At 32.8% G+C, this 72,089-nt stretch overlaps 2 protein-coding genes across 2 annotated transcripts; both read left to right on the top strand.

Moving 5' to 3' along the window:
* Positions 1-46,076: 46,076 nt before the first annotated feature.
* LOC139845484 (protein NOI4-like) lies at positions 46,077-47,096 on the top strand. Its single transcript, XM_071835731.1, has 3 exons — positions 46,077-46,217; positions 46,576-46,798; positions 46,968-47,096. Exons 1-2 carry the CDS (start codon positions 46,212-46,214, stop codon positions 46,795-46,797), a joined length of 228 nt encoding a protein of 75 aa, XP_071691832.1. The 5' UTR covers positions 46,077-46,211; the 3' UTR covers position 46,798; positions 46,968-47,096.
* Positions 47,097-48,055: 959 nt separating this feature from the next.
* LOC139845483 (probable carboxylesterase 12) lies at positions 48,056-49,433 on the top strand. Its single transcript, XM_071835730.1, has one exon. It carries the CDS (start codon positions 48,276-48,278, stop codon positions 49,269-49,271), a length of 996 nt encoding a protein of 331 aa, XP_071691831.1. The 5' UTR covers positions 48,056-48,275; the 3' UTR covers positions 49,272-49,433.
* The last annotated feature ends 22,656 nt before the right edge of the window (positions 49,434-72,089 follow it).

The following is a 72,089-nucleotide window of genomic DNA, read 5'->3' as shown; positions in this document are numbered from 1 at the left end:
GGATTGAGATGCAAATCCACTTTTGATTCTGTAAATCGTACGCATGGATTTATTAATTATAATTAATTAATATTTAATAATATTAATAATAGAATTCATAATAATAATATTATTATTATCAAACAATACTAAAAATGATTTTTAATAATATCATTAATGATAAATAATTTGTATTATTTTCTAATAACTATACTAATATTAATAATATTAATAATTCTTAATGATATTGGTAATAATATCTAATAATAATAACTATATTAATATTAATGATATTAATTAATAATAATAATAATAATAATAATAAAGTAATAATAATAATATTAGTATAGCAACTTATATTTTTATCTTGTAAACACATCTAATATATTAATATACAATTTATTAATTTATGTAATATTTAATAATAACATAATATATTATATGATAATATTCATTGAATATTTAATGCTTATACCTTTTATTTATTACAATATAATCTTAATTAGAAATAATATATAGATTATATATATATATATATATATATATATATATATATATATATATATATATATATATATATTCTACTATATATACTACTATATATATATATATATATATATATATATATATATATATATACTACTATATATATACTACTATATATATATATATATATATATATATATATATATATATATATATATATATATATATATATATACTACTATATATATACCATTATGTTTTAAATGTTAAGTAGATAATTAATTATATATATTAAACAATTAACCTCAAAGTATAACATTTTACTATTTTGATAACGTTGGCAATTTACCATTTATATACAATATACTATATATATTCAAAATAACAAACTTTAGTTATTTGAAGTTATCTTTCATAATAGCTAAATTACTTAATAGTTCATTAATATATTTAATATAATTATTTACATATATAATTATGTATATATACATTTCTGATTACAATTAAAGGTTCGTGAATCGTCGAAAGTAGTCAAAGGTCAAATGAATATATTAAACATAGTTCAAAGTTTTTTAAGATTTCAACATTACAGACTCTGCTTATCGTGTCGGAAATATATAAAGATTAAGTTTAAATTTGGTCGGAAATTTCCGGGTCGTCACAGTACCTACCCGTTAAAGAAATTTCGTCCCGAAATTTGAGTGAGGTCGTCATGACTAACAATAAAAATGTTTTCATGACGAATATGAGTCGATAAATAGAGTTTTATTACTATATAGTAATATGAATAAGACAATTCGATTATTCGAAGAGTACGAATGAAGCTATCACTAAATAGTGAAATGAGATAGACAAGTTTCATCATAACTTTTGACTAGTCATGGTTGAATTCTGGGATTCAAGGGATTTAAAGAAAATCTTCGAAATCTATAAGATTTGATTCTTCAGAATTTAAGGAAATTAGGATCTCTTTAATTAAATGCGATGATCTGTCCCGATTACTACGTCTGATATTTCCATTATAAATTTACCTTTTCCTTTTCATTAGTTTTCACCACTTCTATACTCAATTAACAAATTCAAAAGATTGTGAAAATGCTTAATCCAGTTCTGATTCTTGTTCTTATCCTTACTATTGCGACAATCATTCTCCTTTTCCAATTACTACCGGAGGAATCTGTTTTCTTCTACTTCGCCTTTGGGGTTATAATGTTTTTAATTCTCCCGTGTCTTTATGTCGCGATAAACATTGATATACACGGTTTATAATTTATGTGTTGTTATCGAGCTTTATATTCCCCCTTATATTTTTGGAGTTTCATACTTTTGTTTTCTCTTCCCGACTTTAAGTCAAGCGAATAATGGTCCAGTATTCGTAGATATGAAATTCAGAATGAACATAATTAATGTTCTAAGAAGGAAATGGTAATAGCACGATCTTGATTGGTTAGATTACCAAAATTCAAGAGAAAAGATAGGACTATCAAGAAAGTATGTTCTTGATATGTTTATAGATTAGATAGAATGTAAGAGTCGTGTAACATGGCACATGATGACGTTATAGTCTGTGAATCATCATGTTTCATTAGAAACTCAGCATGACTTACTGTAATATAATCACGTTGATCAAGTGTCATTATATTATACTAATTCATGCATCAATTTCTTTACATTTCTCCAGGATTCATTCATAAATTAAACTTAAATTTTACAGAAGTTTCCAATATAATGAAACACAGGAAGCATGAAGAGATATATAATTTCGGACGAGAATATTTATGAAAATATCCCCAGAAATATCAAAGATATTTATGATGATATTTTAGAATTTCTAAGTTCGAAGGTTGATGAAGAAAAATTTTCCGCAAGATTTTAACATGACTTCGGAGCAAGATATTCTCTAAAGATTTCAACGGATCCAGAATTACCTGGATTATTTGAATATAGGGTATGGTCCCTGTATTTATCCTTGGTCTCCTTCGTGGTTAGCTCAATCCGTTTTCCAGTTCCAACTTTTTCGAGCTTTACCAACATACTATTCTTTATCATCAAACTTCCGATGATTAAGGTCGTTTACGGTTGTCTACGGTTTCTGCTGCTTCATTCAGCTTTTTCAACATTCAGAGTATTGATTTGTAGACTGAGTGCTTTTCAGAATTTCAGAATTGAAGATCGTAATTTTAGGAGATAATTGTTATATGTATACATATAACTATTGATATAGAAATGCTACGAGATTCGAAATACTGATTGCTGATTCTCGGTAATTGGTATGGCAATTATTGTTACAGGGTATAGATGAATACACGATGGGGTTTCAATGAATATAATGATTTTTCGAAAAGTCCAAATTCATTGAAGTTGCTGGTAAGTTTACTGCTAATGTGGTGGAATATAAATGGTTCTCCGGTAACGATGATGAAGGGCGAACTTATATATCAAAGTTATAATAAAGTTTATTCGAATGAAAAGTCAGAATTGATTTGCTGGAGCTGTGACAAAATTGGCTAATTTGGAGAAGGATTGCAAAGTTATTTTCGGTAATAACAACGCCAAAGAAGCTGGCACAGATACGTGTTAAATGTTTACTCAAGTTTCGAGAGTTTTTCGGGTGCATAACTATATGCATGAGTTCTTTCTTTCGTAGATAACGTGTGGTTGGATCGTCCTCTCGATTAAGGTGTTTTCAAGAATCATGAAAGGTTTGAACGCAGATTATAATCATCAAGATACAATGAGGTTTAGGATGAAATCAAGTGGCAAACTTGAAAAAATGTTTAGCTTCATATGTTATAATCAATATTTTAATTCATTTTAATTGTCCAATGTTATTAGTCCACAGTCAATAGTCCACAGTTAACAGTCCGATAATTCATATATAGTTTAATATATATTATTCGAATTAATTAATATGTCTCGTGACCCGTGTACATGTCTCAGACTCGATCATAACTCAAAGTATATATATTATTGTAGAATCAACCTCAACCCTGTATAGAGAACTCGATCATTACTGCATATAGAGTGTCTATGGTTATTCCAAATAATATATATAGATGCGTCGATATGATATGTCAAAACTTTGTATACGTGTCCCGATATTTAAAGTGCATAAAATAACAGTAATTAAATGACGATAAATAAAGTGCGTAAAATAAATAACATAAATTAAATGACGATAAATAAAATTGCGAGAATTAAAATTGCGAAAAAAAATAAATTGCGATAATTAAATGTAATAAGGAATTAACAGTTAGCTAGGAACAGTTAGCTAGGATTTTGTTAGCGCGGATTCTTAACAAAATTTCTCATAGTTAATTTGTTTGTTTCTAACAAATTTTATTTTTGTCCAATATTTTCTTCATTATGCCACTTGTTGGATTCTGATAAATCAAAATCCAAATATGAAATTGGATGAAAATGGTTATTATGTGGTGAACGGATACGTATATCTGTGGATGTAAGTAGGATAGTAAATGAATGTTGAATCAGATTCGAAGAATATACAGTGTAACTTATTAATGTGAAATCTAAATATTTCTCGGGTATTACCTACCCGTTAAAATATTTTCACCATTAACAGTTTGTACGAAAGAATTTTTAATTACAATCTTTATGAAATATACTTACATATATATCTTCTTCAGATGTAATCATAGATTTAATGAGTTAATATAATATTAATCTCATTTGATTTACCGTTAGAACTAGAATACATAATCTCTAAAACATTAGAGATTACATAATCGCCATGAAGAACGAAGATAATTGATGTAGAACGATACGTAGAACGATGATTATACTCAAGGTACAGAACTAGATGTTGAGGCATGAATTGTTGATGGTACGGGTGCTGTTATTGATGGTACTATTGGTGCCGGTGATGTTGCCGAAGCTGGTATGTTTTGTACCATATTCTTCAAATTGATTACTCGAGCGTGAAGCTCGTTGACTTCTTTGGTTATTCCGGAATGATTGTCGGTCGGAACAAATGAACGAACGAATAAGGGTTAGAATTGTAGAAATTATATGATCGTTGTGAGATATTCTAGAAATGAGAGAAAAAATGGTGTTTCGAATTGGTTCGCCGGTGAATGCTTCAGGTTCTTCGCCCAGAGGACAATATGGTGGATGAAAGGGATCGTTTCTTCTTGTCTCCAATGATTAAGTAGACTACGAACCCATCAGATGAATTGGGGATGGCTGATTGGTTGATTCATTCTGGTGACGCTGCTTTCGAAGCTTAGGTGAATATCCATGTCGGAATATGAAACGACCAGACCCAATCCATAGGGACCAATACAATAACATATGATTACATCGCGAGGCATTTGACCTCTATATGATACGTTTTATAAACATTGCATTCTTTTGAAAAGATATACCATAAATGAATATTTAAAATTCAATGTTTTCGACATCTGATGATTTCTACATATAGACAATCATCGTAAATAACAGTTTACAAGAATACTTCCGTTGATAATGCAGTCAAAATAAATACACGGTGATGATTTTGTGAATGCAATGCTTCCTCGAATAAAACATGTATGACTCCATGCACATGGTTTCTCTAACATATATTCAAACAGCGGAAGACTTCTAGAAACCTGAGAATAAACATGCTTTAAACGTCAACATAAAGTTGGTGAGATATAGGTTTAATGCTAGCAGCGTTATAAATATAGACCACAAGATTTCATATACATAAACGTTTTAATAAAAATATTCTAAGTTGTTGAGCACTTGATAACCATACTTAACATTTAATCAACGTCGCATATTCCCTTTATTATGAAATCTTACTACAACGTACCAAGTGTAGTCACCGAAACGAAGTACTGTGCAACCGTTGATTACTGGTCGTCCAGTCCGGTTGGGGTTGTCAGGCCCGATAGATCTATCAACAGGATTCGCGTTTACAATACCTCATGTAAATAGTAGTTACCAAGTTACAGGAAAGTATGCCAGTGGTACAACTCAACATAGAATATATATTTTTAATCACTTGTGTCCATAACGTAAATCATAAAATGCATGTATTCTCATCCCGAAATATTTAGAGTTTAAAAGTGGGACTATATACTCACTTTTGCCTTGAAGGTATTTAACTCGACTTGGTCTCCGATAGATTTCACGAACCTAACCATATATATATAATATATCAACATATTTTCTTTTCAAGTAATCGTTACATATATATATATATATATATATATATATATATATATATATATATATATATATATATATATATATATATATATATATATATATACTTATAATACTTTTAATATTTTCTTAGTCCGTAGTTAGCAGTCCGATGTTAGTGGTCCACAATTAGTTGCTCAATAAAATAAATAAAGACCCCATCGTATTCGTATTGATCAGAATTAATCTCGACCCATGGTACCATGTTGTCAAATGACGTGTTGCATACATAAAGTACCGTGTTGTCAAATGACGTGTTGCGTACAATCATGAGGTCTTATGATTAATCTTCTCGTGTTGTTTACGGGTGGTCCTGAAATATATAAAATCAAATCATAAGTAATTATATATAAAATATCATATTAATTAGAAAAGATATGATTAATTTACTTTATCTCCAAATATTTTCGTAGCTAAACTAGCTTCGGATACCCAATCTTGTTTTAGTCGTAGTTTCTTCATTACAACTCCGTTTTTGTTGGTTCAACTTGCCACTTCCTTGGATCGAGTCAAATTTTAAGAATATGAACTAAAAATACCTTAGTTTGTATTCGAAATCACAGGTTATAGGTCAAAATTTGGTAAAACTTATAAAAGTGATCATTTTCCATCATAAAAACAACATTTAATGATCATTTTTCTAAAAATACTTACACTTTGAGTTAAACCATGAAATTTTTATGTGTTAACATATTCATAAGAAATATCATTTTTCCAGAACATGAACTTCCAATTCAAAGTTCAAGATGGTTTTTAATTATCCAACCCAAAACAGCTCCCGGTTGCACTCCGACGACGTAGATTCAGTTTTTAAGGTGTTCTTTGTAAAACCAAGTTATATCTTGTTAAGTTAACATATCATTATGATATATTACAGGTCTTGAAGTGTTTTAAAAGTTAAGTTAGAAGGATCTATTTAGTTTGCAAACAAGTTTGAAATCATTCAAACTATGTTCTTGTTGTTAAAATTTTACAACATAAAATAAGATAGCTATATAATTATGAATCGAACAAGATTATGAACAAGGTTACTACCTCAAGTTACTTGGACAAAGTTACTGTAAGAGATAATAAAAAATCTTGGAATCAAAGAGTGGTGGAGTTAGATCAAAAGGTTGGAAGTATACTTCTTCAAATGGGTGGTTATTTTGATATGTTCTTGAAAGAGTTTTCTTATGGTGTTTAAGGCTTGTAATTGAAGCTAAATGATGGGAAAAATGCTTGGAGATGATCAAGTATGAAGTTAGGAGTATTTTGAGAGAGAAATGAGGGTGTAGGTATGAGAAAATGGAGTGAAGAAATGGTGTTCATTCATAAAAACGTTTTTAGTTTATAAAGAAAGAAAAGGATTCCTAATTTTGTTTTCTTACTAATAATTCATGCTACTTGACAAATCCTAGTTACCTCATATCTAGGGCAGTAATAATGTTGATTAGGATGTTGATTTGATGTGTATATACCAATAGTAAATACATATAGAAGCTGGGTATGATACGGGTACATATACCCTAGATATACGTATAGAAATCTTGAGGAAACGGAATGAGAATTCAAATATAGCTATCTTTTGTGAATATACTTATATTGTTTTATGTATTTAAGTCCTTAAAAAGTGATTAAATACATTATATATACGATACATGTATAAGCATTATAGGTTATAAGTATATATATCAAAGAATGTTACGTATAGTTATCGTTTTGAAAACTTAAGTTAGTAGTTTCAAAATATACTTATAACTCATTGTCATTAGTACACAATGAGATGTTAAACCATTCTTAGATCATGTTAAATATATATAAATACATATATATACACAAACGTATAATTATCGTATGTTATATAGTTCGTGATATCATCGGTCAAATTGGACGGTCAAACGTTGTGTAAAACTCTTTTCAAAAACACAAGTCTCAACAATTTAGATTGCTTATCATGTTGGTAAGGTTTAATTTATGTAAATATTAATCTCATAAGTATAAAACGATTGGAAAAATCCGGGTCGTTACAGTACCTACCCGTTAAATAAATTTCGTCCCGAAATTTGAATGGGATGGTCATGGCTGACAATAAGTATGTTTTCATGATGTATACGAGTTGGAAATTAGAGTTTTATTATCATCAAGTAATATTGATAAATCAATTTGATTTTTGTGAAGAGTACGAGTGAGGCTATCACCAAAGGGTGAAATGAGTAGGTATAGATTCGTCATATCTTTTGACGTAGATAGGATTGATTTCCAAGTTTAAGAGATTTGGAGTAAAATCTTCATAATGAGATTTGATTCTTCGATAATCAAGGAAATTAGAATCCGCTTTAAATGCGATCATCTATTTTGATTGCTCTGTCGGATCTTTTACTATAAATCCACCTCCCTTCATTTCCTTACAACTCATACCTTCTATTCTTCCTCCCTCAATTCATACTTTAAAACATTTATCAGTATGCTTCATCCAGTACTGATCATGGATATACTCTTAACTTTCATCTCTGTCATTCTTCTTTTTCATCTACCTCCTGAGGATTTTATTTATTTCTACTATTACCTTGGGGTTATAGTATTGTTAATTCTCCTGTGCCTTTACGTTACAATACGTATTGATATACACGGTTTGTAATTTATTTGTTGTTGTCGAGCTTTATATTTTCTTTTATATTCAACAGTTCCATACTTATGTTTCCTCTTCCCGACTTCGAGTCAAGCGAATAATGGTCCGGAATTCGTAGGTATGGATTTTTAAATAAACATAGTTAATGTTCTAAGAAGGAAATAGTAATTGCACGATCTTGATTTGGTAAGTTACCAGAATGTCCGAAAAGATAGAATTATCAAGGAGATATGTTCTTAATATGTTTGGAGATTGGGTAGAATGTAAGAGTTGTGTAACATGGCACATGATGACGTTATGATCTGTGAATCATTATGTTCCATTTAGAAACTCAGCATGAATTACTGTAATATAATCACATTGATCAAGTGTCATTATATTATACTAATTCATGCTTCAGTTTCCAACACTACTTCAAAACATTCATATTTTAAACTTGAATTTTTCAGAATTTAGAAGCTAACACAGTTTCTTTTATGTTGTAACGCAAATATTGTGAAGAGATAAATGATTTTTGATGAGGATAGTTGGGAATATATCTTCAGGAATATCGGAGATATTTATAATGAAAAATGCGATGATATCTTAGAATATCTAAGATCAGGGAATGACGCAGAAAATCTGTCTGTGAAGGTTTAGAATAAGGAGTAAGGTTCTTACTAATGGTTTCAGCAGACACTGAATCATTTGAATCCTTTGAAGGTAGATTTCGTCATTATGATTTGTCCACGACCTCCTTTATACTTTGCTCAATCCGTTTTCCAGTACCAAATTTTTTGTTCGAACTTTTCCAATCTATTATTCTTTATTGTCAAACTTCTAACCGTAATTGTTGTCTACTGTCTTTACCACTTTATCAGTCTTTTCCAAAACTTCATAGCACTAATTCGTAGACTGAAGCATTTTTCAGAAACTTCACATTTGAAATATGTAATTCTTGGGGATAGACGTTGTATATATATATATATATATATATATATATATATATATATATATATATATATATATAACTGCTGAAATAGAAACGCTGCGAGATTTCAAAATACCCATTGTTGATTCAGCCAAAGGGGTAACGACTTGCTGGTACATCTGCTGATAATTTCGTGGAATATAAAAGGTTCCCTGGTAACAAAAGGGTAATCGTATGTATTACAGGTTATAATAAGGCTACTTCGAATGGAAAGTCGAGGTTGACTTGCTGAAACTGTGACAAAATTTGCTATTTTGAAAAGGAATCGCAAAGTTATTTTTGCTAATAAATGCTAAAAGATTTAACGCAGATACGTGTTAAATTATGTCCTTGGTTTCGAGAGCTTTTCAGGTGCAAGACTGCGGGTAATGTGTGGTTGGATCATCATCTCGATTGTCCATTATTTGAAGTGTCTTCAGGAATTTTGAAGGGTTTGATCATAGATTGTAATTGTTAATATACATATGATTTTTTAGGACTTTGAATGATACAAATACTTTTCTGTGTTCCAAGAATTGAATGATGTTCTAGCATAGTTTTGAAGTCAAAGTATAGTTTTGAAAGATGTAAGAGTCCTAAGAGTGATGTCTTCTATTAAGTCTTGACTTGGATTTCGTTTTGTCGTAATCAAATTTGGATGAAAATGGTTGTTTTGATTTCTATGAAAGAATGTATATTATTGTGAAGGTAGTGAGTATAGTTGATGATTGTTGAATCAGAGTCGAAGAATATAATCATATTAATCGTGAATTTATATATCTCTCGGGTATCACCTACCCGTTAAAAAAAATTTCCCAAGTAATGTTTTGTACCAGAGAATTTTATTACAATCTTTATGAAAATATATGTACATATATATCTTCTTCAGATATAATCATGAATTTAATAAGTCAACATAATATTAGACTCATTTGATTTTCAGTTTGAGCTAGAATAAGTAATCTCTAAAACGATTAGGAACCACATATTCTTCACAGAATATTAATGAAGTTATGGATCAATACTTCATTATTTATTCTTATATATATTTCCTTAGTGAATCATGCTGATACTCATTGAACTCTTGCTAACTTGGCAAGATATGAATGTTGTTTCCCAGTAAGCTTCGAGTACACTGAAGATGAAAGTGTAAAATCAAACATATTATTGAATAATACACTTGGTTTATTATAAAACGAAATTCATTGAATTGAAATAGGGATTGTAGTTAACGATGATTAAGTTGCTGACGAAGGACGTACATCATTGCATATTTGTAGTTTGAATTTAAACGAGTAGTATCTACCCTTTTTCAATTCATACTTAATAGCTTAGTACGAAAAGATTTATTTTGGTTTCCGAATTCATATATATAAAATATTTATATAAATTCTTCAGAAGAATGAGTTAATACTTCATAACTCGTTGATGCAATATACGCATTATTGATGATGTCCACGGTGATTCTTGAACTGGTGGAGCTTTGTTAAAGTTACTGACGATTCTAACGATGTTGACAGCACTGACTGTGTTGGTGAGGCTAAGGGTACTGCTGATGCTGTTGGTAAAACAAGTCTAGCTTGTACCTTACGCATCATTCTTGTCGGGGTTTCTACTCTTCCTTTTATCATTTCTGTCCACTCATCTGATTTATGGTTAAGGCAGAAATAGGTAATCTCTATGTCTTTAGAGATTACATAATTGATGTCATGCGAGGTGTATATAAAATAGTTATTAATTTTAGCAGGAAAAACTATTAAATACGATACAATTTTACACAAGATATTTATTTATTTATAGAATGGATATACTTAAACCTTGCTACAACACTTATAGGCAGTGTACCTAATCGTACAGTAGTGTAGTTTTTAGTAAGTCCGGTTCGTTCCACAGGGAAATCTTTAAACAAAGCTCAACGCTATATTAGTTTACTTTTATAAAAATACAAATATATATATAAGTAATATTATTGTTATAAAGGGGGGTTTTTACCGTTTAATGACTGGTTTGTCGATTTTAAGATTTTAGTCGCAGTTAAAACCTAATGTAAAATATAAAATAAATACAAGACTTAAATTAAAGCGTAAAGTAAATAACGATAATGAAATTGCGAATAATAAAAATGCGATAAAATAAAATTGCGATAATTAAAAAGTACGATAATTAAAAGTGCGATTAAATAACAATAAATAAAAGTGCGATAATTAGAAGTGCAATTAAATATAAAATAAAGGAAATTAAATATGAAATAAAAGAATTATGCTTATTTAAACTTCCGTAATCATGATGTTTGACGTGTTGATTTTAGTTTTATGCCCATGGGTTAATTGTCCTTTGTCCTGGATTATTTAATATGTCCGTCTGGTTTTTGTCCATAACAGTCCATCAGTCATAAATATAAAGTGCGAGTGTCCTCATCAAATTATTCTTATACCCGAAGTTAAATATTCCAACTAATTGGGGATTCGAATTGTAACAAGGTTTTAATACTTTGTTTAATGAATACACCAGGTTATCGACTGCGTGTAAACCAAGGTTTTACCACTTTGTTAACAATTACACCAATTACCCTTGAATGTAATTTCACCCCTGTTTTAATTATTCTAGTGGCTATTAATCCATTCCCGTGTCCGATTAAATGAACGATTATTCGTACATATAAATACCCCGCCCATCGTGTCCGATCGAGTGTATATGGTAATTTATAGGTACGCCCAATTGTAAATCTTTATATTAACATTAACAAACTTTCATTTAGTTAAACAAATATAAAGCCCATTAATAGCCCATAGTCTAATTTCCACAAGTGTCGTTCGTTTGTCCAAACCCCAATTATGGTACAAAGCCCAATTACCCAATTTTAGTAATTAGCCCAACATCATGATTACTTCGTTTTAAATAAGCATAATAATAACTTAGCTACGAGACATTAATATAAAAAGGTTGAACATAACGTACAATGATTAAAAATAGCGTAGCGTTACACGGACAGAATTTCGACTTACACCCTTACAACATTCGCTAACATACCCTTATTATTAGGATTTAAAATTAAAATTAAAATTAAAATATAAATTATATATATATATTACGTATATATTGAGAGAGAGATAGAATTAGAATATGAAATTTGATCAGAATTCGGTTGGCTTTATAGCCAGAGTTGATTTTTTTGGGGCTCCGCGACTCGCGGCAAAATCCCCTTCAAACTCCGCGAGTCGCGGAGATAGTATTTACAGCTCAGTCCTTGGAGTTTTCTCTGCCGACGGTTTTTTATATATAAATATAATATATATATAATTAATATAATTAATTATATATTATATTATATTTATATACATAGTTAACTTGTAATTTTTAGTCCGTTGCGTCGAGCGTTAAGAGTTGACTCTGGTCCCGGTTCCGGATTTTCGAACGTCTTTGCGTACAATTTTATATTTTGTACTTTGCGTTTTGAATCTTGTACTCTTGTAATTTCGAGACGTTTCTTATCAATAATTGGAACCTTTTTGATTGTCTTTTGTACTTTTGAGCTTTTTGGTCGTTTGCGTCTTCAATTCATCGAATCTGTCTTTTGTCTTCACCTTTTATTATTTAAACGAATATCACTTGTAAATAGAACAATTGCAACTAAAAGCTTGTCTTTCTTGAGGAATAATGCTATGAAATATATGTTCGTTTTTAGCATTATCAAATATTCCCACACTTGAGCGTTGCTTGTCCTCAAGCAATATTGTCTTGAAATACTAGAATCACTTCTTTATTCTTCACACTTTGTACATCAGTGATTTCTATACGGCGGTATAAACAATGGTGGTAACGATATGGTTTACAGTCCCACATGACTATAAAAATTTAGATCCATTAAGGAAATTGGATCTTTATGAAAACATTTGATCTTTTGAAAATTAAATCTAGTTTTTACCCTAGATAAGTTTTCCGGAATAACCCTTTACCGGTGTTTGCAAAATATTTTTGTGGGTTTGGTGGGTTTCAGATTTGAAAATTTTAGCTCAAACTTGCGGTTTTGTGTCACCCACTTGCTAACCTTGTATTTGGAAAGCAACACGTCCAGTTTACTTGTTCCGTATATTACCTTTCGGCAAACTACCGTCCGGTTGTAAAGGAAAGCGTTGAACAAGCAACTGTTAAGGCAATGTCCCGTGACATGCTTTTGATTATGGTCTATAACGTGTCGGACGCAATTACTATCCTTGGTAGGAGCAATAGTAAAGCTCACCCTTATAATTTGTCGGTTTGACACAAAGTCCTGTCTTTGACCATGTTATGCAACCACCGTTCTTACGGTTGACACCCGATTTAGTTCAGGTGACCTAATGAATTCCAGGTGAATTCCTAGGATTTTACGTTCAATGGTAATGAACGCATTGAAAATAGGGTTTTCAGAAAACAAATCGGTTTATAATTTTGATCAAAATATTTTCTCGTTCAAGCTCGAGTTTAGATATCATTGAATTCCATGAGTTTGTAATTCTCAATCTTTAAGGTCAATCTCTAGGATTGAGTAATATCAGTCTTAAAAGCTGATTTTTAATCTTTAAGGAGATTATCCTTTCTGGGGATCTGATTCATTAGTCTTATCCAGCTAATTTTCATGGTGCCCCCCCATTGTACGAGATAAATCCTTCTCATGGTTAGGATAAATCTGACCACTTGGCGACCCTGTTTAATGCTGAGGTCCGTGGATTTCCTGCTGATTTTAGTGATGACTTTTCTAGATTTTTCGTCAACCTACAGCTGGTCTGGACGACAACTTCATGACCTAAATCAAGAAGCGCGTTTCTTTTTCGGAAGACTTTACTTCCTTTTAATGATGGAATTGATTCATCGTGTAGATCCATCTTTTCTTTTCTTTCATCGGGTAAAACAGTTTAAGTTAGTCCAAAGCAAAAGTATTTTCAGTTATTTGTTACAGATATATGTGACATATGTTTAAAATAACTTGGTAAATTTTCCCACACTTGGCTTTTATTTTCCTTTTTATCGTCCTCTATTCCATTTTAAATGAATTTTAACATTTTAGTTTGTTTCTCAATTTATGTCCTTTCCGAGGTAACAATAATTTCGGTGTTAAAACCTAGTTTTATCGTTCATAAATATGTATAAACATGATTTGAATTCATTTAATTGAAAAATTTTACTAGAATTGGGTAGTCAGTATATAAGACTAGGGCTGTTCTTTTTTATCAGAGAGCACTAGATTCTAATACAACTACTGCTTTACTAGTATTTTTAATGGTAACCAAGTGTATAAAGTAAAAATTTTTAAAATCCGAAAGAATGTAACCCCTTCCCACACTTAAGATCTTGCAATGCCCTCATTTGCAAGAAATCAGTAACAATTTAAATTATTGAGGGTGATTAGTGTGAAAATGATTAAATTTTTACCAAAGTTTCCAAATATATTGGCGTTTGTTTGCTGAATGATAAATGGTGCACATCATTTGTTCATTCCGTCTTGTTGTTATTTCACATATATTTTGCATCTTGTCGTCAAAATTAGTTGCTTTTGCTGAACTTAATGCCAGTCTTTGAAAATGCGTTGTTTTACCCTGTTGTGTACATAAGATAAACTGCAAACATATATACATATTTTTGAAGTTTGGTATATTACCCCACATTCAAAAATTATTAAAGTCTAAGAATAAAAGTTAGATAATTATAAAAATGATTACAATATTTACAAAAATATTAAATGTATCAATAATTACAAATTACAAAATAATAAAAAAAAAATAATAAGTAAACTAAGGATGATATTGGTACCAATAGGGGTTCCAGGCATAACCATAAGTGCTATAGAATGCTTCGGCAGGGTCATACGTAGGATATGGTGGCTGCATCTCTATCGACCAAGGAGGGAAGACGGGTTTCAGTGTAGGAATATAGTTTCTACCTATGTGTTGGCAATGAGCTATGATCTGGTTCTGATGAACTTGCCAATCTTCAAATGCTCTCTGTCTAGCATTTTCGTATTCCTGAGAAGCTATAAACCTATGCATTTCTTGCATCTCATTCCCCCCTCCTACATTACCTTGCTGCTGGTTTCTCTCCACCTGTGGATGTCTACCATGGTATCGTACTGCGGCGTTATTTCGCCTCTTCAAAACTTTCGCACCATGGTATACATTTAAACCTATAGTGTCACGGGGTTCCCGCTCTTCTAGTAATAATCCCCCCCGACTTATATCCACACCGAGATATTCACCAATCAAAGTAATAAAAATACCACCTCCTATTATGCTATGTGGTCGCATCCCCCGAACCATAGCTGATAAATAATAACCCACACAGTATGATATACTTACAGCGCTTTGTGGGTCTCGAATACACATATGGTAAAACAAATCCTGTTCATTTACTTTTTCTTTGTTCTAACCCCTTTGTGTAATCGAATTAGCTAAAAACCTATGTATCACTCTTAATTCGGCTCTATCTATATCCAAATAAGAGTAGTTTCCCCCTTTGAAACGGTGATGGCTTGTCATTTGACTCCACACACCGTGTGTATTAAAATTCTCATCTATCTTTCTACCGTTTAGTATCAATCCTCTACAATCGGCAGACGCTAACTCCTCAGGCGTATATATACGTAAAGCCTGAGCCATGTCCAGTAAAGACATGTGGCGCATCGAACCGCCTAACAAAAATCTAATAATTAACGATCGGTTAAACTAGCTACCCGATCATTCAACTCTATACTACATAACAACTCTTCACACCATACTTTATATACAGGTCTGCGTATGGTGAATAAACATATCCAGTCATTAAAAGAAGAATTACCATACCTCTGTACAAGTAATTCCCTAATTGGCCCGGCCAATTCTACAGCTTCTAAGGGTCCCCATTCTATGACCCTCGGTACCTCAACAACCTTAGAATGAAGAGTATGCAAACCCCGTTGATATTTTGGATAATCTATCCAAAGTCTGTTAAATCTCAGGTTCGGGTGCAACTCTTCCAAATGCATATCTGAAAAGGTCATGACTGGATGAGGTACATCCTGCTTGTAGTAGTTATCTACCTCCTGTTGTTCCAAATTCTCAGAAGGAGCATTGCGGGCTTGGGATGAAGATTCACCCCTTTCATTCTGCAAAACACATCAAACACAAATTTTGTGCATCCAAATATGCATTAGTGTCAGCAAAATCATCAATCAAAATAATTACAATGACATTATCAATTTATATCAAACTTAAGCTCATTTTCATATTTTCATCAAATCTACACTTTTTCAAATAAGCATATACGAAAATGTTCGCCAAGTTCATAAGCATTCAACTCAAATAACATGTCAAAATAATCATTACTAACAATCAAACAAGTCTCAAATGGCATTATCTTTCAAAAATCAAGTTCATGAATTTTAGACTTGAAAAAGTCCACTTTAATTCTCAAAATCATGTTTAGGCTCAAAGTTTGGATCATTTAATTACCTAGACATGTTACACTACTCAATTTAGCAACAATTCATGACAAAAATCGGCCATAACCTGTTTATATCAAAAAGCCCCAAATTGCTCAAGAACACAAACCCTAGATTATTCAAAATTTGAAGTTTAAGGCTTCTAATCATGTTAAACAGCATCAATCTAGGTTATACAAGCATAATACATAAACAATTTAAGTCTAATTACACTAAAAAGCATCAAAATCAATTTGGGGAAAAAATAGCTCAAGAACACCAAAATTCGGATTAAATGGTGTTTAGGTGTAGAAATTTACCGTTTTTCTTGAGTAATTCTTAGATAGCATCCTTCTCAACATGATTTTAGCAAAAAATTTGGTGATTAACGGTTAAAAATTGGGTTTTTTGGGGGTGATTTTCGGGTTTTTTCGGGTGCAGTTTCGAGCTGTATTTGTGTGGGGGAGTTGGGACTGATCTGTTGTTCAGTTATATTTTTTTTTCGGTTTTTAGTCTCTCCGCGACTCGCGGAGGTTTTTCACTTCAAACTCCGGGAGTCGCGGAGTTTGCTCTTTTTTTTTTTTTTTTTTTATATAATCTTTAACTTATAAAACAATTAAGTAATTAATTTTAAAATTTTGTTTCCCTTGTTATTTAGGACGAGGTCGTTTCGGATTGATGTCCTAGTCCGTCCTTCGACAAAATTTTAAAATTTGTCTTTTTGTAGCGATTGTTTTAAAAGCTAAGATTTTTGGGTTTTTTAATGTTTTTGGCATACTTTAAATCAATAAGATTAAAAATAATGATAATAAAAGTTCTCGTCCCTTCCTCGGGTAAAGCAATTTCGGTTCAAAGACCTAGTCTTCAACTTACGACGAATTTTAAAAATCATATTCTTAACTTAATGAGATAAAGTAAATTTTTGTTTTTAAATTCACACAACTTAAATATAAAAATTTATATTTTAAAAATTAAAAATTCACACCAAACTTAATTTAAAAATTTATAAATTCATATCAAACTCATATTAATTTTTCAAATATTTACAATTTTAAATATATTGTTTTTACAAAGTTTACAATATTAATTTAAGATTTAAATATTAATTTTAAAAATATGGTAAAAATAAAATTAAAAATCTTTTTGTCTTTTTATCGCACTTTAATCAATCAAATATTATCAAAAATATGCGCCCCTCTTTTCGGTAAAGTAATTTCGGTTCCAAGACCTAATTTAACTCATGACGAATTTTTGAAATATTTTGGGTTGATTGATTAAAGATATTTATACCTTAAGAATAAACGTTAAATTTCGCAGTGATGTAATAAATTTTTGAATGATATCAATAATTTCGGTCGCCAAACCTAATTTTATTCGATACCAATTTAATACTTTTTAGCGAACAAATTAGCGTTTATTATCAAAAGGTTAAAAATAAAAATAAAAATAAAAACTGTACAGACATACCTGTGAAATAGATTTCTTAGTTATATGATCTATTCCATTCATAAGATAGTCGGTTTAATTGATTTTCCATGGCTACATAGGCGTAACCTCGAGCATTCAGTGTCTTTTCTTCTAAACATATGAACGGTCCGTCTCTGCATAAACCGACTAACAAAAGCGAATTTTAATAAAAGTAAACAAAAAATCTTTTTTTTTATATATTAGCGTTGCGCTTCCGGCTTTTAAGATGAAATCCCCGGCAGCGGCGCCAAAAATACTTGATGTCATGCGAGGTGTATATAAAATAGTTATTAATTTTAGCAGGAAAAACTATTAAATACGATACAATTTTACACAAGATATTTATTTATTTATAGAATGGATATACTTAAACCTTGCTACAACACTTATAGGCAGTGTACCTAATCGTACAGTAGTGTAGTTTTTAGTAAGTCCGGTTCGTTCCACAGGGAAATCTTTAAACAAAGCTCAACGCTATATTAGTTTACTTTTATAAAAATACAAATATATATATAAGTAATATTATTATTATAAAGGGGGGTTTTTACCGTTTAATGACCGGTTTGTCGATTTTAAGATTTTAGTCGCAGTTAAAACCTAATGTAAAATATAAAATAAATACAAGACTTAAATTAAAGCGTAAAGTAAATAACGATAATGAAATTGTGAATAATAAAAATGCGATAAAATAAAATTGCGATAATTAAAAAGTACGATAATTAAAAGTGCGATTAAATAACAATAAATAAAAGTGCGATAATTAGAAGTGCAATTAAATATAAAATAAAGGAAATTAAATATGAAATAAAAGAATTATGCTTATTTAAACTTCCGTAATCATGATGTTTGACGTGTTGATTTTAGTTTTATGCCCATGGGTTAATTGTCCTTTGTCCTGGATTATTTAATATGTCCGTCTAGTTTTTGTCCATAACAGTCCATCAGTCATAAATATAAAGTGCGAGTGTCCTCATCAAATTATTCTTATACCCGAAGTTAAATATTCCAACTAATTGGGGATTCGAATTGTAACAAGGTTTTAATACTTTGTTTAATGAATACACCAGGTTATCGACTGCGTGTAAACCAAGGTTTTACCACTTTGTTAACAATTACACCAATTACCCTTGAATGTAATTTCACCCCTGTTTTAATTATTCTAGTGGCTATTAATCCATTTCCGTATCCAGTTAAATGAACGATTATTCGTACATATAAATACCCCGCCCATCGTGTCCGATCGAGTGTATATGGTAATTTATAGGTACGCCCAATTGTAAATCTTTATATTAACATTAAAAAACTTTCATTTAGTTAAACAAATATAAAGCCCATTAATAGCACATAGTCTAATTTCCACAAGTGTCGTTCTTTTATCCAAACCCCAATTATGGTACAAAGCCCAATTACCCAATTTTAGTAATTAGCCCAACATCATGATTACTTCGTTTTAAATAAGCATAATAATAACTTAGCTACGAGACATTAATATAAAAAGGTTGAACATAACTTACAATGATTAAAAATAGCGTAGCGTTACACGGACAGAATTTCGACTTACACCCTTACAACATTCGCTAACATACCCTTATTATTAGGATTTAAAATTAAAATTAAAATTAAAATATAAATTATATATATATATATTACGTATATATTGAGAGAGAGATAGAATTAGAATATGAAATTTGATCAGAATTCGGTTGGCTTTATAGCCAGAGTTGATTTTTTTGGGGCTCCGCGACTCGCGGCAAAATCCCCTTCAAACTCCGCGAGTCGCGGAGATAGTATTTACAGCTCAGTCCTTGGAGTTTTCTCTGCCGACGGTTTTTTATATATAAATATAATATATATATAATTAATATAATTAATTATATATTATATTATATTTATATACATAGTTAACTTGTAATTTTTAGTCCGTTGCGTCGAGCGTTAAGAGTTGACTCTGGTCCCGGTTCCGGATTTTCGAACGTCTTTGCGTACAATTTTATATTTTGTACTTTGCGTTTTGAATCTTGTACTCTTGTAATTTCGAGACGTTTCTTATCAATAATTGGAACCTTTTTGATTGTCTTTTGTACTTTTGAGCTTTTTGGTCGTTTGCGTCTTCAATTCGTCGAATCTGTCTTTTGTCTTTACCTTTTATTATTTAAACGAATATCACTTGTAAATAGAACAATTGCAACTAAAAGCTTGTCTTTCTTGAGGAATAATGCTATGAAATATATGTTCGTTTTTAGCATTATCAATAATCACCATAGAATGTTTCTCCGATGAAGTTATGAATCAATACTTCATCGTTTGTTGTTGTTGGTACTTCTTGGTATCTATGGTGCGTGTGACATTGATATCCGAGGTACGGATGGTGATATTGATGCGTGTGATGCGGATGTGATTGTTGGTGGTGGTAATGATCCTGTTGATGATAACGTTGATGCTGGTGATGCTGCTGGTGCTTAGGGTATTGAGGCTTGCGATGTTGATGTTATTGACGGTACTGGTTATGCTGCTGATGCTGCTGATGGTGTTTGTAACCTTCGTACCGTATTCTCCAAAGCCACTACCCGAGTGCGAAGCTCGTTAACTTCTTCTATTACACCGGGGTGATTGTCGGTTCGGACGAGTGGATAAATACAATCTAGAATTTGATGTAGTATATAATCGTGACGAGATACTCTGGAAATGAGAGAGAAAATGGTTTCTCGAACAGGTTCGCCGGTAAGTGCTTCAGGTTCATCGTCAAGAGGGCAATTTTGTGGATGGAAGGGATCACCTTCTTCTTGTCTCTAATGATTGAGGAGGCTACGAACCCATCCCCAATCCATCCAAAATAGATGATGACTGATTGGTTGATCCATTCCGGTCACACTGCTTTCGGAGCTTGAGTGGTATTCCATATCGGAATCCGAGGGACTTCAACTAGTGACGAGTTCCATTTCGTATGATTGAATAAAGGATTTTTCGATATGAAATGATTTTCCAGCTATCGAGTGGTATTCTAATTATATAGAATATCCACATATATAAAACAAAAGATCTCGTAGATTACGGAGGGATTTACGGAATATGTCAGACAAAGTTTACTGTAACAGATATGCGTAGATATGAATTAGCAAATACGGTAAGATATGAATTTTGTCTATACACCATTCATGCAATGAATGCAGTAAGACGCATTTAGACTTAAGATGATAAGTAGGTAATTTCCTACGGATGATAAGTAGATGATTTTCGACACAAAATGATAAGCAAAATTTTGACATGCAGACACGGTCGAAGTCCAGACTCACTAATGCAACCTAATAACTTATCAGTTAGACACACTAATGCAGACCTGGTTCGCTAAGACCACCGCTCTGATACCACATGAAACGACCCGACCCAATCCATAGGGACGAATACAATAACATATGATTACATCGCGAGGCATTTGACCTCTATATGATACGTTTTATAAACATTGCATTCTTTTGAAAAGATATACCATAAATGAATATTTAAAATTCAATGTTTTCGACATCTGATGATTTCTACATATAGACAATCATCGTAAATAACAGTTTACAAGAATACTTCCGTTGACAATGCAGTCAAAATAAATACACGGTGATGATTTTGTGAATGCAATGCTTCCTCGAATAAAACATGTATGACTCCATGCACATGGTTTCTCTAACATATATTCAAACAGTGGAAGACTTCTAGAAACCTGAGAATAAACATGCTTTAAACGTCAACATAAAGTTGGTGAGATATAGGTTTAATGCTAGCAGCGTTATAAATATAGACCACAAGATTTCATATACATAAACGTTTTAATAAAAATATTCTAAGTTGTTGAGCACTTGATAACCATACTTAACATTTAATCAACGTCGCATATTCCCTTTATTATGAAATCTTACTACAACGTACCAAGTGTAGTCACCGAAACGAAGTACTGTGCAACCGTTGATTACTGGTCGTCCAGTCCGGTTGGGGTTGTCAGGCCCGATAGATCTATCAACAGGATTCGCGTTTACAATACCTCATGTAAATAGTAGTTACCAAGTTACAGGAAAGTATGCCAGTGGTACAACTCAACATAGAATATATATTTTTAATCACTTGTGTCCATAACGTAAATCATAAAATGCATGTATTCTCATCCCGAAATATTTAGAGTTTAAAAGTGGGACTATATACTCACTTTTGCCTTGAAGGTATTTAACTCGACTTGGTCTCCGATAGATTTCACGAACCTAACCATATATATATAATATATCAACATATTTTCTTTTCAAGTAATCGTTACATATATATATATATATATATATATATATATATATATATATATATATATATATATATATACTTATAATACTTTTAATATTTTCTTAGTCCGTAGTTAGCAGTCCGATGTTAGTGGTCCACAATTAGTTGCTCAATAAAATAAATAAAGACCCCATCGTATTCGTATTGATCAGAATTAATCTCGACCCATGGTACCATGTTGTCAAATGACGTGTTGCATACATAAAGTACCGTGTTGTCAAATGACGTGTTGCGTACAATCATGAGGTCTTATGATTAATCTTCTCGTGTTGTTTACGGGTGGTCCTGAAATATATAAAATCAAATCATAAGTAATTATATATAAAATATCATATTAATTAGAAAAGATATGATTAATTTACTTTATCTCCAAATATTTTCGTAGCTAAACTAGCTTCGGATACCCAATCTTGTTTTAGTCGTAGTTTCTTCATTACAACTCCGTTTTTGTTGGTTCAACTTGCCACTTCCTTGGATCGGGTCAAATTTTAAGAATATGAACTAAAAATACCTTAGTTTGTATTCGAAATCACAGGTTATAGGTCAAAATTTGGTAAAACTTATGAAAGTGATCATTTTCCATCATAAAAACAACATTTAATGATCATTTTTCTAAAAATACTTACACTTTGAGTTAAACCATGAAATTTTTATGTGTTAACATATTCATAAGAAATATCATTTTTCCAGAACATGAACTTTCAATTCAAAGTTCAAGATGGTTTTTAATTATCCAACCCAAAACAGCCCCCGGTTGCACTCCGACGACGTAGATTCAGTTTTTAAGGTGTTCTTTGTAAAACCAAGTTATATCTTGTTAAGTTAACATATCATTATGATATATTACAGGTCTTGAAGTGTTTTAAAAGTTAAGTTAGAAGGATCTATTTAGTTTGCAAACAAGTTTGAAATCATTCAAACTATGTTCTTGTTGTTAAAATTTTACAACATAAAATAAGATAGCTATATAATTATGAATCGAACAAGATTATGAACAAGGTTACTACCTCAAGTTACTTGAACAAAGTTACTGTAAGAGATAAGAAAAAATCTTGTAATCAAAGAGTGGTGGAGTTAGATCAAAAGGTTGGAAGTATACTTCTTCAAATGGGTGGTTATTTTGATATGTTCTTGAAAGAGTTTTCTTATGGTGTTTAAGGCTTGTAATTGAAGCTAAATGATGGGAAAAATGCTTGGAGATGATCAAGTATGAAGTTAGGAGTATTTTGAGAGAGAAATGAGGGTGTAGGTATGAGAAAATGGAGTGAAGAAATGGTGTTCATTCATAAAAACGTTTTTAGTTTATAAAGAAAGAAAGGGATTCCTAATTTTGTTTTCTTACTAATAATTCATGCTACTTGACAAATCCTAGTTACCTCATATCTAGGGCAGTAATAATGTTGATTAGGATGTTGATTTGATGTGTATATACTAATAGTAAATACATATAGAAGCTGGGTATGATACGGGTACATATACCCTAGATATACGTATAGAAATCTTGAGGAAACGGAATAAGAATTCAAATATAGCTATCTTTTGTGAATATACTTATATTTTTTATGTATTTAAGTCCTTAAAAAGTGATTAAATACATTATATATACGATACATGTATAAGCATTATAGGTTATAAGTATATATATCAAAGAATGTTACGTATAGTTATCGTTTTGAAAACTTAAGTTAGTAGTTTCAAAATATACTTATAACTCATTGTCATTAGTACACAATGAGATGTTAAACCATTCTTAGATCATGTTAAATATATATAAATACATATATATACACAAACGTATAATTATCGTATGTTATATAGTTCGTGATATCATCGATCAAATTGGACGGTCAAACGTTGTGTAAAACTCTTTTCAAAAACACAAGTCTCAACAATTTGGATTGCTTATCATGTTGGTAAGGTTTAATTTATTTAAATATTAATCTCATAAGTATAAAACGATTGGAAAAATCCGGGTCGTTACAGAATAGCTGTCGGAATAACTATCGGAATAGCTATCGGAATCTGAGGGACTCGAACTGGTTGAGGGATTCATCTCGTATGATCAGATGAAGGATTTTCGATAAGAAATAGATTATAGGATGTAGATTAGTACCCTGCAATACATAGTTTACATATGCATATATAATACTAAAATCCCATAAGTTACGGAGGAATTTACGAAAACTGTCAGGCAAAGGTAACAATAACAGATACGCTAAGATATGAATTTATCTATACACTGTCTATGCAATAGAGGCAGTAAGGCGTGTCTAGACTTTAAGGATGATAAGCAAATAATTTTCGACACTAAATGATAAGCAAAACTTTTGACATGCAGACACGGTCGAAGTCCAGACTCTCTAATGCATCCTAACAACTATCAGTTAGACACACTAATGCAAGACCTGGTTCGCTAAGACCACCGCTCTGATACCACATGAGATGACCCGTCATAATCCATACGGACGAATACGATAACATATGATTCTGTCGCGAGGTACTTGACCTCTATATGATACATTTTACAAACGTTGCATTCATTTTTAAAAGACAATCTTTCATTACATCGAAAGTTGACAGCATGTATACCATTTCATAATATATCCAACTATAATTGACTTAATAATAATAATCTTGATGAACTCAATGACTCGAATGCAACGCCTTTTGAAATATGTCATGAATGACTCCAAGTAATATCTCTAATATGAGCAAATGCACAGCGGAAGATTTCTTTCACACCTGAGAATAAACATGCTTTCAAGTGTCAACCAAAAGGTTGGTGAGTTCATTAGTTTATCATAAACATTCATTTCCATCATTTTAATAGACCACAAGATTTCATATATTGTCACGCGTAACTCACGAATTAAAATTCATTCATATGGATTGAACACCTGGTAACCGACCTTAACAGGATGCATATAGAATATCCCCATCATTCTAGGACTCTCATCGGACATGATAAATCGAAGTACTAAAGCAGTTCAAATTCTCTAACTGGGGCTTGTTAGTGCCTATAGATCTATCTTTAGGATTCGCATCAATTGGTGGTAATTATAATAAACACCAATTCTTAGGCTACCAAGCTAAAAAGGGGCATATTCGATTCGATAATCCAACCATAGAATGTAGTTTCGATCATTTGTGTCTATTTTGTAAAGCATTTATAAAAGCGGCGCATGTATTCTCAGTCCCAAAAATGTAAAGAGTAAAAGGGAATCAAATGAACTCACAATACTGTATTTTGTAGTAAAAATACATATGACGATATTGAACAACTGAACAATGAAGGGTTGGCCTCGGATTCACGAACCTATACTATTTGTATATTTATTAATATACATATTTGTAATCAAACATATATATATATGTAAATTTATTAGTTATATCCTTTTATATGTCTTTGTAGTTATTTAGAATTTATTCTATATTTCATTAAAAACATATTATTTATTTATGTAAATCATATCTTAACTTATATGTTATATATATATTTATTTTATATTTATATCATTACAATAATTAATATCTATACTTTTAGTTATCTTGATATCTATATATATATTTATATACACATGTGTTTAGAATTATATTTAAAAATCGATATTGTATAAGTATTTTAAATGTTAGCCTATTTGATATATAGTTATATGGAATATTATCTTAATTATAGTAAATGTAATAAATATCTTTTATGAAGCTAATATTTATTTGTTAAAATGATAGTTTTGATGATGATAAGTTACTAATAATAATAAAAGTGATACTAATACCAATATTAGTGAAAATAATAATAAGTTGTGTTATTTTTGTAGTAACAATAATAATAATAATCATATTCGTAATAATAATAAAAATCATACTTTATATTAATAATAATAATAATAATAATACTTTTAATTCATAAAAATATTACATAATAATAACTAAAATTATAATATTAGTAATCATATCATCAATTTTAACATAATCATAATTTATAATAACAATAACAATAATAATAATAATAACAATATTAATAATAATAATAACAATAATAAATGAATGACTACCTCAAAGAAAATGGTTCTAAAAAAATATGCCTCAGCCCGGGCTCGAACCCGCGACCTCCCGCTCACCCACAAACCCACTTAACCGTCCATCTGTTTCTCTCTTTTTTGTTTTATATCAGGACCCTAATATACTTAACTTATATTATTCTGTTTCGTATTTCCCCTCCTTCCTCTTGGAATCTCATCGTCCAGAAGCCATATCTCTTTATTTTAGTGAGTTTATCAATTAATTTAGGATTTCTCAGATTTATAGATGCGTCCTAAAATAGATGTTTAATTTTTTAATTAAAACAGAAATAAAATAAAAAAAAATAAAACGGGGTACCTGCTGTTTTGAAGAACACGTAGTATAACTCAAAATTGATTTCAAAAATTTCGAACGTTTCAGGTCATAATTTATACATAAAAATGTTTTCAAATCACACCTATAATCTTTTTGAAATCACAATTTAACTTGAAACATAAACACGATCATGAATTTCTTCAAGAACAAATCGTTTAACTTTTTATTTATAAACTTTGACTTGAAAATTGAAATTCGATTTAGTGAATTGAGACTTGAAAATTTGCAGATAGATTGAGTAAAACATTCTTAATAACTCTACATTTACACAATTTGAAGTGAAATTCGAATTAAAGCTATTGTGAAAACGAATCAAAAACAGAGAATGGCCTGTGTTCTTGCCTCTTTCTGTTTAATGTTAAATTGATGTAAGATTTTTAATTGATAATAGTTAGTGACAAGGTATATCTGAAAGGCTTAACTCTTATAAGTGTGTAATTTGTATGATTAAATAGCCAATTGGCTTGACAGTAGACTAAATCAAAAAATAATAAAAAAAATAAAGCTGGTTACTAATTTCCTCTAGTTGTACGATCGATTAGGATGTATTGAGGACATAAACAAAATTTGAATAAAGTTGGATTGAGATGCAAATCCACTTTTGATTCTGTAAATCGTACGCATGGATTTATTAATTATAATTAATTACTCGTAATATTTAATAATATTAATAATAGAATTCATAATAATAATAATAATATTATCAAACAATACTAAAAATGATTTTTAATAATATCATTAATGATAAATAATTTGTATTATTTTCTAATAACTATACTAATATTAATAATATTAATAATTCTTAATGATATTGGTAATAATATTTAATAACAATAACTATATTAATATTAATTATATTAATTAATAATTTAATAATAATAATAATAATGAAGTAATAATAATAATATTAGTATAGCAACTTATATTTTTATCTTGTAAACACATCTAATATATTAATATACAATTTATTAATTTATTTAATATATAATAATAACATAATATATTATATGATAACATTCATTGTATATTTAATGCTTATACCTTTTATTTATTACAATATAATCTTAATTAGAAATAATATATAGATTTATATTTATATACATATATATATATATATATATATATATATATATATATATATACCATTATGTTTTAAATGTTAAGTAGATAATTAATTATATATATTAAACAATTAACCTCAAAGTATAACATTTTACTATTTTGATAACGTTGGCAATTTACCATTTATATACAATATACTATATATATTCAAAATAACAAACTTTAGTTATTTAAAGTTATCTTTCATAATAGCTAAATTACTTAATAGTTCATTAATATATTTAATATAATTATTTACATATATAATTATGTATATATACATTTCTGATTACAATTAAAGGTTCGTGAATCGTCGAAAGTAGTCAAAGGTCAAATGAATATATTAAACATAGTTCAAAGGTTTTTAAGATTTCAACATTACAGACTCTGCTTATCGTGTCGGAAATATATAAAGATTAAGTTTAAATTTGGTCGGAAATTTCCGGGTCGTCACAGTACCTACCCGTTAAAGAAATTTCGTCCCGAAATTTGAGTGAGGTCGTCATGACTAACAATAAAAATGTTTTCATGACGAATATGAGTCGATAAATAGAGTTTTATTACTATATAGTAATATGAATAAGACAATTCGATTATTCGAAGAGTACGAATGAAGCTATCACTAAATAGTGAAATGAGATAGACAAGTTTCATCATAACTTTTGACTAGTCATGGTTGAATTCTGGGATTCAAGGAATTTAAAGAAAATCTTCGAAATCTATAAGATCTGATTCTTCAGAATTTAAGGAAATTAGGATCTCTTTAATTAAATGCGATGATCTGTCGGAAATATATAAAGATTAAGTTTAAATTTGGTCGGAAATTTCCGGGTCGTCACATAGTCCACATCAGAAACGAGTTTTATTGATCGTATAGGGTATCTGGTTAGACAATATTTTTTCTGATTCGTAGTAATAGTTAGATTTGTTAGTGTGATTACCCGGAAATTTCTGACTAAATTTAAACTTAATCTTTGTATGATTAACATTTTCGATACGATAAGCAAAGTCTGTAAAATTGAATCTCAAAATTTTTGAACTACTTTCATATAATCAAATACCTTTCGGTTATTCTTGACGATTTGCGAACAATTATATGTATATAGATACATATATATACTATAACTTGAAAACGTAACAATGTATTAATTGTTTGATACCGTACATTAAACTTATTGGTTTAAATATTTATTTGAATATATATGATAAGTTGGAATATTAATCGTATGAATAACTTGCGACGTATATTTAAAACGTGTTTTTGAATGTTGAAAATATATATTAACTTGGTCATAAAACGATTTGTTATTATATATATATTAACAAATAGCGAGACAATGATTTATAGAAGTAAATGACCAAAACACTCGAAAGTTTAAGATACACTTTAAATGATATAGTTTATTGATAATTTAAGATTAAATTTTGTCAAAGGTACGAGTCACAAAACGTAAATTGCGAGTTTTCTAAGCGTACGAAAATGCGTTCGAGAAACTGGAACCGGGACATAAGTCGAGTGACAACGTACGAGTCATCGGAACGAAAATTACAAGTCAACTATGCACATGAATTTAATATAATAAATAATTAATTATTTAAATTATATATATTATATATATTATATTTAAATATGTCGACAAACAAAACAACAAATGATTGTGAGCTGGATCAGAGGGCCATGCGATCGCATGAGAAATAGGCATAAAACCCATGCGATCGCATGAGGGTCAGAAATCAGAATTCTTCTATAAATTGGACAGTTTGTCGACACTCACACACATATATCTCTCCATCTATGCTCTCTATATTTATTATTATTATTATTATTTATTATTATTATTATTATTATTATTATTATTATTATTATTATTATTATTATTATTATAATTATTATAAATCTTATTATTATTATTAGCAGTGTTAGTATTATTATTAGTATTATTATACATAAAATACTACGACGAGGTCATGAGCAAGTTATTTTCAAAACAAGCTTTTCGAGCGGGATAGAGATAAGGAAACTATGGGCTATAGCTATGGAGGTTATGGGTAATGTACGTGGGTATATATGTGAATCAAACCTAGTGATTATCATCTCCGTTACGTCTACGTACTTTTCTACAATATTGAATCTCAATACTGATACGTAAGCACTCATATCTTATCTTTTATATATTAATTATGTATCCATGTCTAGTGCTCGAGTATATATATTTATATATGCTTGTATGCTAAATTTCGTCGTTAAACAGTTTATAATGAATCACTAATTAAATACATATATTACTGGTAAAAGGTATATGATATACATGTTTTTGGAAAGCTGGCGAAAAATCAATAACTTTTCATTTAGATATCGAATAGTTTCGATGAACGGATTAAAAGATATGATCAACTGAATTATGATTGACGTTAATTGAAATTGCTTTTGAATCTGCAATTAAGATTTAAACAACTTGTTTACGAGACTGATAAAGTGAACTTTTAAATATTACCAACCGAGTAAATGAATCCTTATATAAGGCACGTCTCGTTTTGTTGAACTATTGTCAAAATTGACTTTTTGAAACGACTTTGGATAACTTTTGTATGTCGATCTCGAGCATTAGGATTATGATACACTATGACCTGACCTAGCTTGATAGACATTTATTGACCAACATATGTTCTCTAGGTTGAGATCTACGGTTATTTGGTAATCCGAGTTTCGGTCACATTTTGGTGAACGACTTTATATGCTGCTAAGGTGAGTTTCATTTGCCCCCTTTTTAATTGCTTTTGCAATCTATATTTTTGGGCTGAGAATACATGCACTTTATTTTAAACGCAATGGATACAAGTACATACTAAATTATACACTGAGTTTGAACCGAAAATCCCTTAGCTTTGGTAACTAGTAACTGCCGGTTATAAGAACTGGTGGGCGCGAGTAGTTATATATGGATCCATAGGGCTTGACATCCCCGCCTGTTCCAGGTATAGAAACCCTAGCCTGAACTATAAAACAGACGTATGCTATTTAAGTTCATTACACGTTGGTTTGCGTGTATTGTACATGTTGGTTGCATGTATGTTAAAACAGGGGTACTTATTATAACGTTAAAGCTTAGTTACCAGGGTGCTCAATCTTGTAGAATATTTTGATAAACGTTTCTGGATGAAACAACTGAAATCTTGTGATCCACCTTTATATACAGATTATGCGAAACACTAAAACTATGAACTCACCAACCTTTATGTTGACACTTGTTAGCATGTTTATTCTCAGGTTCCCTAGAAGTCTTCCGCTGTTTGCTTATATGTTAGACAAGCTATGTGCATGGAGTCTTACATGGCATATTTTTCAAGGAAACGTTGCATTCACCAAATCATCACCATGTATCTTATTTTGACTGCATTGTCAACGGAACTACTATTGTAAACTATTAATTACGGTGATTGTCTATATGTAGAAATCATCAGATGTCAAAAACCTTTGATTTAAATATTCATTTATGGTGTGCCTTTTTAAAAGAATGCAATGTTTACAAAACGTATCATATAGAGGTCAAATACTTCGCAATGAAATCTATGAATGACGTGTTCGTCCATATGGATTTGGAGTGATTGTCACAGTTGGTATCAGAGCGTTGGTCCTAGTGAACCAGGTCTTGCATGAGTGTGCCTAACTGATAGTTGTTAAGATGCATTAGTAAGTCTGGACTTCGACCGTGTCTACATGTTAAAAGTTTTGCTTATCATTTCTTGTCGGAAATTACATGCTTATCATTCTTAAGTCTAGACACGTTTTCCTGCATTTATTGCATAAATAGTGTATAGACGAAAATTCATATCTTAGCGTATCTGTTACTGTAAACTTTTCCTGACACCTTCCGAAAATTTCTCCGTGATTTATGGAATTTGGTATTATATATACATACGTAAGTTATGTATTGAAGAATACCAAACTAAATTCTATAATATAATTCATATCAAAAATCATCTCCCTAATTATACAAGATGGATCCCGTATCTAGTTCAAATTCCTTAAACTCCGACAGCTATTCCGATATGGATATTCACCTGAATTCCGAAGACAGTGTAACTGGAATGGATCAACCAATCAGCCATCACCTATTCTGGATGAATTGGGGATGGGTTCGTAGCCTGCTTAGTCATTGGAGACAAGAAGAAGGTGATCCCCTCCATCCACCACATTGCCCTCTTGGCGAAGAACATGAAGCACTTACCAGCGAACCTGTTCGTAATACCATTTTCTCTCTCATTTCTAGAGTATCTAGTCATGATTATATACTATCTCACATTCTAAATCTTATTCATCCGCTCGTCCAAACCGACAATCATCCCGGTGTAATAGAAGAAGTCAACGAGCTTCGCGCTCGGGTAGTGACTTTAGAGAATATGGTGCAAGGGTTACAAGCACCAGCAGCATCACCGGCATCAACGGTACCACCATCATCAACACCAACAGTATCATTACCACCACCAACAACAACATCCACATCCCACACCTCAACATCACAATCTGTACCTCGAACATCAACGTCATATGCACCATAGATACCAAGGAATACCAACAACAACAAACGATGAAGTATTGATTCATAACTTCTTCAAAGAAATATTCTGCAGAGAATATGTAGTTTCTAAAAGTTTTAGAGATTATATATTCTAGTCTTAGTCGAAAACCAGATGAGATTAATATTATGTTAACTCATTAAATTCATGATTACATCTAAGGAAACTATATATATAGGTATATTTTCATAAAGATTGTAATTAAGAAAATTATTTTGTACAAACTGTTAATGGTGAAAATATTTTAACGGGTAGGTAATACCCGAGGGATATATAAATTCACAATTAATATTTTACATTCTTTGATTCAGATTCAACAAATCATCAACTATACTCACTACTTTCACAACAATATATATTCTTTTATAAAAATCAAAGCAACCATCCTCATCCAAATTTGATTACATATTTTGATTTTGACAAATCAAAATCCAAGTCAAGATTTAACAAAAGACATCATTCTTAGATTCCTACATCTTTCGAAGCTATACTTTGACTTCAAAACTGTGCTAGAACATCATAGAACCCAGAAAAGTATTTGTATCATTCAAATTCCTAGAACATCATATGAATATTAACGATTACAATCTATGTTCAAATCCCTCGAAATTCCTGAAGACACTTCAAATAATGAATCATCTAGATGATGATCCAACCACATGTTACCGCAGTCTTATACCTGAAAAACCCTCGAAATCAAAGTCATAGTTTAACACGTATCCGTGTCAGACCCTTTGGCATTTATTAGATAAAATAAATTTTCAATCCCTTTTCAAAATAGACAGTTTTGTCACCACTCCAGCAAATCACCTTCAATTGTTCATTCGAATAAGCCTTATTATAACGATTACCCCTTCATCATTGTTACCGAGGAACCTTTCATATTTCACCACATTAGCAGTAAACTTATCAACAACTTTATTGATCATTAAGCCTCTCCGAAAAATCACGATAATTATTCATTGAAACTCTATCAAGTACCCATATACAACTTGTAACAACAATTGTCATACCAACTACTGGGAATTAGCAAATCAGTATTTTGAATTTTGTAGCAATTTTTTGCCAACAGTTATATATATATATATATATATATATATATATATATATATATATATATATATATATATATACATATAACGTTTACCTTCAAGACTTATAGACTTCGAATGTGAAGTTTCTGAAAAACACCTTAAACCGCGAACTAGTTCTCGAAATCTTGAAAAATGCTGATGAAGCAGAAAAAACTGTAAACGACCTTAACAGTAAAAAGTTTGATGATAAAGGATAGTGTGCTGGCAAAGCTCAGAAAAAGAGAAAGTTTGGAACTGGAAAACGGATTGAGCAAAGTATGAAGGAGGCTGTGGATAAATCACAAGGACGAAACCTGCCTTCAAAGAATCCAAATGATTCAGTATCTGCTGAAGCCATTAACGAATACCTTGCTTCCGAATCTAAACCCTTGCGTACAATATTCTTCATCATCCTCTGGTATTAGAAATTCTAAGATATCATCGTATCTTTCATTATAAATATCCTCCGTATTTCTGGAGATAATTCCATAATCATTCTTATCGGAAATCAATTTTCTCCTTATGATATCTGTGTTACATCATAAAAGAAACTATTTTAGTTTCTAAATTCTGAAACCTTCGAGTTTAAAATATGAATATTTTTGAAGTGGTGTTGGGAGCTGAAGCATGAGTTAGTATAATATAATGACACTTGATCAACGTGATTATATTACAGTAAGTCATGCTGAGTTTCTAAATGGAACGTGATGATTCACATATCATAACGTCATCATGTGCTATGTCATACGACTCTTGTATTCTAGTTAATCTCTAAAATATCAAGAAAATATTTCTTGATGATTCTGTCTTTTCCAGGGTATTCTGGTAATTTAACAAATCAAGATCGTGCCATTACCATTTTTTTCTTGGAACATTAACAATGTTCATTCTGAAATTCATATCTGTGAATTCTGGACCATTACAAGCAATGCTTAGTCACAAGAAGAAGAAACGAAGGGACAAAACTCCAAAATAGAAATTGGGGTATAAATCGCAGCAAATAAAAGAAAGCATTAACTGGGGATGACAATAATTTTAGAAGACAGAAGCAGGAACTTTGAAATATAAGGGAGAATATAAAGCCCGATAACAACACATAAATTACAAACCGTGTATATCAATGTTTATCGCAACATCAAGACACGGGATAATTAAAAGCACTATAACCCCAAGGGCAAAGTAGAAGTAAGCAGATTCCTCCGGTGGTAGATGAAAAGAAAAATGACAGATATGAAAGTTAGGAGTATATCAAGAATCAGAACTGGATGAAGCATTCTTCACAATCTTTTGAAAATAGGAAATGAGGAAGAAAATGTAAGAGTGATGAAAATAATGAAACGGAAGAGGTCAATTTATAGCGAAATATCAAACATAGCAATCGAGGCAAATTACGCATTTAATCAAAAGAAATCTTAATTTCCTTAAATTCTGAAGAATCAAATCTTATTTAGATTATGAAGATTTTCTATTCCTTAAATTACGAAAATCAATCGTTAATACGTCAAGAGTTAAGATGAATCTCTATTCTTCATTTCACTCTTTTACGATAACTTCTCTCATACGCTTCGAATAATCGGATTGTTTTATCCATATTATTCAACGGTGATAAAACTCTATTTATCAACACATATACGTCATGAAAATATTTTTATTGTTAGTCATGACGACCTCACTCAAATTTTGGGACGAAATTTCTTTAACGGGTAGGTACTGTGATGACCCGGAAATTTCTGACCAAATTTAAACTTAATCTTTGTATGATTAACATTTCCTATACGATAAGCAAAGTCTGTAAAACTGAATCTCAAAATTTTTGAACTACTTTCATATATTCAAATACCTTTCGGTTGTTCTTGACGATTTGCGAACAATTATATGTATATATATATATATATATATATATATATATATATATATATATATATATACTTTAACTTGAAAACTTAACAATGTATTAATTGTTTGATACCGTACATTAAACTTATTGGTTTAAATATTTATTTGAATATATATGATAAGTTGGAATATTAATTGTATGAATAACTTGCGACGTATATTTAAAACGTGTTTATGAATGTTGAAAATATATATTAACTTGGTCATAAAACGATTTGTTATTATATATATATATATTAACAAATAGCGAGACAATGATTTATAGAAGTAAATGACCAAAACACTCGAAAGTTTAAGATACACTTTGAATGATATAGTTTATTGATAATTTAAGATTATATTTTGTCAAAGGTACGAGTCACAAAACGTAAATTACGAGTTTTCTAAGCGTACGAAAATGCGTTCGAGAAACCGGAACCGGGACATAAGTCGAGTGACAACGTACGAGTCATCGGAACGAAAATTACAAGTCAACTATGCACATGAATTTAATATAATATATAATTAATTATTTAAATTATATATATTATATATATTATATTTAAATATGTCGACAAACAAAACAACAAATGATTGTGAGCTGGATCAGAGGGCCATGCGATCGCATGAGAAATAGGCATAAAACCTATGCGATCACATGGGGGTCAGAAATTAGAATTCTTCTATAAATTGGACAGTTTGTCGACACTCACACACATATATCTCTCCATCTATGCTCTCTATATTTATTATTATTATTATTTATTATTATTATTATTATTATTATTATTATTATTATTATTATTATTATAAATCTTATTATTATTATTAGTAGTGTTAGTATTATTATTAGTATTATTATACATAAAATACTACGACGAGGTCATGAGCAAGTTATTTTCAAAACAAGCTTTTCGAGCGGGATAGAGCTAAGGAAACTATGGGCTATAGCTATGGAGGTTATGGGTAATGTACGTGGGTATATTTATGAATCAAACCTAGTGTTTATCATCTCCGTTACGTCTACGTACTTTCCTACAATATTGAATCTCAATACTGATACGTAAGCACTCATATCTTATCTTTTATATATTAATTATGTATCCATGTCTAGTATATATAATACTTGACTTAGTTTGGTATTCTTCAATACATAATTTACATATGTATATATAATACCAAATTCTATAAATCACGGAGAAATTTTCGAAAGATGTTAGGAAAAGTTTACAGTAACAGATACGCTAAGATATGAATTTTGTCTATACACTATTCATGCAATCAATGCAGTAAAACGTTTCTAGACTAGGAATGATAAGCAGGTAATTTTTGACAAAAAATGATAAGCAAAACTTTTAACATGCAGACACGGTCGAAGTCCAGACTTACTAATGCATCCTAACAACTATCAGTTAGACACACTCATGCAAGACCTGGTTCGCTAGGACCAACGCTCTGATACCAACTGTGACGATCGCTCCAAATATATATGGACGAACACGTCATTCATCGATTTCATTGCGAGGTATTTGACCTCTATATGATACGTTTTGTAAACATTGCATTCTTTTGAAAAGGCACACCATAAATGAATATTTAAATCAAAGGTTTTCGACATCTGATGATTTCTACATATAGACAATCACCGTAATATAATAATTTACAATAATACTTCCGTTGATGATGCAGTCAAAATAAGATACATGGTGATGATTTGGTGAATGCAACGTTTCCTTGAAAAATATGCCATGTATGACTCCATGCACATAGCTTGTCTAACATATAAGCAAACAGCGAAAGACTTCTAGGGAACCTGAGAATAAACATGCTAACAAGTGTCAACACAAAGGTTGGTGAGTTCATAGTTTTAATGTTGCGCATAATCTGTATATAAAGGTGGATCACAAGATTTCAGTTGTTCAATCCATAAACGTTTATCAAAATATTCTACGAAATTGAGCACCCTGGTAACTAAACTTAACGTATATATAATTTGTACCCTTTATATAATCATCTTAATAATACACGCAAACCAACGTGTACGCTTCTCAAATAGCATACGTCCGTTAAAAGGCTAGTGCTCTAGCTCGGACGGGGATATCAAGCCCTATGGATCCATATACTACTACTCGCGCCCACCAGTTCTTATAACTGGCAGTTACTAGTTACCAAAGCTAAGGAATTTTCGGTTCAAACTCAGTGTAGAATTTAGTATGTACTTGTGTCCATTGCGTTTAAAATAAAGTGCATGTATTCTCAGCCCAAAAATATAGATTGCAAAAGCAATTAAAAAGGGAGCAAATGAAACTCACCTTAGCAGCATATAAAGTCGTTCACCAAAATGTGATCGAAACTCGGATTACCAAATAACCGCAGATCTCAACCTAGAGAACATATGTTGGTCAATAAATGTCTATCAATCTAGGTCAGGTCATAGTGTATAACAATCCTAATGCTCGAGATCGACATACAAAAGTTATCCAAAGTCGTTTCAAAAAGTCAATTTTGACAATAATTCAACAAAACGAGACGTGCCTTATATATGGATTCATTTACTTGGCTGGTAATATTCAAAAATCCAATTTATCATTCTTACAAACAAGTTTCAAAAGCAATTTCAATCAATGTCAATCATAATTCAGTTGATCATATCTTTTAATTCGTTCACCGAAATTACGCGATTTCTAAATGAAAAGTTATTGATTTTTCGCCAGCTTTCCAAAAACATGCATATCATATACCTTTTATCAGTAATACATGTATTTACTTCGTGATTCATCATAACTGTTTAACGACAAAATTTTGCATACAAGCATGCAGAAATATATATACTCGAGCACTAGACATGGATACACAATTAATGTATAAAAGATAAAATATGAGTGCTTACGTATCAATATTGAGATTCAATATTTTAGAAAAGTACGTAGACGCAACAGAGATGATAAACACTAGATTTGATTCACAAATATACCCTCGAACATTACCCATAACCTCCTTGGCAATAACCCATAATTTTCTTAGCTCTATCCCGCTCAAAAACCCATTTTGAAGGTGACACGCTCATAACCTCGTCGTAGTATTTTAGGTATATATACTACTAATAATAATATTATAATAAGATTAATAATAATAATATTAATCTTAATAATAATAATAATAATAATAATAATAATAATAAAAAATAATAATACGGAGGAATGAATCGAGCTTTTATAGTATGTGGCCTGCTACAGTACCTCATGCGATCGCATGAGTTTTCAGTATTTTTGTCATGCGATCGCATGGCCGCCTTATCCGTTTTTGTTTGCTAGTTCGTCGACATCAAATAGTGTTACTGTAGCAAATAGTATGTACTGTATCAAATAGTGTTTTTTTACTGTAGCAATAGTGTTTACTGTAGCACCGTAGCAAAGTACGGTTTCACTGTAGCAAATAGTGTTTACTGTAGCACTGTAGCAAAGTACGGTTTCAATGTAGCAAATAGCATTTACTGTAGCAAATAGTGTTTTACTGTAGCAAAGTCATTTTTACTGTAGCAAATAGTGTTTTACTGTAGGAAGGTCGTTTTTACTTGTACATATATATATACATACATATAATTGTTCATAAATCGTCGAGAGCAGTCAAATGTAATTGAATACATGAAACTGTTCTAAAATTTTGAGATTCAACTTCATAGACTTTGCTTATCGTGTCGGAAACGTTAAAGATTAAGTTTAAATTTGGTCAAAAATTTCCTGGTCATCACAGCCTATAATTCCGTCCTTAAATACTGACGAATTCCCGACGACTTTCCAACGAACTCATAAAACATAAATTTAACATACATTTGTGATGGTTTAGCGACAGATTAACTACGGTAACACGCCCGTCCGTAATCTGTCCCTAAATATAACTTTTATGACAGATTAACGACGGATTACCTACGTATAGATATTCGCCCATAATTTGTCCCTAAATATAATATTTTGCGACGGATTTACGACGGCAATGCGGTTTCGTCTAACTCGTAATTTTAAAAATATATATAACTATAAGGTCGTCCCTAATCCATAAGTAAATCAGAGTATTAAGGACAGATTTGGGACGGATGTTTTTTATAATTTGATTTTTTATGGAGTTTATGAGCACGAATTAACATGTAAAAGTATCAAAATGTCTTAGAATACACTTATATTATCAATATAACATACATACATCAATATATTATACGTTTGTCGGACGTATACGTTCGATCTAGTGTTTTTATATATAAGTTCCATTATCGTTGCTAGTGAATATATGCATACCCATTCATATCTTTGCATTCATACGCTACTTAGTATTTTTAAAATGTTTGATAACTAATGTGTCTTAGAATACACTCATACTATCAAATATAACATATATAGATCAATATACTATACGTTTGTCTGATGTATGCCTTCGATCTAGTATTTTTATATATAAGTTCCATTATCGTTGTTAGTGGATATATGCATACCCGTACATGTGCTTGCATTTATTCGTTACTTAAGTATTTTTAAAATGATTGTTAATTAATATAAATGCATTTAGGAATGAGTGTCTATGCATTTTCGGTTAAATTATAATTTAAAAATATATATAAATATATGGCCGTCCCTAAGCCGTCGGTAAAGCAGGGTATTAGGAACGGATTTGGGACGGATGTTTTTTCATAATTGATATTTTTTCGAGTTTACGAGCACGAATGAACACGGTAAGTATTATATATGCTATTTCGGTTACCCTCGTTAGCTAGGGTTTTTTTGAGATCATTTGAGGGCCGTAAATCAAGGGCTGACATCACGTTGCTGGGTGCTGACGTGGATTTTGTCACCGAGTTTGTTAGTTGATGAGTGAAGTTTCCAGGTTTACCTTGGCTGCCACCTACACTATTGCCGCCCACTCTTTTCAAATAATTGATCACGTCCTGTAATAATGTTGCAAATTTTCTTATCTAGTTGATACAGTTACAACATCAAATTGAAATTATAATGCAAGTGCACACATTGACAGTCAATAAAATAGGGTAACTGAATCACAACCATGTTGAGGCAAACAGAAAAACTATATAGAACATGCATATTAGCTGATTATATAATACTTTTTAATATAACATGCATCATCCTTAAAATGTTATGTGTTTTATGCTCAAACTTACGTTATAGATGTATGATCTGAAAATCACTTAATCAGGAATGTATATCGTTAAAGTTAATCACGGTAAGTATTATATATGTTATTTGTATTTTGACAATGTTAAAGTTTAATGTTAATCGTCTGTTTTTTTAATTGTGTAGGTTTACTACAAGTAACGGTAAAGCTGATAATAATCGAATTACTCGTGCAATCACTTCAATTTTGATTAACTATTACCGTGGAGATTGGCCAACTATATATATATATATATATATATATATATATATATATATATATATATATATATATATATATATATATATATATGTTATAATATACTAATAATAATATAAATATGTTATATGTTATGAACCTATATACTTAAGTTACTATGTGTTATTTTCAATCTAAGTATTGTTGGGATCCAGCAGTGGAAGAGTTTGTTCATGACATATTTAATGTGGCTATTGCGAGAAGATTGTTAGATCATTTAAGTGCTGCTCGCGAGTCAGCATACGTGCAGGCTGAAGCTGCTAGAAATCCAGCTACTGATGATGATTTATCTCTCATTCTCCATTATAACCCAACCTGGATGAAGTAAGAACACTGACATTGGAATAAATCTGAATGGCTACAGAAAGCAAGGGCGAATAAAGCAAACATGGCTAAATTTGTAGCTGGCCACCATTGTACAAATAGTGTTTTACTGTAGCAAATAGTGTTTTACTCGAGTATATATATTTATATATGCTTGTATGCTAAATTCCGTCGTTAAACAGTTTATAATGAATCACTAATTAAATACATATATTACTGGTAAAAGGTATATGATATATATGTTTTTGGAAAGCTGGCGAAAAATCAATAACTTTTCATTTAGATATCGAATAGTTTCGATGAACGGATTAAAAGATATGATCAACTGAATTATGATTGACGTTAATTAAAATTGCTTTTGAATCTGCAATTAAGATTTAAACAACTTGTTTACGTGACTGATAAAGTGAACTTTTAAATATTACCAACCGAGTAAATGAATCCTTATATAAGGCATGTCTCGATTTGTTGAACTATTGTCAAAATTGACTTTTTGAAACGACTTTGGATAACTTTTGTATGTCGATCTCGAGCATTAGGATTGTGATACACTATGACCTGACCTAGCTTGATAGACATTTATTGACCAACATATGTTCTCTAGGTTGAGATCTACGGTTATTTGGTAATCCGAGTTTCGGTCACATTTTGGTGAACGACTTTATATGCTGCTAAGGTGAGTTTCATTTGCTCCCTTTTTAATTGCTTTTGCACTCTATATTTTTGGGCTGAGAATACATGCACTTTATTTTAAACGCAATGGATACAAGTACATACTAAATTCTACACTGAGTTTGAACCGAAAATCCCTTAGCTTTGGTAACTAGTAACTGCCGGTTATAAGAACTGGTGGGCGCGAGTAGTTATATATGGATCCATAGGGCTTGACATCCCCGTCTGTTCCAGGTATAGAAACCCTAGCCTGAACTATAAAACAGACGTATGCTATTTGAGTTCAGTACACATTGGTTTGAGTGTATTGTACATGTTGGTTGCATGTATGTTAAAACATGGGTAATTATTATAACGTTAAAGCTTAGTTACCAGGGTGCTCAATCTTGTAGAATATTTTGATAAACGTTTCTGGATGAAACAACTGAAATCTTGTGATCCACCTTTATATACAGATTATGCGAAACACTAAAACTATGAACTCACCAACCTTTGTTTTGACACTTGTTAGCATGTTTATTCTCAGGTTCCCTAGAAGTCTTCCGCTGTTTGCTTATATGTTAGACAAGCTATGTGCATGGAGTCTTACATGGCATATTTTTCAAGGAAACGTTGCATTCACCAAATCATCACCATGTATCTTATTTTGACTGCATTGTCAACGGAACTACTATTGTAAACTATTAATTACGGTGATTGTCTATATGTAGAAATCACCAGATGTCGAAAACCTTTGATTTAAATATTCATTTATGGTGTGCCTTTTCAAAAGAATGCAATGTTTACAAAACGTATCATATAGAGGTCAAATACCTCGCAATGAAATCGGTGAATGACGTGTTCGTCCATATGGATTTGGAGCGATCGTCACAGTTAGTGGCGAGTTGTAGATTTCCGATTTAAAGGGTCCTGGCTACCTGCTACATCTTTTGGCTATTTGAAACGTGAGCAAAATCAGAGAAAGTGTTGTTTATAGGATACGTATACGATGTCGAAGTTCAGTCCAATGAGGTTTGATGTAGAGAAATTTGATGGGAGGATCAATTTTGGCTTATGGCAGGTTCAAGTCAAGGATGTGTTGATTCAGTCCGGGTTACACAAGTCATTGAAAGGTAAACCCACCTTTGTTTCCGGCAGTGATTCTAGCAGTAAGTTCGATGAAGAAGAATGGGATGATATGGATTTGAGGGCAGCAAGTGCAATTCGTTTGTGTCTTGCAAAGAATGTGCTTGCAAATGTGCACGGGTTATCAACGGCAAAGGAGCTTTGGGTTAAACTAGAGCATTTGTACCAGGGCAAGGGCATCTCAAATTGATTGTGTCTTAAAGAACAATTTCATACTCTGCGTATGGATGGGGGTTCAAAAATTTCAGATCATCTAAGTATTCTTAACGGTATTGTTTCAGAACTGGAGGCTATTGGAGTTAAAACGGATGATGAAGATAAAGCTTTGAGGTTGATATTATCTTTATCATCGTCTTATGAACACATGAAACCTATTTTGATGTATGTGAAGAAAACTCTGAAGTTTGAAGACGTTACTAGCAAGCTCCTATCCGAGGAGAAAAGACTGGAAGGTAACGGGGTCTCGTCATCAGGAGATACGATAGTGTTGTGTTCGGATAGGCGAAAGAGAAACCCTGGGAAAAATCTGGTATGTTGGAGGTGCGGGAAGACTGGGCATATAAGGGTTAATTGTTCAGGTGGAGCTAATCCGGCAAATGGCTCCAAAGACGCTAACATTTTCTCCGTTGTTACGGAGAGTGACGAATTCCTCTGAAGTCACGTCATCCTCATGGTGTGTCCGCGCCACCGTGGAAAGGGATGTTCGTTAGCGGTTTTACAATTACACATGGGCATTGGTTTGGCGTTGATGCAGGTTGTGTGGTGGAAACTGATGTTGTAGCTGATGGGACTTTCGGGAAAGCCAAACAGGGAAGTTGCACCATAAAGTTTCAGCTGGTTGTTCAACAACATGTGTCGAGGTGAAATGCTTGGAATGTGATATTCTAAGTGATATACTCTTAATGGTAGAGTATGATAATTCTTGTTAAGAGTTATGATTGTCTGTGATGACAATGATTGTCGGTTTAGACAATGTTCGGTAAAAATGCAAGTTTTGTCTCTTGGGCGATAATCTCATCGGCATGAAGATGAGGATCTTGAAGTTGTCGTCGAGGAAGCATCTATATCGGTTATCCTTATAATGTTGAAGTATGGTTATCTTTTTCTATCAAAAAGGTGGAGATTTGTTGGTTTTATTTTTGATAGAAAAATTGATATGGTTACTTTGTGAAGGATGTTATCCCACATAGGTGGGAGGAAAAAGTTGGAGGGGACTTGCTTGGTTATAAAAGAGGGGTTAAGTCTTCATTTCAAATTGCACCAATCAATACACTTTAAGTATTTGATTATTTCTTTCTTTCTTACCCTTGTATGAAAGTTGTATTAGTTAAATATTTTGAAGAGTGTAGTTGGCTTAAGAGAGTCGTCTATATCATTGTAACAATTTGTGATATAGTGTATTTTTCTCTTTGAGGGCCGGTGGTTTTTCTCCTGTTTTGGAGTTTCCACGTTAAATCTTGTGTTGTGTATTGTTTTTATTTCTTTACTATTATTATTGGGCTGGATGGTGGGAATTAGTGAGACCGCAATTTCCCAACAGTTAGATGTATATTTATCTGTATATTTTCATATATGTTAGCTGTAGGTATAGTTGGCTTTGACCAAGCCTTAGTCGTGTATATCATGCACAAAGATAGGAGATATAGTTTCCTCATTTATCTGTAACTTTGTTATGTAAACTGTATATAAATATTGTACGTATGAATGCAAAAGGCAACAAGCCAATTCAATCTTCTTATAGGGTTCGAATCTTGGGGTTGGCGAGAAAAGGTTGGAAACAGCCAGTAGTATTCCTGATGGGCTGCGTACAGTAGAGTATGATGTCGGATTACTCGTCATTACGGGTAACCCGGACAGGAAAAACCTTAGATTTTTTTATTTTTTTATTTTTACTTTTATTTAGAATTGGGTCAAATCCCCGAGCTTGATAAAATGTGATATCGTCTTTAATTACCCTCAAAGTGTTGTGCTACTCTTTTTTTCCTTTTGTTTTTGTGTTGTTTATTTGAAAAAAAAAAAAAAAAAAAAAAAAAAAAAAAAAAAAAAAACCTTCCTATTGAGTTATTCCCACAAAGAAAATTATGTGTACGTAGAATAATATTATGATAAAAAAAAAAAAAACTCTTATAGAATATGTTGCCAATTGCTTATTAATCGTGCATTGCACCTTTGCTATCTGTGAAGAATAACTTGGACAGATGACAATTTAACAAAAACACACATTATATATATAGGCCTATATATATATTCCAGTTTAGTTAGCATTGACATCTCTGGCCGTTACCTGATTTGGTAAATTTAGCCGATGGTAATACGGTATTACCATTACCAATATAACTAATAGATAAAATTTACCTTATTTGTTATGAATAGTTCTATTTCGTTTTTCACTTTTCACAAACCTAACCCCCTAATTTCCATTATAATACAAATCGAACCCCCACTTTATACCTATATTCTAAATTATTATTTATCCCTTCACTAACATCAAAAATACTGAATAATAACACACACCACGCTTTACCGACTTGTACACTGCGCTCAAATAGTAGGACCCACATAAGCCACTACTGTGCTACATTTTATTTTTATTTTTTTTGTCTCCAACGATAAAAGAAGCAACTTTCTTGAAATGAACAACCCTTCAATGCTACCAAAAGATGTCGAAAAACATTCTTTTTTACAAAATAGATCAACTAACTTTAACGCTAAAAGAAGCAACTTTCACAAAAGGAACAACCCTTCAATGTTAGATGTCGGGAAAATTCTTTTTTTACAAAATAGATCAAGACTTTTTGTTTTAACTTGCATTCAAAATGGAGCCTCCGGCGCGAAGCGAGAGCTCCACAACTAGTTTTAACACATAATTGACAAACGGAGAAAACAATGGATTAAATTATTAAAAGAACCCATTTAGACCTTATTTTGACTTGTAAAAAATATTTTGAGTTTAACCAAACAAAACTGAAAACTGATGAATAACTTAAGGACCAAACTTGTAATAACTTTATAATAATTATTTTAGATTTTAGTAGATTTTAGACATCGCACAAGCGCATTTCTTCATCTATGCAAAAAGAGGGAAAGTATTAAAATTAGGTCTTACAAGATTCTCAACCAAATTCATCAATCAAATCAATTCAATTCTCTCAAACCACTTTACACACTTGATTTACCCCATTTTACCCTGCTGAAATCATGACGGTACGTTCAATTCTTATTTCATTTTACCTCATATGTTTTTGTTCTCCAATTCACCGTTTTGTTTTGTTATGTTATCGTAATTCGTTTATTAATGTTTATATAGCTTATGATGGATGTCCTTTCACTATTGTAGTACTATTAATTTGCTTGTATTTTGTTAGCTGGAGGTTTTACACTGATTATATATGCTCAATAATTGTAGCAGCAAAAGCTTTATAGTCAATCAACACACAAAACCCTTGGCATAAAAAACAAATAAGCACCGCGTCATTTAATCGGTAGTAAATTATGTCAAATCGTAATAAAACACTTACTCTTTTGATGAAATTAATGGAATGTTATGTTTCTACGTTTACAGGAAGTAGGACAGCCACTGCCAAAATTTGGTGAATGGGATGTGAATGATCCTGCATCAGCTGAGGGCTTTACAGTAATTTTCAACAAGGCTAGGGATGAGAAAAAAACAGGTGGAACAACTGATTCTCCATCTAAAAGTGACCCCACGCAGCGTAAAACTGGGGCAACTACTCTTGGAAAGCCTCAATCTGTAAGCCGTGATCCATTTTATTTACATGATTAGGGTATGAAACTTGTTCATCTATAAACAAGAAATTAGTTATTTGTTTGACAGCAAGCTTAATTAGGATCATATGAGGTAGTTAATACTACCTTAATGGTTTTAAATTGCAGTTTATGCATTCTCGAATTGTTTCTCATGAAAGTAATATATTAACTTATATTTTTGTGCAGAAGAAATGGTTCTGCTTCAAGGCATGATAATTATACATTACATATGTGTGCATAACAAAGAAAAATCGCCCGTCTTCATCTTGACTAATGTTGAACATCATATATAGATATTTGTGTATGTATGTATGTATATTCCAGAAGGCTGGATCTTTAGTAATATGCTGCAAAAGCTTGTGAACATGACAAAAGAAGTGTATGTTCGTGTCTGTCTGATGTTTTTCTGCTTTCTTTTATTCTGATTTGTCAATAATGCGATTTTGTTTTTTGGTGTATCATTTAATGGAAAAAGTATTAAATCTATGATGTTCGACGTTTAGTTGTTAAATGAGCTACATATTTGATTTTGCAAAGCATCATTAATCATCATTAATGGTGACCGTCAAACAATTACGTTTGCAGAAATAGGGATGATTAGTTGATCACCAAATACCAATCTGCAGTAGGAACCAAGGAAACAGGTGAGCCAAAACTTTGTGCGGAGTATCTTTCAAGATATGCTCATGTTATATGATAAGTTCACTATAATTATGCGTTAAAGTATTTATATACTAAGTTCTTAATATAAAATATATATAAATAAATATATGCCGAGTGGGGGATTTATCAAATTAAATTCAATGATATAGATATCACACGTGTCATTTTTTACACAAAACGAAAACTTTATAACGATTCTTTATCTCGGAAAGAAAAAAGAAAACAGAGATACAACAAAAACAAAGCACACGAGGCTCGGAAGCACTAAACTATCTATCCTCACTACCGAAACCGACCTAAATTTAACTAAACACAAGCCTCGTCACGAACAAAAAAAATGACCAATTACAAAATATGAATAATAAACTAACCAAACCATGACCAAAACCCTAACTAACAATCGATTGATCTTATTGTTGTCGATACCAACACCCGCACCAGCCTTGAACGAAAAGGTCGATTCGATACCGACTCCGTCATCGGTGGACTCCAAACCACCATTCCTAAACTCGTCAAAAAAATTCCCTTTCTCTAACACCCGACCCGAACCGAACCCAAGTAAGCTCACTTACAATCCCCATATCTATGTCTAGTCGTAATAATTAAACAATTATTATAGATAGAGACCTTTACAATTATTTTTCTGTAATGGTTGGCTGCGAATTGTGCAGTCACCATCTTGCTACTCGAGTTATATTAATAACATGTTCTGCTTTTCAAAAAAAAATAAAAATTATAGATAGAAACCTTTTAAGCTACCAATACCTTAGAAGCACTCATTTTGGGTCTTAAACTCACAATATCTTTCCCAAAAAAGTAAAAGAAAAAGATATGGCTTTCTCATTTGCTCCATTACCTTTATCAAACCCTGAAGAAATACTTCATGATCTCTCCCCTTTTATACTAATCCACAAAAATGGTAAAATCGAACGTCTACTTGGAGATGATGTCGTTCCTCCCTCCATCGATCCCATCACTGGGACGCACTCAAAGGACGTGATTATCGCACCAGAAACCGGTCTCTCGGTCAGGATTTATGTGCCTGGCTCAATGACCTCTGAAAAACAGAAACTCGCAGTATTGGTTTACTTTCATGGAGGTGGTTTTGTTGCTGGAACAGCCTCTAGTGCCATTTTCCAACCTTTTCATAATAAACTTGCATTACAAGCAAATATTATGATAGTTTCTGTTGATTATAGAAATGCACCTGAGCATCCGTATCCAGCTCCATTCGACGATGCGTGGACCGCACTCCAATGGGTTGTTTCCCATGCAGAAGGAAATGGCGATGAGCCATGGATTAACGAGTATGCGGATTTCAAACGTCTTTTTATCGGTGGAGAAAGTGCAGGTGCGAATATAAGTCATCAAATCGCAATGCGAATTGGATTAGAGAAAGTGAAGTTCAAAGATGGAGTTGTGTTTGGTGGGATTATATTAATTCATCCTTACTTTTGGGGAGAAACTTTAATGGGTGGTGAAGTGGATGCTGATGTGAAGGAAAGAAATGTAATGGAAAAACTGTGGCGATTTGCGAACCCGTTTACTAGCGGGTTGGATGATCCGATAATAAATCCGGGTTCGGATGTGAATATCGGGAAGTTAGGGTGTAAAAGGGTGCTTGTTTGTGTGGCTGAAAAGGATTTGTTGAGGGATAGAGGATGGTATTATTATCAAGTTTTGGATAAGAGTGAATGGGGTGGGGTTATAAATATAATTGAAGCAAAAGGAGAGGGGCATGCATTTCATTTATTTCCACCTTTTGGTGAAAACGCAATAACCTTGATCAAGACCATGTCTATGTTCATCAATAATGGGGACATATAAAAGTACAAATGAGATTGTTACTTTGGACATGTGCTTTACCACAATATATCAATGCTGGTACTACATAGAGTTTTGATTTCAATGAATAAGACTGTTATTCATAGTTTTATAAAGTTTTATATGCTATCAATGTATTATTAGTGTGTCAATAAAGAACTTTTTACACTCATTTATGTACAACTCATATATTCAAATATTTGGCTGGTTTGGGAATGATGTTTTTTACCCTACACAGACATTGATAAATCCCTCTATACGCGTCTACCTAAATGAGCATTGCCGGATAAAATGAGACAACTCGTACTATAACCGATCGACTATATCTATACAAGAAAATGACATCCATAATATCTTATTCAGTCCAATAATTATTGACTAAACCACCTTCCTTCTACTGTCATTAGCTGTATTTTGAAGACAACATGAAAGTAATCTGTAACCAAATCTACCTTTGCCTCAACCTATATAAATATAAACTATTATAATACAGTAATAACAACTCAAGTAACACTGCAAGTAAAATGTGTAAACATTAAAAAAAGATGATTTACTTACTTTGTTTAGCAGAAATTACCGTACGTTTACAGGTCACTGATGATCATGTTTTCTTGTTCTTAAACTGTGCTTCCTGTCCTGATGACACATACACCAACAAAAAGACAAATCTACAGCCTGCTTCTTTAAATTACCTTTGACTCTGCCTTGATGCCTTGATGTTATCTTCATTCAACTCTGATTCGCAGTTTGCTACGGCCTGCATCAACATCAAACTTCAAACACAAATAAAACTTCCAACGTCTTTGTTTTGATCGATCATCACTCATGAGTCATTACATATACCTTCATATCTTCATATCGATATTAAACCTCCAAAACCTGTTTCATTAGCATGCTTCTGAAATTCTTCAGATCCCGCACTAATAAAATCCCTTCAAAGCCTGCACCTGATCCCGAACCAGGCATTAAAGAAATCGTAGTAGCCGAAAAGCCATTGATCATACAGATTATTCATGCAGGCGGTGTGATCGAGCGCAACTACATGGCGTTTCCTGCAACTTGGATCTTGAACCGGTATCCGAGTTTTGTATTGGCCCGGCCCGAGATATTTCAGCGCCCGTGGGACTCAATACTTCGACCCGATGAGATTCTCGTCCTTGGGCAGAAGTATTTTCTAGTGCCGATTCGAACGGTGAAGAAGCTCCGTAGGAGAGTGCGGAAATCTAGTATTGATATGTCGAATGATTTGATTGGTGAAGAGAGTGATACGAATTTAAGTAAATCTTCAATGTCGATATGTAAAGCGAAACCAGTTACTTGTCGTGTTCAGTTTAAAGGAATCGAGTGCAAGTCTAGAAGTAATTCGAGTGAAGATAAGGTGAAGATGAAGAAGTAAAAGAGCTCGAATGGAAGAGGGTCGAGGAAGAGGAATGTACGTTTTTACCCCTCGCTTACAATGATCGAGGAAACCGAAGGTTCTGATGATTGAACTTCTGTTATTGTTTTTGATATTTAATAAGTTTTCTTACATTGATTAACTGCTGTGATTTTAGTATTTTTCGTCATTCTTAAGCACTCCATTTCGAACATTTTTTGTTTCTGTTTGGAGTGATTCATTTGGATATATGAATTATCATCGAGTTTGTAGTATTTCTACACCAATAAACCATAAACTTGAATCATATGAATTGTTCTGTTCTTACACAGCTTCTGTTTTGAGCTTTATATTGTTGAGCATGAATTAGCAAAACTGCATAATCTCATGTTGTTGTATTGTCTTGATTCTTGATGAATGAAATCACAAAGTTACCTAAATTACAGGGGTGGGTAAATATTTGTGGTCTGCAGAAAAGGGATTATATTAACCTTAGCTTGACCATTAACATGAAACAGAGCAACCAAAAAAAAAAAAAAAAGATTTGTTTGATTTTGGGAATCAAATCTTCCAAAAGGAGATCCCTTGAATCTTCATCTTTATATCATCATCTGGGATATTATCCAATAACAAGAAAAAGGTAAAAGAAGATCCAAGATTCAACCTTTTTACCACAAAAAGGTAAATCAGCTTCAATTTCATACTTGTTTTAGTTCAGAATATTACCAGTAACATCTAATACAGACGCATTCGCGTGTATATGCACATTCAACCGTTCTAAACAATCGTATTTGTTTCATCTGGATCTGATAAGTTTATGTGTGCTTGGGTTTCAGCCTCGAATTATACCGATATCTTGACATACATATGTCAGGCGATAACAGCACGGCTGCAGAGCAGCCAGCAAAACAACTAAAGCTTGATCTGCAAGGACTATCTCTAGAAGATAACACCCACGACACAAGTATGACATTATCCCCACCATCGGAAAAATCATGAGCCACAAAGATCAGTTGCCTATGTGCACCAACCAATCACCCCGGTTCATTCAGGTGCCGTTACCACCGTAACAGTGCCTCAGTTGGTTCAAACCTTTGTGAATTAGGAAACAGGAGAACCGTCTCCGTATGTGCAAACCTTCATCAGTTAGGTAACACTACCAATATCCAACGACTCAAACGATCTAGAGAATGCTGATAAATCGTGTACATGTACCATTTACTACTCCTTTAGTATTACTGCCTCCATTCCATCAGAAGCGTCCACTTTGACTTTTGACAGTCTTTCTGTTATATAATATTTGATAAAAATTATATGAATGGGTTGGGTTTTAAATGTGTTTTCATTGATATAACATTCATCAAGTATTATACAACACAAACAAAAATATTTAAAGTTCAAGTTGTAAAAGAAATACCTTTAAAGTTCTGATGACGGATGAGACGGAGGGAGTATGATATAATGCACTTGTATCAAGATATATCTAAATGAATTGAATGAATAAAAAGGTTGACAAAAGATCACTTCTCTAATTCAAATTATTACAAAAGTGAAAAGACAAAGCTTTTCGGTTTCTCAGATGCATATGCACCGGAAACCATACAAAGTTAATATATACAACGCGCATAGACCGACTCTACCCTACACACTAACATATCTAAACATGATGAACGATAATTTGGGTCATAAGGACGACTCCGACTCCACCCTATACACTTGACATACATAAACATGTATAAACACAACGTTGGTCTTAAATGTTCACATTGGGCAAGTGTTTTTTCTCGGTTTCTTTAAAGGACATCATATCGTTTCTACAAAGAGGGCAAGTTACGTTCCAGTAGTTTAACCATTTCTCGAGGCAAGATTTATGAAAAACATGTCCACAAGAAAGACGATTTATCTCTGCATCGGGTTTAAACTCAATCAAGCAAACAGAACATTCTTGTTTTGTGGTGCATGAAAGGGAGTCGTACCGAAGTGCTGGGGTCCGGCTTCTGAACTCTTCCATGTACGTTATCGAAGGTCTTCCTCGGGATTCGTGTGTTTCTGTGACAGTTTGACTGTAAACTTCATCTGATGCCATCCGAATACCAATAGCATGAAGGACGGATCGAAGTAGCTCCTTCATGATGGATAAAGACATGGCTGTTCTGACGAAAACCACACATACGATTCCGGCATCTAAAGGGTTCGAGTATGGTGACAGACCCATATTGGTAGCAACCTGCACTTAACACCAAATGCCCAAAATTAGTAAACTTGAAAGATTTGTTAAAGATCAATAAAAAGATGGATTTGTTTGTTTTTTGCTAATTGAATAACAAATGGTACAAATATGGTTTTCATATACTGAAATTTGCAGATAAACTTTTACAAGTAGATCATTTATAGCACAAAAAATGATGCAATTGTGACAATCTTTTGAGTATTATTGGTCCAACATCATTTTGATTAGCAAGCCTAATGGTAACCAAATGAACATTTTATGAAGTCTACCAAATTATACAACTTATATACTTTTAAGCCATGTTAATAAATTATCAGCAGTTCTTGAAGCACAAATTTTAAAACTTCTTATCAACCTATATGAATATATGTTTGAAAGATTAAATGAAAGGTTGATCAAATATCTATATAACTAATTTATTTACTACAGTATCAATTTACAACATCTGAATTACCGCAATTTTGATGCAAAATTACACATATAAAAAAAAGCAAACAAAACTAACAATTATATAAAATACTTTAAAAGTTGAGCTCAAATAATGTAATTGCATAATCATAAATCAAGAACCCACAAACAAAACCTAACTTCAATAATTATGAAACAGCACATGTATTAACAAAAGTATTCGAATTGTACACAGATGTCTATAAGAAATCAGAAAATAGCACAATACCTAATTAAAAGCTTGCAGAGGAAATGAGTAACTGAAATAATTATACTTTGATTGTAAATTGAGATGGGTTTTGAGTCAAGGGCAATAAGCTTTTATGGCGGATGATGATGATGATGATGATGATGATGGTACTGCAAATTTATACTCGCATCTATCTATCTATATCTGTAGATCTATATATAGAGAAGTATTTTTCGAGGGAAAAAAAATCTATATATAGAGGAGTATGTATATATGTATAAATTACTCGTATGTTTAATAGGAAAAAGATATAAATATATTAGGAGTAGTAGTAGATTATAGGATATCGATAGATAGAAATGGAAATAGTTATATATAGCCGATATAGGTGGGGATGAAACCAACGAAGCAGTGCTTCAGTAGTAACCGGTCTAAATGATCCCTAGGCTCCACGTATGTAAAGATTGTAATAATAACGATGCAGGTTAGATTCTCGTTCCTGACATGCTGTAAGGGCATTTGGTGATGGTATTTCGCCAGGCTCCAGTAGACTACGGGGACCGCTGGATGAGTTGACATAGTCAACACAGAGCTAACATGAACCAATGAGGGCCTTGGCCTCCCTAACTATTTGAGCAATAGTGTAAATATTTTGTATTTTATGGGTAGTTATAAAGTATTGATTATTGTATTTCTACATTAGCCCTCCCCATATGTTTAACATATATTATTACCTTCACTCATGTATATACTACGGAGTAGTATATTAGCCCTTCTCAAAGTTCCAAGTTAGAAAGTTCCATTTTACTTTATATATATTTTAGAGTTAAAAACTTTCAAGGATTAATCAAAACTATAAATTAACACATCGTTCATTTTTATTTTAGGCTTTTTAATTTGGTCCCTAAATGTTACAAAAACTATTAGCCTATATACATGCAATTTTTTTTTAATAATTAAAGGTTTTTAACACTGACTTTTTTTTAATAATATTTCGCGTCACATGTAAATGTATTACTCCATCTGTCCCATATCCATTGTCCATTATTTCTTTTTAGGATGTCCCAAATTAATTGTTCACTTTCATAAATGAAAAAGAATAATGTGATAAATTTGTTTTGTGACCCTACTATATAAATGTAAGACAAAAGAATAGGTAAAAAGTAAGGGGAAAAACTGAAAAGTGAACAGAAAAGTACATGTGTCATGTACTTTACATGTGTCATGTACTTTTTCTTACACTGTGTTTTTTATCTGGAGAAAATAGATATGGGACGGATGGAGTATAACGTCTTCGCTACTTGGCCCTCCTAAAAAATTTATCCAAGTTCCGCCACTGCATGTCTCTGCCGATACACATGTTTTTGTAACAATAGGTGGGGATGAAACAGACCAACTTGACCCGGCCCCCACCCTTCCATTTCCTACAGTAATATTTATGAACTTAGATTAGATTTGTTTTGTGACCCTACTATGTAACACAAAAGAATAGGTAAAAAGTAAAAGGTAAAATTAAAAAGTGAACAGAAAAGTACATGTGTTATGTACTTTTTCTTACACTGTGTTTTTTATCTGGAGAAAATAGATTTGGGACGGATGGAGTATAACGTCTTCGCTACTCGGCCCTCCTAAAAAATTTATCCAAATTCCGTCACTGCATGTCTCTGCCGATACACATGTTTTTGTAACGTTTTTGTAACAATAGGTGTGGATGAAACAGACCAACTTGACCCGGCCCCCACCTTTCCATTTCCTACATAAATATTTATGAACTTAGATTAGATTAGAATTTATTTATTACTCGGTACTATTTTTATTGCAAAAAAGAGTTTTGAAAATGGATAATATTTAAATCTTCAAATTTCACTCAATTCTATTTACTTTTCACAAATGAGTCATTTTAAAAAAGAAATAAAAAATAACTTCTAACCAATAATTCACAAATTTGGACGCCTCTACCTTTTTGGAACTATACATTATACATCTTCTATTTGGTGGTCAAATTGTCCTCTCCCCATTGGTCCAAATTTCACTATTCACGATTTTTGTCCTCCCAATTTTTTTTCCTGCTGATTTATAATAGGTTCAATGTATATTTTTTTAAAATTATTTTAGCCTATGTGAGCTGCTTTCCAGCAAAAAAACCCTTTAAAAGGGCTAAGTTGCTCAAATAGACTTACAGGAGTGCTGGCCCAGTGTGCTTGGCCCAACAGAACACTTCAGTCTCATTTTCTTTTTTCCACCAATCAAAAACTCACAAGTTTACTCATTCTCCACCTACCATTACTTTAATAAAAAAAGAAAAAAGAAAAATACATAATGAATGACATAGCGTGAAGACTGAGGAATAAACCCATACCTCGGACACCTCCCTGATGTGTCGACCCTCACCTCTTCAACCATGCCTTCTTCTTCAACCTCACATTTCCATTATTTTCTCCAATACAGAAGATTCACCGCTGCTCCTTTTCTCTAATACGTTAATAAGCCGGCGCCGGAGGAAGGTTGTGGCGACGGTGTAGGACAGGGACGGAGAGTGAGGACACCGGCGAGGATGGATACAGAAGGATTGATGAAGAAGATAGCGTTAGGGTTTCGGATATTTGAATTTATATTTTGTTTAGTTTCGTTGTCGGTTATGGCGACCGATAAGTGTCAAGGATGGGCACTTGATTCGTTTTATCGATATAAAGAGTTCCGGTAAGATTTTGTTGTTTAAATATAATTATAATTAAATTGTGTATTTGTTTAATTAGATTATTATTTGGATAATATATAATTTGTAGGTATTCTGATCGGGTCTTAAACGCCGATCATTATTGATGTTAAGAGGTGAATTTTATGTGTATATTTGAGGTTTAAAAAGTTATTTCATGAGGTTTTTATAATGAGTAATGATTTGGGACGAGAACGCGAAAACGGGGGTTAAAAACAAGAAAAAATGAAAAAACTGAAGCCCAGCCGCAAGGAGGCGGCTGGGGGCGCATGTAGGCGCCTGACTGGTGCCAAAAACACTCTCAGGTGAAAAACTGACAAAAGGAGGCTGCTGGTTTTTGCGGCTGGGCGCATGTAGGCGCCCGGTGAGCGTAATTTGCGGCTGGAACTATTTTTGGATAAAATTTAAGGCCGAATTTGAGGGATTTATTGCTTGGGGGTTACCCTACTTCACCCCTATATAATAGAAACCCTAGGCTACGAATTGAGGGGATCTTCCATCAGTTTTTAGAGCATCAAACACACAAAAACACACCATTAATCATCATCAAATCAAGATTCAAGCTAGGTTTCAAGGAGTGTTCTTCATGCAACTTCAAGAAGCAACTATGATCATCATCACCAACATGCTTGGCTAGTTTCTTTCACTTTATTCCTTCCATGAACAATTGATACATGTATTCTTTTCATTCAAGTTTATGTGGTTTGTAATGTTATGAAACTTATGTCTTTTGAATTGTGATATTATAAACCAATTGTTTATTGATCAATGCAAGTATTATTGATTGTGATTATTGCAAGTTGAATTATAGTGATTTAATATTGTGTTCTTGATCCAACTTAGTGTTAATTAGATTAAGGATAAAGACATAGTGTCTAGGTTGCATGATTCAATCCCAATATAGTTAGAATTGATAAGCCTAAGAAATCTTATCTATGAGATTTGATCAATACTTGATAAACATAATACTTGTTTGAATGAATGCATGTTAGATTGGGATTGTGAAGGGATAAAGACTTCCATCCAATTGATTACAACCTTTTTAATTAGCTCATTGTTTATGCTCTTAAATACTCAAAGGTTACAATTGCTTAGTAATTGTTAATCTAGTCTTTACTTTAGTTAATTTTAGTTAATCACAAACAAACAAATCCTGAAATTGCTTGCTAGTTAACCATAGCTTCCCGTGGAACGAATACTGCTTACCCTATCTAAAGTAGAGTAATTAGGCTATTTTTGACCGGCCCTTCGACACCGATCAAATTTTGGCGCCGCTGCCGGGGATCGAACACGGGTCACCCGCGTGACAGGCAGGAATACTTACCACTGTACTACAACGACCGAGAAAGAATTATTATGCCAGTAAGACGTTCTCGGATGCTCAGGTGAATTATACCACAACCGAGAAAGAATTATTAGCAGTAGTGTTTGCCTTAGACAAATTTAGATCGTATCTGTGGGGGTCTAAGGTAGTTGTATTTTCGGACCATAGTGCCCTAAGGCACTTGCTTGAGAAGAAAGAGTCTAAGCCTAGATTAATTTGGTGGATTTTGTTGCTACAAGAGTTTGATTTGGAAATAAGGGATAAAAAGGGTATAGAGAATGTGGTAGCCGACCATTTATCTAGGATACCCCCGCCACCGTTTGGCCCTGCTAAACCGATCCAGGATAATTTCCCGGACGAGTGTTTGTTTAGTGTTGTGCAGGTACCTTGGTTCGCTCATATTGTTAACTATTTGGTGACTAAAAAAGTACCGGAGCATTGGAACAAGCACAAGAAGGATTACTTTTTCTCACAGGTTAAGCGTTACATTTGGGAGTACCCGGTTCTATACCGGATTGGACCCGATCAAATCATAAGAAGATGTGAGGCGGAAGATGAGCATAAGGACATTCTAGCTCATTGTCATACTTTTGCATGTGGAGGCTCACTGTCATACTTTTGCATGTGGGGGACACTACGGAGTCAAGAAAACCGGGTACAAAGTACTCGACTCAGGTTTCTTTTGGCCTACTATTTTTAAAGACGCATGTGAGTATGTTAAAAATTGTGCTAGGTGTCAAAGGATGGGGGGAATCTATAAGCGTAATGAAATGCCCATGAACCCAATTTTGGTTTGTGAAATCTTTGATGTTTGGGGCATAGATTTTATGGGACCCTTTTCACCTTCTTTTGGGTTTGAGTATATATTAGTAGCCGTTGATTATGTCTCCAAGTGGGTGGAGGCTGAGGCTACTCGGACCAATGACCACAAAGTTGTCCTAAAGTTTGTTAAGAAAAATATTTTTTGTCGTCATGGTGTACCTAAGGCCATAATTAGTGATGGGGGTTCGCACTTTAAGAACTCGCATTTTGCTAAACTTTTAAGGGATTATGGGGTAAATCACCGAATTGCTACGCCTTACCATCCCCAAACAAGTGGGCAAGTGGAAGTATCTAATAGGGAATTAAAAAGGATTTTAGAAAAAACCGTAAATCCTAATCGCAAAGATTGGTCTTTAAGACTAGACGATGCGCTTTGGGCTTACCGGACAGCTTATAAAACCCCCTATTGGTACTTCACCTTATCGACTTGTTTATGGGAAGGCATGTCACTTACCTGTTAAAATTGAGCATCGTGCAGAGTGGGCTATTAAACAGGTGAACATGAACATGGATGAGGCAGGAAAAGCAAGAAAGTTAGACCTATCGGCGTTGGATGAGTTGAGACGCGATGCTTATGAAAGTTCAAAAATTTACAAAGAGAAAACGAAAGTGTTTCATGATAAGCAAATCGTAAGGCGGACGTTTGAAGTGGGGCAATGTGTGTGGTTGTTTAATTCAAGGCTAAAGTTATTTGCGGGTAAGTTGAGAAGTAAGTGGAACGGTCCCTATGTGGTTACCAAGGTTACTCCGTATGGGGCAATTGAAATAAAAGATCCAAAAGCTGGGGAACCGTTCTTAGTTAATGGGCAACGAATAAAAATTGCTTCCGGTTTGTCGCTTGATGATGCTAGGGTAGTTGAAACAATTCGGTTTGAACCCATGAAAGTCCATCAACTTAGAACAATTTGGGTGAATGAATCAAAGAATTATGTTAGTAAAGAGAACATTGATGCGTGGCTTGATCAAAATGTTACTATTAGTCGTATGCCCAATTGTGACGTTTGGGATGATGATGGGCGATTTGATGATGCGCCCGAGGACGTGGTGTCTGAGATTTTTTCAGATGAATGTTTTGATGAGTTTGATGAAAAATTGTCATTGGAAGAAGATGTTAAGGGAATGCCAGAGTTCTGTCGTCAAGAAGAAGATCCAGGGGAAGTATTGTTCGAATTGAGTTTCATTGGGGTCTTACCCCACTTTGCTAACGATCATCGTGAATTCAAGGTGACTGCCGATACGGGGTCTACAATTAATATCATGTCATACGTGACGTACAAGCGATTATTTCATGACAAATGTTCTTTATGTTCGTTGACTAAATCCGATGCGGTCATCACACTTGGCAACAATACTAAGTGTCAGGCACTTGGTGTACTTCGTGATGTGATAGTTAGTGTGAAAGGTGTTTTTCTTGAAGTACCATTCACCATTTTTGATATGCCTACGGATGAAGATGTTCCATTGTAGTCGGGCGTGGATTCGTTGCAACCGCAGATTGTAAAATAGACCCGGGTGCAGGTTCTATCACTTTTGAAGGAGGAAACGGAACTTTTAGATTTTGTAATTCGGAAAATATGCATTTTCCTTCGGCATATATAGTTGAGAGAGAATTTGATGAGGGTTATTGTATGATGCTTGGGATACAAGAGGTTAACACAAATGAAGTAGTTAGTGAAGAAATGGTAGAGGATACTATAGACATGGACGAAATCTATCAAAGTGTTGAGTGTGGGGGTATTCGCTTCGATCAACGCTTAGACTCCGAGTTGAGCAAATATGAAACCATTTGTGTTAACACGGTTACAGAAACACCCGAAGTAGAAAAAGAACCGAATGTGGATGTAGAGGAGATTCGTAAGACGCTTGAAAGTATGTGGGGAAAAGAAAACACGTAAAGATTCATGAATAACACCAAAACATCTTTTGTTGATGATGAGGGGTGGACAATTGAAGTTGAATACGTTGAGTCCAAACCAAAAAGTGAATCCAAACCCAAATGTGAATTCAAACCTTGCATTAAGTATAGAGATCCGGGCGAGTTTTCGGTTATGTGTCAATTTAAAAAGAAGAAGACTTACAGGGCTTTGCTAGATTCGGGTGCAAGTGTTAATATGATGCCAACTAAGGTTGCAAAATCAATAGGCATCCGGGAGTTGGTTCGAACTAATACGAGTATTCGATTTGGAAATCAAACGGTTGATGACCCAATCGGGGTTGCAAAAGATGTTCTTTTCATTATCCACGGTATTGGTTACAAAGAAGATTTCTTCATTATGGATTGTGAACCGGATGTAAACACTCCAATCGTATTGGGACGAGGATTTCTAGCAACCGCAAGGATGTCACTAGATTTTGATACGGGGACTTTGATAATTAAAGATGAAGATAACATGATCACGCTCCGTATGGAAGATGGATTCGGCTCTAGCACCACCGGAGTCGAGGATCCCAATGATTGCTAAATATGGAGGAGGAGTCGAGTGCGCGACTCGAAAATAAATGCCGCACCCTCTTGTAAAGTTTGTAACCTTTACTTTTGTTTTTATTTTTCGTACATACGGGCGGAAAAAGGACCACATTTATGAGGGAGTCGGGTTAAACTTATGGACTATCTCTATTTTAGAGCATTGAGGAGAATGCTTTGCTCTAAGTGTGGGAGGGGGTCAAAGAAAAAGTTAATCCCGACATCTATTATGAAAGAAAAAAAAAAAACACTCCCAGCCGCAAATTACGGTGGCCAGCCGCAATTTGCGGTTGGCTTTTCCAAAAAATCACTCAGGTAGAAAAGTGGCGCATGGGGGCGGTGCCTTTTGGCGGCCCGACGCAAATTACGCCCACCCACCGCAAGGAGGCGGCTGGGTCGGGTTCACCTCTTATAAAAAAATATATTTTTTTTCTTTCCAAAACCCACTTCTATCTTACCCGCTAGTCGACGCCACTCTTCCCAAAACTCAAAAATTTCGAATTTTCTCACCAAATCCACTCATAATTCATCAAATAATCATAACATAACATCATCCAAACATCAAACCATCATCAAAATCAAAGATTTTTGGTTTAATTGGGTGTTCTTGAGAAAAACCCAAATTCAAGGGTTTTCAAGTTTGGGTTAATTTTTACCACTAATTGAGTAGATTGTTTCAATCATTCATCAAGGTACTTCAATTCCTATGTTCTTTTCTCTTTTTCTTTGTTTAATTTTAATTGTTGATGATAATTATGTTTAGGGTTTGTGTAGGGTCCGAATTTGCTAGTATGCTTGTTCATATCTTATTTTATTTAATTTTGTTTGTTTAATAGGATGTTTTAAGGTATGTCTAAGTTCAAAATTGTTAGTGTTTTGTTGAATTATTGTTTAAATTCGAATTTGTTTTGCTTAATAACATGTGCTAGGTTATGTTCACATAATTGCTTCATGATTTAGGGTGAATTTGAGAAATTACTTGATAGTAGTTGACTAGGTTTGACTTCTTAAGATTAAATCAATTATGTATTGTGTTAAGTGAGTTTCATTTGTGTTTATTGCATACCTTGATGATGATAAAGAAAGTTAGTGGCATAAGTATGATATCTCTTGAAGAAAGTATGAATAAGTAGATGTATATGGCTTTAGGAGTTTAGAAGTAATGAAGTGAGGTGTTTTAGAAGTTAAGAGTGCATGATTTTGTAGTTGTAGTTGAAATAAGATTCAAAGATAAAAGTTAAGAATGCATGTATTGCTTTGTAATTTGAATGATTATTATTTAAGCAACTACATGTAGAGTGAATGTTTATTGGGATACTAATTGTGTGATTAAGTGTTATTTTTCAGGAATAATGAAACGAGCACGAGGAGGCAAAGGTAAAGAAGTAGTTGAGGCTTCAAATTCTAACTTGGACTTGGCGGATTTTCCAAGGCTTAAAGAGGCACCGTATGAGGCACTAGCCCAATTATACTTGCAAAGAAAGACCACGTTGTTAAAAGGGATCTTATACGATAGGGATTTAACTCGGGTATCATGGAGAAGGTATAGTGTCTTTACGGTTTTTCAAAAGTGGGGTTGGGAGGCGGGGCTTACGCCAGTGATATGTGGTTGGGATGACAATCAAATTCCGATCAAATATAATGTAGGTTATCCGAATCATGTCCTTAAGTGGATGTCCACGTTGAAATGGGAAGAAGGAGATGATTTCCCGAGGACACTTAGATTAGTTGGGAAAGTAAATAACAGGGAGATTCCACTAACAATGGAGACGTTCAACCAATTAGCATACTCGGAATTGCAATATGATGCGGGTATTGATTTGCAAGGCCGAACCGAGTATGATTATCCCACAAGGGAGCAACTGTTTGAACCTCCAGCGGATAGATATGATGAAATGATTCGGGAGTTGTTTCATGTGCCACCGGGTACGCTAATGCATAGGTTCACGCTAGAAAAGAAGCGGTTAAAGATAGTGCCCAAACTTCTCTTAACGGTGATTACAAGTAATATACTGCCTTGAAGAAGTGACTTAACTGAGGTTCGGTTGTATGAGCTTCCTTTGTTATATGCCATGGTTACTAATTCGGTGGTGCCATCCTTGAGGTTATTGATGATGTACTGGATTTGGGAGTGTCGAGATTTGGTGAAGTCAATGGCTATTATTCCATATGCCCGGTTTTTGTCGTTTTTCTTGTTTAAAAACCAAGGAGTTCCAGCAAGTACAATACCCTTCGTAGCAAAGATACAATATATGAGGGATAACGTTGTTGGGTTGACTTTTAACCACCAAGGGAATGTGTATAGAATTGAGGATCTGGATAATGAGGAGATTCACATTCATGGGCTAGCGAATGACTATGTGTTAGGATCGGATAATGAGGAAGCACATTCAATGAGTACGGAGGAGTGTATTAGGGAAGGTGTAGCAAGACCGGATGACGTGGGTGACGAGGATAACGACCCGAATGAGGAAGGTACTAGCGGAAGGAGAAACCGGTATGTTATGATTGAGGAAGAAAGGTTGATTCGGATGGAAGAGAATAGTGCTAGAGCTCTTGAGACCGCCCGGGCTCAACTTTATTTGACAGAGTATTATAGGCAACAGGATTATGTTCGGGATAATCGTAGATGACAATATGATGATGTAATGAATGGCCGTATGGTTACTCCTTATTATGAGCCAGTTGATTATATTAACTATGCTTCATCTCTTCCTGAAGAAGTTGAGTATGTTGAACCACCCGCACCGTGTATCGACCCACCGTTGTTTTTCCAACAACCGGAATCACTTCCCGACCATATGGAGCGTGCTAGAGAGGAAGGAAGGAAGAGTGTGTTTGACATGTCGGCATTGTCCAAGAGCATCTTCGAAAGTGTATTTGGTCCCGATCATAGGACGGGATGAGCCTCACTGATTCAATTCAGGTCCGGTGCTCCGTGTGTAATAAAATCCATATGTACAATTTTCTTTTCTTTTATTTTATTTATTTATTTTTCTTATTTAGTAGGTAAATGAACTTTGTGGGTATGTTCACTGCAAGCCCTCACGAGACAAAACTCGTCCACCCGAGGGAATCGGGTGGTTTAAAGCGGATCCCTCCGAAAATGGGCTAGTTAGATTTTACACTTTTTCTTTTGTTTTTCTTTTCTAAGTTGTAATGGAAGGATAAACGTAATCGAATGGAATGTGTGATGATGAATCAAAATGATGTGCGATGGTTACTATTGGATGGTGAACTTGCGAGTATCTCGGTAATGTGTTAGATTTTCCATTTTTACTTTTCACATAAATATTATAATACTCTACACATGCGTACGAGGGCGTATCATGATTCAAGTATGGGGGAGAGGGGAAAATTAAAATTTTCTTTTTGGGATACATTACTTGGGGTTTGAAGCTTAATTTTTAAAACATTATGATTATTGCGATTGAACAAAATTTTTAATCCTAATTTTATAATAAACCAAGTGTGATTTTTGTGAAAAAAAGAAAAAGAGTTGAAAGAATAAGTGAAGTGGCATGGTGTTATTGGGTATTAAGAAGAAGTTGGTTGTTAGCACTTAAATTAATAAAGATTTTTCACATGGTAAAGTTAAGAAGTGAAGTCTTCCAATTTACGCTTCGCAAGCACTTTTAGTGCAGCTTTTTACCCATGAATTGACGAAAGTGAAAGGTACAAAATGTCATTTCCTGTTCATTCACATCTTGTTTTGATACCGGGAACAAATGCTAGTGCTTGGACTTGTTCTGTGCCGCTATTCAAAACCAGGATTAGCTGTGGATGACACTAGTCATACCCGCAGTTCGCTGCAAAACAGCCAGTTTAGGGGCTGAATAAATATTCCTACACGAGAGCCATGCTTAGGGCGTATAATACCGATAAAAATAGAGCTAGATGGGGGCTAAATCCACAAAAATTATTTCTCATTATAAGTCACGTGGGACTTAAATTCCACGACCCTTCGTCGATTGTCCACCCTGCTCCGAGAGTCACCGGAGGAGTTGTTGGGGCATGAGATGAGTGCCGTGATCTTAAAACACCGGGAGAACCAAAAAGGGTGTCTTCGGACACTCTGGCACACCAACCTTTAAAACAAAATATGAAATTGACGGTATATGGTTCTTTTATCTAGTTCATATGGCGGATGGATCTCACTTGACTTATGTTTTATTTGAAGATCACCAAGTTTGAAGTTTTGTTACATTTTTGAAGTATTTGCTCGAGACGAGATGTTCACATAATCGAGAAGTTAAAGTTGATTAAGTGAGAGCCATGTCGGAAGAATTTATGTTCCACATTGAGTTCAAGACGTTGCGGTTTTATACAATCCTTTGAAGATTTATCAGTTGTTAAAAAGCTTAATTAAAGGTTCAAGTCGAAGATTTTGTTTGAGGACAAACAATGATAAGTGTGGGGGAGTTGATCGGGTCTTAAATGCCGATCATTATTGATGTTAAGAGGTGAATTTTATGTGTATATTTGAGGTTTAAAAAGTTATTTCATAATATTTTTATAATGAGTTACGATTTGGGACGAGAACACAAAAACGGGGGTTAAAAACAAGAAAAAATGAAAAAACTGAAGCCCAGCCGCAAGGAGGCGGCTGGGGGCGCATGTAGGCGCCTGACTGGTGCCAAAAACACTCTCAGGTGGAAAACTGACAAAAGGAGTGTGATGACCCAAAAATTTCTGACCAAATTTAAACTTAATCTTTAACGTTTCCGACACGATAAGCAAAGTCTGTAAAGTTGAATCTCAAAATTTTTGAACTATTTAATTACATTTTGATTGTTCTCAACGATTCGTGAACAATTATATGTAAATAGATACATATATATACCATAACTTGAAAACGTAACAAAGTGTTGAGTATATGATACTGTGCATTAAACTTATTGGTTTGATTATCTTATTGATATATTTAGATACAAAGTTAAAAGATTATGCCAAACGATTGAATTAAAAGATAATTATTGAGTCCCTTAAGGATTATGATATTATTACGGGTCTCTGTTGTAAGGTCCACGTTGATTTGGAAAATCATTCATTCTTAACGGTATTCGGAATAAATGGTAAAGTGTTTGTTTAAATAACGTAATTTGGACACATACAATAATAAGGAATATCAATTGTTGGAATTAGATATATGAATAACTTGCGATATGTATTTTAAAACGTATTTATTAATATTAAAAATATATATTTAACAATACGATAAAATATAATATTAACTTGGTCATAAAAACGAATTGTTATTATATATATATTAACAAATAGCGAGACGATGATTTATAGAAGTAAATGATCAAAATACTCGAAAGTTTAAGATATACTTTGAGTGGTATAGTTTAGGGATAATTTAAGGATATATTTTGACAAAGGTACGTGACACGAAATGTAAAATACAAGTTTTCTCAGCGTACGAAAGGACATTTGAAAAACCGGAACCGGGACATAAGTCGAGTGATGACGTACGACTTATTGGAACAAAAATTACAAGTCAACTATACATGTGAATTTAATATAATATATAATTAATTATATAAATTAAATATATTATATATATTATATAAAATTATGTCGACAAACAAAAAGTTAAAAGTATGTGAGCTGGATCAGAGGGCCATGCGATCGCATGGCCTTGAAGCACAAATCCCATGCGATCGCATGGGGTACTTTTTCAGAAAAGGTTCTATAAATTGCGCGATTTGTGACTCAGCTGAATCTATCTCTCTTTCTCTAGTATTATTACTCCGTACTATTTATTTAATTTATTATTATTATTATTATTATTATTATTATTATTATTATTATTATTATTATTATTTATATTATTAAGATTAATGTTATTATTAATCTTATTATTATTAGTATTATTAATTATGTATTATACATAAAATACTACGACGAGGTCATGAGTGGGTTATTTTCAAAATGGTTTTCAAGCGGGATAGAGCTAAGGAAATTATGGGTTATTGCCAAGGAGGTTATGGGTAATGTTCGGGGGTATATTTGTGAATCAAACCTAGTGTTTATCATCTTCGTTACGTCTACGTACTTTCCTACAATATTGAATCTCAATACTGATACGTAAGCACTCATATATTATCTTTTATATATTAATTATGTATCCATGTCTAGTGCTCGAGTATATATATTTATATATGCTTGTATGCTAAATTTCGTCGTTAAACAGTTTATAATGAATCACTAATTAAATACATATATTACTAGTAAAAAGTATATGATATACATGCTTTTGGAAAGCTGGCGAAAAATCAATAACTTTTCATTTAGATATCGAATAGTTTCGATGAACGGATTAAAAGATATGATCAACTGAATTATGATTGACGTTAATTGAAATTGCTTTTGAATCTGCAATTAAGATTTAAACAACTTGTTTACGAGATTGATAAAGTGAACTTTTAAATATTACCAACCGAGTAAATGAATCCTTATATAAGGCACGTCTCGTTTTGTTGAACTATTGTCAAAATTGACTTTTTGAAACGACTTTGGATAACTATTATATGTCGATCTCGAGCATTAGGATTGTGATACACTATGGTCCAACCTAGCTTATTAGACATGTATTGACCAACATATGTTCTCTAGGTTGAGATCTACGGTTAATTTTGCATTCCAAGTTTCTGTCACAATTTGGTGAATGATCTTATGTGCTGCTAAGGTGAGTTTCATTTGCTCCCTTTTTAATTGCTTTTGCAATATATATTTTTGGGCTGAGAATACATGCACTTTATTTTAAACACAATGGATACAAGTACATACTAAATTCTACACTGAGTTTGAACCGAAAATCCCTTAGCTTTGGTAACCAGTAACTGCCGGTTATAAGAACTGGTAGGCGCGAGTAGTAGTATATGGATCCATAGGGCTTGATATCCTCGTCCGAGCTAGAGCGCTAGCCTTTTAACGGACGTATGCTATTTGAGAAGCGTACACGTTGGTTTGCGTGTATTATTAAGATGATTATACAAAGGGTATAAATTATATACGTTAAGTTTAGTTACCAGGGTGCTCAATTTCGTAGAATATTTTGATAAACGTTTCAGGATGAAACAACTGAAAACTTGTGATTCACCTTTATATACAGATTATGCGCAATATTAAAACTATGAACTCACCAACCTTTGTGTTGATACTTTTAAGCATATTTATTCTCAGGTTCCTAGAAGTCTTCCGCAGTTTGCTTATATGTTAGACAAGCTATGTGCATGGAGTTTACATGGCATATTTATCAAGGAAACGTTGCATTCACCAAATCATCACCATGTATCTTATTTTGACTGCATTGTCAATGGAAGTACTATTGTAAACTATTATTTACGGTGATTATCTATATGTAGAAATCATCAAATATCAAAAACCTTTGATTTAAATATTCATTTATGGTGTGCCTTTTCAAAGAATGCAATGTTTACAAAACGTATCATATAGAGATCAAATACCTCGCAATGAAATCGATGAATGACGTGTTTGTCCATACGGATTTGAAGCGATCGTCACAGTTGGTATCAGAGCGTTGGTCCTAATGAACCAAGTCTTGCATGAGTGTGTCTAACTGATAGTTGTTAGGATGCATTAGTAAGTCTGGACTTCGACCGTGTCTGCATGTCAAAAGCTTTGCTTATCATTTCTTGTCGGAAATTACCTGCTTATCATTCCTAGTCTAGACACGTTTTACTGCATTGATTGCATGAATAGTGTATAGACAAAATTCATATCTTAGCGTATCTGTTACTGTAAACTTTTCCTGACATCTTCCGAAAATTTCTCCGTGATTTATTGAATTTGTTATTATATATACATATGTAAATTATGTATTGAAGAATACCAAACTAAATTCTATAATCTAATTCATATAAAAAATTATCTCCCTAATTATACAAGATGGATCCCGTATCTAGTTCAAATTCCTTAAACTCCGACAGCTATTCCGATATGGATATTCACCTGAATTCCGAAGACAGTGTAACCGGAATGGATCAACCAATTAGCCATCATCTATTCTGGATGAATTGGGGATGGGTTCGTAGTCTACTTAATTATTGGAGACAAGAAGAAGGCGATCCCTTCCATCCACCACATTGCCCTCTTGGCCAAGAACCTGAAGCACTTACCGGTGAACCTGTTCGTAATACCATTTTCTCTCTCATCTCCAGAATATCTCGTCATGATCATATACTCTCTCAAATTCTGGATCTTATTCATCCGCTCGTCCGAACCGCCAATCATCCCGGTGTAGTGGAAGAAGTCAACGAGCTTCGCGCTCGGGTAGTGGCTTTGGAGAATATGGTGCAGAGGTTACAAGAACCAGCAGAATCACCGGCATCAACAGTACCACCGACAACAACACCAACAGTGCCATTACCACCACCAACAACATCCGCACCGCAAGCCTCAACATCACAATATGTACCTTGAACATCAACGTCATACGCACCGTAGTTACCAAGAAATACTAGTAACAATAACCGATGAAGTATTAACTCATTACCCTGAAGAAATTTTATGTATATTTAATATATATGAATTTTGAAATCAAAATAAATCTTTTCGTACTAAGCTATTACGTGTGAATCTTAACTGGTAGGTACTACTCGGTTAGTTCATATTACTAATATGCAATGATATACATCCTTCCTTAACAACTTAACCATTGTTAACTACAATCTCTGTTTCAACCCAATGAATTCCATTTCATAATAAACCAAGTGTATTAATCAATTACATAATTGATTTTATATTTTCAATTTCGATATACTCGAAACTTTCCAGAAAACATCATCTGTGCCTTGTAAGGTTCACATAAATTCCACGATCACCAACATCCTTCACCGAGGAATATCAATAAGAATAAATAATGAAGTATTGATTTCATTAGTGAAAAACTCCGCAAAGATTATGTAATCTTTAATGTTTTAGAGATTAATCATTTCTAAGTCAAGCTGAAAATCAAATGAGCTTAATATGATATTAACTCATTAAATTCGTATTACATCTGAAGAAATATACATACATATATTTTCATAAAGACTGTAATGAAAATTCTTTTGTACAAAATATTACTTGTGAAATCTTTAACGGGTAGGTAATTCCCGAGAAATATATAAGTTCACAATTAATATGTTATACTTTACATTCTTCAACTTTGATTCAAAAATTATTAACTATGCTCACAGCGATATACAATCGTTTCCATACAAATTCAATTACATATTCTGATATTGACGGATCAAAATCCAAGTCATAACTCTGAACTAGTGACATCATTCTTAGATCTCTACATCTTTCAAAGCTATACTTTCACTTCAAAACTGTGCAAGATCCTTTAGCATTGTTTTTATCGAAAATAATCTTGCAATTCCTTTTTCAAAGTATCCAGTTTTACCCCACTTCCAACCAGTCAACTTCGACTTTTCAGATTAACCTTATTGTAACCTTGACATATACGTTTTTGTTACCGGGGAACCTTTCATGTCCCACCACATTAGCAGTAAATTTACCAACAACTTCATTGATCCTTGACCTTCCGAAAAATCCGTATACTCATTGAAACCCCATCATGTACTCATCCACATCTTGTAACAATAATTGCCATACCAATTACCGGGAATTAGCAATCAGTATTTCGAATTTCGCAGCAATTCTACGCCAACGGTTATATATATACATATAATGTCCATCTCCTAGACTTACTTACTTCAAATGTGAAGTTTCTGAAAAACACCCCAAACTGCGAAACTAGTTCTTCGAATTTTGAAAAAAATGCTGATAAAGCAGCAAAAACTGTAAACGACTTTAGTAGTCGAAAGTTTGATGATAAAGAGTAGTGTGTTGGAAAAGCACGAAAAAAGAGAAAATTTGGTACTGGAAAACGAATTGAGCAAACTATGAAGGAGGCTGTGGACAAATCACAAAGACTAAACCTGCCTTCAAAGAATACAAATGATTCAGTATCTGCTGAAGTCATTAACGAATACCTTGCTCCTAACTCTAAACCTTCACAGACAAATCTTCTTCACCATCCGTTAATATTAGAAATTCTAAGATATTATCGTATCTTTCATTATAAATATCCTCGATATTTCTGAAGATATTTTCATAACTATTATTATCTGAAATCATTTATCTCTTCACAATATATGTGTTACATCATAAAAGAAACTATTTTAGTTTCTAAAATCTGAAAAATTCGAAAAAATGGATGTTTTGAAGTAATGTTGGGAATTGAAGCATGAGTTAGTATAATATAATGACACTTGATCAACGTGATTATATTACAGTAAGTCATGCTGAGTTTCTAATGGAACGTGATAAAGGTTCATAGATCACACCCTCATCATGAACCATGTTACATAACTCTTTCATTCTATTTAATCTCTAAATATATCAAGAAAATACTTTTCTTTATGATTCTGTCTTTTCCAGATATTCTGGTAATTTGACAAATCAAGATCGTGCCATTACAATTTCTTTCTTAGAACATTAACTATGTTCATTCCGAAATGTATACCTACGAATTCTGAACCATTATTCGCTTAACTTGAAGGCGGGAAGAGAGAACGAAAGCATGAAGCTTCGAAATATAACGGAGAATATAAAGCCCGATAAAAACACATAAATTACAAACCATGAATATCAATAAGTATTGCAACGTAAAGACACGGGAGAACTAAAAACACTATAAAGCCAAGAGTATAGTAAAAGTGAATAGATTCCTCCGGCGGCAGATGAAAAAGAAGAATGATAGATATGAAAGTTAGGAGTATATCAAGAATCAGAATTGGATGAAGCATTTTCACAATCTATTAAGAAGTATTAAATAAGGAAGAAGATGTAGGAGTGGTGAAAATAATGAAACGAAAGTGGTTAATTTATAGCGAAATATCAGACATAGAAATCAAGGTAGATTACGCATTTAATCAAAGAAAATCCTAATTTCCGCAATTCCGAAAAATCAAATCTTATTTAGATAATGAAGATTTTCTATTCCTTAAATTCCGGAAATCAATCGTTACTACGTCAAGAGTTAAAAACGAATCTCTATTCTCCATTTCACTCTATTACGATAACTTCCCTCATACGCTTCGAGTAATTGGATTGTTTTATCCATATTATTCAACGGTGATAAAAATTCTATTTATCAACTCATATTCGTCATAAAAACATTTTTATTGTTAGCCATGACGACCTCACTCAAATTTCGGGACGAAATTTCTTTAA

The sequence above is a fragment of the Rutidosis leptorrhynchoides genome, chromosome 4, assembly GCF_046630445.1.
Source record: "Rutidosis leptorrhynchoides isolate AG116_Rl617_1_P2 chromosome 4, CSIRO_AGI_Rlap_v1, whole genome shotgun sequence".
NCBI classification, from domain to species: domain Eukaryota; kingdom Viridiplantae; phylum Streptophyta; class Magnoliopsida; order Asterales; family Asteraceae; genus Rutidosis; species Rutidosis leptorrhynchoides.
The sequence above is the reverse complement of the archived record's forward strand: the minus strand, read 5'-3'. Positions and strand labels throughout refer to the sequence as shown.

Bases quoted from the DNA above. Each gene is read 5' to 3' on its own strand.
- LOC139845483 (XM_071835730.1), top strand. From the start codon at position 48,276: ATGGCTTTCTCATTTGCTCCATTACCTTTATCAAACCCTGAAGAAATA.